Source organism: Mugil cephalus, chromosome 7 (genome assembly GCF_022458985.1).
Source record: "Mugil cephalus isolate CIBA_MC_2020 chromosome 7, CIBA_Mcephalus_1.1, whole genome shotgun sequence".
Classification (NCBI taxonomy): domain Eukaryota; kingdom Metazoa; phylum Chordata; class Actinopteri; order Mugiliformes; family Mugilidae; genus Mugil; species Mugil cephalus.
Genome location: NC_061776.1, coordinates 3,699,557 through 3,763,885, shown reverse-complemented (window position 1 = coordinate 3,763,885; position 64,329 = coordinate 3,699,557). Strand labels below are relative to the sequence as shown.

General features: G+C 40.0%; 1 long non-coding RNA gene and 2 pseudogenes across 1 annotated transcript; 1 reads left to right on the top strand and 2 right to left on the bottom strand.

The window, feature by feature from the left end:
• Positions 1-11,449: 11,449 nt before the first annotated feature.
• On the top strand, positions 11,450-18,233 carry LOC125011017 (annotated as a pseudogene).
• A 1,762-nt stretch (positions 18,234-19,995) lies between these two features.
• Positions 19,996-23,218, bottom strand: LOC125010627 (annotated as a pseudogene).
• On the bottom strand, positions 23,219-24,764 carry LOC125011063. Its single transcript, XR_007113114.1, has 4 exons — positions 24,514-24,764; positions 24,321-24,412; positions 24,082-24,164; positions 23,219-23,393 (listed from the first exon to the last, which is right to left on the bottom strand). It is a non-coding gene; the product is annotated as an uncharacterized LOC125011063 (long non-coding RNA).
• Between the last annotated feature and the right edge of the window lie 39,565 nt (positions 24,765-64,329).

The following is a 64,329-nucleotide window of genomic DNA, read 5'->3' as shown; positions in this document are numbered from 1 at the left end:
TGAAAATACCATTGAGGTGGTTCTTTAAAGTACTCGTCCAAACAACATAGCAGTATGTTGGAGTCTATTGAGAGCCTGTTAATTCTTTGTATTGATTATGGTAGATGAACTATTATTTATAGTCTGTCCTATACACTATTTATTTATAAAGTTAGGACAGTTTTTCTTAATATTGGTCCAGTCAGGTCCCTCCTGCTCATCAGGCCGTCCTCCTCCTGGGATTAATGAGTGAGGACAGCTGGTTGCTGGTGTCTCTTTTGTCTTCTTTTGTGGTGTTGAAGGAGTGAGGAGTGAAACAGTTTTTCAACCTCTAAATTACATTTATTTATTTCTGATTGAAGTCGACCTGGAGATGGTTTTTGTTTCTGCAAATAAATGACAGTCCTTCTGTGGAAACTGTCTCTGTGAGTGCTTATTTTTTTGTGGGTCATCGACCTCCTCCTCACAAACTGCTCTGATGTTTTTCACCATCATCTTTTGAACACCGGAGTAGCCACAACACAGTATGAGATGTAAGGAGAGATCATGGTGTAACAGAGTTTTCTTGATAACAGATGCTGTATTCTTCTGATAACTCCAATATTTTTTTGCAAACTTGTTACAAATAAGTACTATGTGATTTTTCGGTAACACTTTATATGAAGGTTGTATTTATAATGCCCTATGAATACACTCATAATGTTTTATAAGGTGTCTATAAAGCATTATAATGGTCATTATTACCATCTATACATATTCACAAGTCGTCATAACCAACTTCATGATGCATTATGACAACTGGTTATGAATGATTATAATTTTAATCTGAATAGTGCATTATAAATATGTCAATATCTGCCTAGTCACTTGTTAGTTTTATAATGCATCATAACTACTTTGCTAAATGTGCATAGTGATGCATAATGACTTTTGACTTCACCTATAGTGCTTTATATCTGTAGTTATAAGTCTATGTAATAAAGTTATAATAATGTATACATCTCCCTACAGCACACAGTTATAAACAGCCATGCAATATCATAAGTGCTATTTGTCAGCTCTAAGTAAAGTGACAAGAATATGACACTATTATTAACAGATATAAGTTACTATGAGTAATTAAAAGGTGCAATGAACTAAGTCCTGAGTCTGGCATCTTTACCCCATATGCACAGTGTTAATATCATAGGTGTTATTGTCAGCTTTAGGTAAATTAGTGCAAATGAGGTGTTGTGGATATAAGACTATTATAAACAAATATGAGGCACAATGAAATGAGAGCCTGGACAGTAAAGACAAAAGAAATGCATTTAGTTCACTTTATTTTCATTTAAACCAACACACAAAATTTCAGAATGATTATCAACGCTCTGAGCACATTACACAAACACATGAAACAGGCCACAAAAGTGGCACGGCGTGGTCCTAGAGATGTGTCCCTTAAAAGTGCCTTTGGGTTGGTGAGGTGATTCAGGGTCAGAGGTCAGGAGATGGTTTGACAGCAACTACAAGAAGAACAGAGGCAAATCTTTAGTGTTCTAACTGGGTTTGTTTTTTATGCAGAAAGGTTTGATTGAAAACACATAAGCAGATCACGTTTTTTGTTTAAAGCAGCCTAATGAGACATTATGTTACCGCATATCGTGCAGGCAGCGCAGATTACCCGTAGGTGGCTTAAGCTAGCTAGACGAAAGTTACCAGACACGGCTAGTTTTAACTCACAAATTAGATCGTTTTCATATTCTTGCGTTTAATGATTGAAACCATTCGAAATCATTGCTTTAATATGTAAACGATGTGCTTCATATAAGCAAAGTAAGACATTAGCTCACAAAACACTAGCAGGACAGAGAGACAACCTACCTGTCCTGGAGAGGACTCAGCGGAGAAAGGAAAGAAAAGCCGCTTTACGACTAGTACATACAGTCAATGCTTTACGACAGTGGGTGGAGCTGGGGACGGAGGTGGGTGGGGTCAGAGGTCAGGGGTCATGGACTAAAGAATGACACTTCTACAATAATAATAATATAAATAAAAACGATATCAAAATAATATCTGATGGCATTCAATAAACGCGAACATTTCTAGCGATCCTGTATAAGAGACCGATATAACAAATAACCATTAATTTTTTGTGGAATCTCAAAGTGCCGAATCCTGCAGCAAAAAATGACAGTTTCACATCCACAGTGACACCGGGTTGGCATTTAATCGCTTCTTTAAAATTATATCTGTTAATAATAGTGTCATATTCTTGTCACTTTACTTAGCGCTGACAAATTAGCACTTATGATATTGCATAGCTGTTTATAACTGTGTGCTGTAGGGAGATGTATACATTATTATAACTTTATTACATAGACTTATAACTACAGATATAAAGCACTATAGGTGAAGTCAAAAGTCATTATGCATCACTATGCACATTTAGCAAAGCAAAGTAGTTATGATGCATCATAAAATGAACAAGGGACTAGGCAGATATTGACATATTTATAATGCACTATTCAGATTAAAATTATAATCATTCATAACCAGTTGTCATAATGCATCATGAAGTTGGTTATGACGACTTGTGAATATGTATAGATGGTAATAATGACCATTATAATGCTTTATAGACACCTTATAAAACATTATGAGTGCATTCATAGGGCATTAGAAATACAACCTTCATAGAAAGTGTTACCGATTTTTCTAAGTGAGATTCTCGTCAGTAAGAACGTCTAGAAATTTAGTTCCTGTAATTCTTTCCAGAATGTTGTTGGAAATGTGAACCTTAGGAAGAGTGTTCACAGCTGGTTGATTTCTAGGTGTAAATATCATGTCTGAACTTTTCTGAATATTAATGATAATTTGTTTTTGTCTTGAACCAGGTTTCAACTTTACACAATTCTTTGTTTAATTTCTGACACAAATCTTTGTCCATTTTTACAAAATACTGAAATCATCTGCAAACAAGATGAGAAATGGTTTTGATGATGTCAGGTATAAATCATTTACATGTATAAGAAATAAAAGCATCTCCAAACTCCTTGAGGAACACAACAAGAAATTCATCTTCGTCTGAGGAGTTATTGTTCAAAGATACAAGCTGCTTTCTTGATGACAAATAACTTTTGAGCCATAACAGATTAGTGTCACTTAAACCATAAAGACAAAGCTTCTGTAATAATGTGTCATGATTAACAGTATCAGATGCCTTTGATAGATCAACAAACACTCCCAGTGTGATTTCCTTATTGTCTGTGGCTTTGATGTTATCAGTGAGTTGGGTTAAGACTATTAAAGAGGAAAGTTTCTCTCTGAACTCATACTGGTGATCATAAAATATATTATTTTCATTCATATATTTAGCCAAGCGGTTGTAAACTAGTTTTTCTAAATCTTTGGAGAAACATGGTGAAACAGATGTTGGTCTATAATTAGAAAGTAAAGAGGGATCGTCTGCTTTAAAAGCTGAATGACTTGGACCCATTTAAACTGTTTCAAGTGACAGATTTATGATATGAAGTAGTGGTTTAGAGATACATGGAAGACTTATTTGAAGTTTGGAGGATTTCAGATCATCGTGGTCTGGTGCAGATCATTTCATTTTGTTAACAATATTAATAAGGTCAGACTCAGGGATGGGACCAAATACAAAAGAGTGAGAGAGACTCGCAATCCCAGAGACAGACAGAGGAGTCTGTGGTATCTTCTCTGAGAGAGAAGGACCAATATTCACACAAAAGTTCTTAAAGTCATTTCATATTTCAAAGGGATCAGAATTTGTTTCATAAACTCCTTTGAATTCACTTTGATCAGGGCTATCAGTTTTTAGTTAATTAGTTCATTGATAATCTTCCATGTATTTTTCATATTATTCTGAGAATCAGAGAAAACTGTGATGTTTGAGAGGGTGTTGATGTCCATGGTATGGAGGGATGTTAGTGCTGTCCAACGTTTCCTTCAGGGACGTCCCAGCTTATTTGTCCACACACATTGTGCATCGTTCCAACATTGTGGCTTGGTAATAAGGAGGGAGGCTGTTAAATATGAAAATGTGTGATGCATTATGAGAAGCAAAATAAGACAATGGAGCCCAGACTGTTGAGAAACTGAAGTTCTTCAGCAAGAATGAGAAAGAATTGACCCACAGAGCTTCAGTGGTGAATGTGACCCTGTCCCAGCTACTATGGAACATGTTGCAGGAATCAAATTCAAAATGTTGAATATTTACACAAAAACAATCAAGTTTATCAGTTGGTTCATTAAATCTTTGTAGTTTATGCAGATGAATGTAGGTTGAAAGTTATTTCTGAATCATTGTCTTCTGTTTTTATTTATATTCTATGAAACTTCATTAGAACAGAGGTTTGTGAAACTCAAACATCAGAGGAACACATACGTGTGACTTCAGCTCTACCTTCAATAACATAGTCCCATCCAAACTCATCATGAAGCTCATGGACCTATACATCAGCTCTCCCTGTGTAGATGGATCCTTCCTGATGAACAGACCACAGATGGAGCAGATCTGCAACTCCACCTCCACCACACTGAACCTGAGCACTGGGGTCCCTCAAGGATGTGTCCTCAGCCCTCTGCTCTTCTCCCTCTACACACATGACTGTACGTCAAAGCACAGCTTCAAAACCACCATTAAATTTGCTGATGACTCCACCATCATTGGCTTCATCACAGACGGTGATGAGTTATTCTACAGAGAGGAGGTTAGAGATCTGTCATCATGGTGCACAGCCAATAACCTCCTGCTCAACGTCAGCTAGACCAATGAGATGATAGTGGACTACAGGAGGCTTCAGGGAGGGACACAAGCCCCCATTCACCTGGAGGGAGTAGCAGTAGAAAGAGTCAACTGCTTCAGGTTCCTGGGCATCAACATCAGTGAGGATCTCAGCTGGTCACGCCACACGGGCAACATCATCAAGGCAGCTAGACAGAGCCTCTTCTTCCTGAGGCGTCTGAGGAGGTTTGGCTGCAGGAGGGAAGACACAACAGATCCTCTCTGAGCCCAGACCCCCCAGATATAGACTATTTACACTGCTACCGTCTGGCTGGTGGTTCTGGAGCATCCACACAGAACCAACATGTTCAGGGACAGTTTTTACCCACAATCCATCTCATCTCAATCCACTCATTCATTATTTGTCTGTAACTGTTTGTCCTCTGAGGGTCGTGTTGCAGCTGGAGCCTATCCCAGCTGTCATTGGGTTAGAAGTGGGGTAAAACCTGAACAGGTCTCCAGTCTATCTCAGGGTTAACACAAAGAGACAGACAACAACTCACATCTACGACCAATTCATGGAGGGTGGGAGGAAGCTGGAGAACCTGGAGAGAACCCACACAGACACAAACTCCACACAGAAAGGCTCCAGTTGGCTGAAGGATTCAAACCCAGAACCTTCTTGCTGTGTTTCATCAGTGCTGACCATCACACCACTAAACGTGTCATAATTAAAATGGAAACATTACGGATAGAGACTGGAGTCTGTTCCCACTGCACCATTCCACTTTATTGTTTCTATATATTTATGTTATTTTGACACATATCTTTGTTCTTTTATCTTAACATGATTTATTTGTTGTTTTTACTTTGGTGAAATAGAGTAATAGAAATAGAAAGTGAAATGTTGTGGTGAAAATCCTGCTGGAAGGTGTTTAAACAACAAGTGCTGCTGGAAGTGTTTTCATTAACATTGTGAAGCAGGAATGGACTTTATTCCAGCAGCAGCTCAGAGCAGAGGAGCTTCATCTTCATCTGGAACATTTGTCTGAAATCATTCATTCTATTCAACTTTGACTTTTAAAAGTCTTTGAAAATATCTTTGTGTTCTTTTGTTCTTTCATTGAATTCTATTGATTGACTTTGTATTTTTGCTCTTTCTTCTTCTCTGTGTTGTTTTCATCTTTTTTCTAATTGTTGAAATATCTGCTAACAACATGAATAAATCTGATGTCAAATAAATAGTGAGAGCAGGAAAGAAGAATCTCCCTCAGCTCAGTATGTTTGGGACTCTGTCTGAGATGGAGGTGAAATATGTGAACCTGGGCTGTGGTTTACTGCTCTCTTCCTGTCACAAACACTGTTTGACATCTGTTCATCTGTTGGTTTTTGTTCAGGCTGCTCACATCATTTCTCACTGTGGGTATCTCTCTTCCGACAGGAGCAGTAGTAGGAGGCTGAATGATCAACTTTAACTTTCTTTATCTCCAACTCCCAACTGTTCTGTTTATACACAGCTGAGAAATCATCTTCCTGAGGATGATTGGAACCTGGAAATAATTCACCTCTTTCCTCATGAATAACAGTAATTATGCTGAATGTTTCTTTCTTCTGGTACCAGAATATATAATTATTATAACACTGGTCAGTTCCTTCACATCTGAAGGAGACTGTTTGACCAACTCTCCTGGTCAATGTTAACTGGTCCTGGGTCAGATCTGCTGCCATGGCAACCAGGGCTGTAGAGACACAGACAGATAGATGAAGGTTTAGTGAGACAGTGTTTGTTAAAGGTGGAGTTTGTTGGAAACACTCACCTGAACACAGACAGCACAGAGCAGCAGCTGGGGGAGGAAAAGCATTTTGTGTGGTGGTGTATCCTCTGGTGAACCTGGGGAGAAGTGGAGCTCTGATGCAGCTGAGACCCAACAAGGACGAGCTGTGACATGAGACGAGGCCACGTGGTTTCTAGCAGGTCCTCAAAGCTCCCATCAGCCCCTGCAGCCCACAGATGAGACGGCTGCTGATGATTGACAGCTCAGATCAAGCTGCTGTGTGTCCTTTCATGGTCTTGATTTGAATCTGACAGCAGATGAAAAAAATCTGGGTCACATGATGCAGAAAGACTAAAAAACATTCATGTTCCCACAAACACAATCAGGTTGGTGGTGACTTTAGTAACACAGACTGTTCTCTGTAATACTCTTCTATTAAAGGACTGTTTTCCTGAAAACATTTACGTTTGTACATTTAACATTTAAAGAGATGAGACACTAAAATCCGTCTCAGATCAGGTTTACTGTATAATATGTAATATATATCAACATCTCTCAGGACATACAGGAGGATTTTGACAAAAGAAAGCAGAAGATCAAATGTTTGACTTCAACTCCTAAAAGTAGAATCAAAGCTCAGTGACTCTGAGAGATTCTGGTCAGTTAGAAGAGATTTCCTGCTCTGACATGTTTGATGAACACAGACCTGATCAGCTCTGAAATGAAGCAAAGAGAAGCAGCGCCATCCTGTGGTAGAAACTGAATAGTTGTGTCTCTGACATTTTCTTTCATTTTTAGAGAAACAATGAAAACCATTAACAATAAGATCATAAAGTAGGAGAAGCAGTGCAAGCTATCATCCTTTTTTGAGTACATCAGCCAGCTTCTGATTTTTTCTCCATTGACCAAGTGTCTGTTAAAATAGTCATGTTGACACCTTCGTCCGTCCTTTTGTTTAGGGAGTTTTGTTCAGTTTGAAATGGACCTCTGTGAAACAATCCTGTTCGTACCTCATCGGTAAGAGGAGATGGCCAGTCAGGGTCTATTCGTGCAGCCTTTATTCCTGATGCTGCATCACTGGGTTCTTCTGAGGTGGAGGCGACAGGAGGATCGCTTGATGCTGATGAAGTGGGCGGTGACTGTAGATGGCCCAGGATTTGCAGGAGCAGGGTTTAACAGCGTATCTGAAGAGAGAACAGTCAGTGACATCGTTGGGTGTTAGAGTCTAATAGTAAAAGTTAATTCTAGGAATTACTTCACTATGCTGTACATGTATAATATACAAGGCAGTTTTTTTCTGATATGCAAATTAGATTAGATTCAATCGTATTATCATTACAGTGAAATGCTAATTAGCAGAATGCAAAGAAGCAGTAAACTGCAGTAAAATATAACACGTGGAAAGGCTGAGTTATGAAGAATTGACATACATGATGTGCACTTTAACATGGATGTACAAGGGCATTGTTATTATTTAATAGGCTTTGCAATGCAGTACCATTAATGTGGGTTTAATTAGTTTTAATATAAAAATAACAACATAAATATTAGTTGCACTTTTTTTATTCTTCTCCCCATCAGCGCCCCCTGGATGGATGGTGCCTTTAGCATTTGCCCATACTGCCTATGCCACGGGCCATGCCTGAGCTGGAATGTGGAGTAGAAATACATCTGTAACACAGCTTGATTCTTTTCTTCTCTTGTCTTCCATGAATCATCATGTTCATCTGCTGACACTCCAGATGGACCCGATTCTTCGACCGGTAACTAGTGCAATAAAGTATCAGTCTGTATAGAAAGTAGTTGGAAATGGCTCCAACATTAAAATGCTGCTGAAGTTTTGATCGATCAGGATCAAAATCGCATCATGTCACAATCAGACATCAGGAACAGTGACTACAAACACACAGAAAACACTACCAGGTCTCTGCAGTTTTACAAGTGTCAATGAACTCTATCAGATCAGTACACTGTAAATAAGAAAGATCACCCAAACATCCTGAGAGATTGTTCAAAACTTCAGAGTTTGTCAGATTTCCTTGGGTCAAGGCTACTGACAAACCAGTTCCTCACTTCAGCACTGGACAGCTCCTCTGAACCCTCTCTACTGACAGACTCACACAAGGAGGATAAATTCAGCACTGGACAGCTCCTCTGAACCCTCTCTACTGACACACTCACACAAGGAGAGGTAACTTCAGCACTGGACAGCTCCTGTGAATTCATCATATAGATACAAGCAAGAGGCCCCTCACAAATTAACCCACTGTCAAAGACTGAGACCATCACCCAGTACTGCAGCTTCAAGTAAAGGAGATAAGCTAGCATTACCTTTATTCACCAACCAACTGCCACAAGACAAATACAGCTGATGAAACTGAGAAACCATCTTTGATCTAGTGACATCCTCTTCCTCATCCACTGAGGAACACAAGTGACCAACACCAGGATCAGAAAAAAGCAGTCACTCAAATCCAATTCTTCCTTGTTCCAGTTTACACGTAGATCGAAAAACAGCACAAGTTGGTGGAACTGCTGGAAACTCTTGGGCAAGTTCATCTGGAGACTGTCTGATAGAATAGAACAGACTTTAGTACAGGGACATTTCAAGTCCAGAGCAAGGTTCTCCTCATCAGCATTTTAAAATAAATGAAATTAAATAAAATAAAATGAAATTAAATCCTTTCAGCCCTGATGACCCAAATCAAACTTTATTAATATAGTTCTTTTTCAAAAAGAAAAAAAAGAAACAAGATCAAAATCAAAAAGAAGAAGAAATAAACAATTATCAACAATGTAAGGAAAAACAAGGAAAGTGGCAACATAGAGGAGACATAAAATAACGCGACAAGGAGCAAAGGGAAAGGCAGGGCTACATGTACACAAGAGGGCTGAGGGCTGACAAGACACAGGTGAAACTGATCAGGGCAATGACAGCAGGTGAACCCAATGAACAATCAAGGGACACACAAGGAAGCACAAGACAGGAAATCCAGAACTTAACAAAATAAAACAGGAAACACAAAACATGATTCACAAAATAAAAGTCAGACATAAACCATGACAGACCATAGAGTCTCTGCCGTAAAGATCACTCCAAGATAACAGGAACCAGGATGAGGGGACCCAACAGACGGCAGCCTCACAGGCTGACAGGAACAGGCTCCTAGAACTAAAAGACTAAAACAGTAAGATGTGGTAAGGAACTAAAATAATCAGATAAAAATTAAAGAAATAAGTCCCTTACACAGTAAGACTAGGTTATAAATATAAAAAGTCCTGTAAATCACCAGTGACATGAATAAAAATCAACTGTGATAAAACAGAATCAGGATGAAATAAAATCATCAAATCACATAAAACAGAGTTAGTAGGAATTCAAATCATGTACAAGAAGAAGAATTAAAAGGATTCTAGACTCTTGAGCCTCTTTTTAAAAGTATCAACAGTCTCTGTGGCCCTGAGCTTCTCCAGCTGTTCCACAGTCGGGGCCATAATAACTGAATGCTGCCTCCCCGTGTGTCTTAGATAGAACTTGTGGTTGGTTAAAAGGCCGGTACCAGAGGACTTCAGGGTTCATGAGGGTTGATACGGTAAAAGCAGGTCAGACAAATAAGAAGGTTCAAGACCATTAAGACATTTAAAAACTACTAAAAGAAACTTAAAATGATCCTGCTGAAGCGCATGGGGAGCCAATGCAAATACTTTATAAACGAGTCCTCTGTAGGTCTGGGTGAGGGCTGAAATTTGAGTCTGGCCTTCGTCACTGTTGCTCTGGTGTTTGTGGCTCAGCTCAGGTCTTCTGACACCTGAAGACCAGGAACTTGTGACTGTCTGACTGATCCACTTCAGTCCCCTGGATGTTGAGAGGATGCAGAGGGGGGCTTTCCTCTGGAAGTCCAGAATGAGTTCTTTTGTTTTTACTATGTTGAGAACAAGATTGTTGTCCTCTCCATAGGTGGTGATGTTATTTATTTGTTCTCTGTATGAATTCTCATCCCAGGATGGTTGTGTCTTCTGTGTATTTGACGGTGACATTGTTTTTGCTCATGGAGACACAGTCAGAGACGGTGTAGAGAGCGTAGAGTCTGGAGCTGAGGCAGCAGCTCTGTGCGTCTGGATGCCTTTGTACTTTCAGTGACTCTCCACAGGATGGCGCTGCTTCTCTTTGCTTATTCATTTCAAAATGATCAGAGCTGATCAGGTCTCTTATTGTCAAACATGTCAAAATATTTGATCTTTTTCTTTAACTTGTCAAATTCCTCCTGTATGTTCTGAGAGATATTAAAGCTGTAGAGTAATATTAGACAATAAACCTGATCTGAGAAGGATTTTTAATGGTTTCACCTCTTTAAATATCAAATATACAAAATAAAATCATACAAATACATGGATTATTATATTATTATATTTATAGAGTTTTCAGTGATTAGTTCATGATTTAAAAGCTTTTAAAGAGAATTAACTTTCACCTCAGCTGAAATAGACAGAGAGACAGAGTGGGAAAAGAATTCAAGTCACTAGAAATTCACTTCCATTACTGAATTAAGTGAAACACATTGAAGAGTTCAGTCAGAGTTGAGGAGCTGTGTGGATTTGTAGTTTTGTATTTTCATCTCATCTCTTCAACAACAGAGAACAGTCTGTGTTACTAAAGTCACCACCAACCTGAATGTGTTTGTGGGAACATGAATGTTTTTTAGTCGTTCTGCATCATGTGACCCAGATGTTTTTCATCTGCTGTCAGATTCAAATCAAGACCATGAAAGGACACAGCAGCTTGATCTGAGCTGTCAATCATCAGCAGCCGTCTCATCTGTGGGCTGCAGGGGCTGATGGGAGCTTTGAGGACCTGCTAGAAACCACGTGGCCTCGTCTCATGTCACAGCTCGTCCTTGTTGGGGCCTCAGCTGCATCAGAGCTCCACTTCTCCCAGGTTCACCAGAGGATACACCTACCACACAAAATGCTTTTCCTCCCAGCTGCTGCTCTGTGCTGTCTGTGTTCAGGTGAGTGTTTCCAACAAACTCCACCTTTAACAAACACTGTCTCACTAACCTTCATCTATCTGTCTGTGTCTCTACAGCCCTGGTTGCCATGGCAGCAGATATGACCCAGGACCAGTTAACATGGACCAGGAGAGTTGGTCAAACAGTCTCCTTCAGATGTGGAGGAACTCACCAGTGTTATTATAATTCTATATACTGGTACCAGAAGAAAGAAACAGAAACATTCAGATTGATTCTTTATATTGATAAAAGCAATGGTTATATTTATAGAGGTTACGGTCATCCCCAGAGAGATGATTTCTCAGCTGTGAATAAACAGAACAGTTGGGAGTTGGAGATAAAGAAAGTTAAAGTCGATCATTCAGCCTCCTACTACTGCTCCTGTTGGGACCCACAGTGAGAAATGATGCGAGCAGCCTGAACAAAAACCAACAGATGAACAGATGTCAAACAGTGTTTGTGACAGGAAGAGAGCAGTAAACCACAGCCCAGGTTCACATATTTCACCTCCATCTCAGACAGAGTCCCAAACATACTGAGCTGAGGGAGATTCTTCTTTCCTGATCTCACTATTTATTTGACATCAGATTTATTCATGTTGTTAGCAGATATTTCAACAGTTAGAAAAAAGATGAAAACAACACAGAGAAGAAGAAAGAGCAAAAATACAAAGTCAATCAAAAGAATCCAATGAAAGAGCAAAGAACACAAAGATATTTTCAAAGACTTTTAAAAAGTCAAAGTTGAATAGAATGAATGATTTCAGACAAATGTTCCAGATGTAGATGAAGCTCCTCTGCTCTGAGCTGCTGCTGGAATAAAGTCCATTCCTGCTTCACAATGTTAATGAAAACACTTCCAGCAGCACTTGTTGTTTAACACCTTCCAGCAGATTCACCACATCATTTCACTTTCTTCCATTTTCAACCAGCCGATCACCTTCAGAAATACTCAGATGACTGTGCAGTGACTCGGGTTAAAACGAGGAATGAGATCATAGAGGACTCATCACATGTTGAATGTTGGTCAAACCAAGGAGCTGGTAGAGGATTTCCACACAGACAAACACACAGCACATGAAACTCCAGACAATGGTCATAGAGAGAGTGGACCCTTATAAATACCTGAGGTGATAAGTGCTGTCACAGTAATTAACTGTATTGTGACATCATCCATTAGATTCTGCACCTCGAGGTCGCGTTCGCCTTGTTGGATGCATGACTGAATATTCCTAATATGGACATGGGGGTCGTGTTAGGGCGCCGCTAAGGAGGCCCGGACGCTGAAGCCCGCCCACTTAACCCTCTGCTACGTCTCACTCAAAGGTGAGAGGTTTAGGTAGAGTCATCCAATAACGAAAAGGTTGGTGGTTCGATTCCGCCCTATCCCTAGTCTCTGTTGTGTCCTTGGACAAGACACTTAACCCACCTTTCCTCCAGGTGTGTGCTCCCTGGTCAGTGATTACGAGTGAGTGATGTTGGTGTTGGTCTGAGAGGCTGTAGGTGCACATTAGCAGCCACGTTTCCGTCAGCCTGCCCCAGGGCAACTGTGACTACTGAGGTAGTTTACCACCACCAGGGTGTGACTGTGTGAGCGGATGAATGATGCAAACAATTGTAAGCATCTAAAAATGGAAAAGCGCAATATGAAACCAATGCATTACTATTATCAACATGTTTAATATCGCTGTAAAATTGGGCTTTTAATATGGAGGTCTGTGGGGATTTGATTCCCTTTGGAGAGCTTCATTCGATGATCTGAAACCCCGCCCCCAAACGGTCATTGTCCAATCATACATCTCAGTGACCGTTACTATGTAAATGTCCTGGTGTTGTAATGTGCCTATGGTAAATGTAAGTCAGACACTAGTCATCCCCAGGAGTTTGACTGAGGGAGTCGTGTTCTTCCCGTACACGAAAACAAAACAGGAGTGGTCCCTTAAGTGGATCAAACGGTGTGGAACAGAAACATACCACCAAAGATAATGTGCAAATAAAGTTTAGTTTTGACAGAGTGATCCTGACTGAACTATTGTCAGATATTAGTAATATCACTACCTACCTTTAGCTAATATTAGCTAGCTAGAGTTACCTTCAGTGGTTGTGTTGGGTCTCATTGTTGGGAGATCTCTCTAACGTTGTGTTTGGTCACTTTATATCACAGTTGAACACAGCGTCCCACCAATGCAACTTAAACTTATTTTATTTTCTTCTTCCATGTAGCATTTTGTGAATGGACAGCGGCACCATCAGCGTCAAGAAGCTTCATGGGCTAGCAACACTAGCTGTTGTGGACGACCACATGGGCTTCATCAGTCAAACTCAGAGGCTGCTGCCTTAGTGAAATGGTGCTAAAGTTAAATCTGGAGATTATCCCAGCTGTCATCAGGCAAGAGGCGTGAGGGGACAGTTCTCCAGTTTATCTCCTGACTAACATAGACAGACAAACAACCATTCACACTCACAGCCAATTTAGAATCATCAGTGAACATAACAAGCATGTGTTTCTATCTATCTATCTATCTATCTATCTATCTATCTATCTATCTATCTATCTATCTATCTATCTATCTATCTATCTATCTATCTATCTATCTATCTATCTATCTATCTATCTATCTATCTCTATCTCTATCTATCTATCTATCTATCTATCTATCTATCTATCTATCTATCCATGGTTTAAAAGTTTTTGGTGGGGGCGTGGAGCTGCTGACGTCTCATGGGACTATTGTCTGACAGTGTAAGGAATACTTTGAGGAGCTCCTCAATCCCACCAACATGCATTCCTTAGGGGAAAGAGAGCTGGAGGGCCTGGGGTTGGGCCGTCTAATCTCTGGGCAGAATTTGCTGAGGTGGTGAAGCAGCTACCTAGATATTATCATGGTGCACAGCCAATAACCTCTGCTCAACGTTCTGGATGAGATCCGCCCTGGGTATCTCAAGCGCTCTGGATGTTGTAGGGCTGTCCTGGTTGACACGCCTCTGCAACATTGCATGGACATCGGGGGCAATGCCTCTGGAGTGGCAGACCGGGGTTCCCATCTTTAAGAAAGGTGACCAGAGGGTGTGTTCCAACTATAGGAGGATCACACTCCTCAGACTCTGCGGGAAAGTCCACGCCAGGGTGCTGGAAAAGAGGGTCCGATCGATAGTTGAACCTCAGATCGAGGAGGAACAATGCGGTTTTCGTCCCGGGCGTGGAACCATGGACCAGCTCTTTACCCTCGCTAGGGTGCTGGAGGGGAGATGGAAGTTTGCCCAACGAGTCCACATGTGTTTTGTGGATTTGGAGAAGGCCTACGACCGTGGCCCCAGGGGCATCCTGTGGGGGGTGCTCCGGGAGTATGGGGTGGATGGCCCCTGGCTAAGGGCCATTCAGTCCCTGTACCTGTATCAAAGCAGAGCGAGTTCGGTCCGTGTAGCCGGTTGTAAGTCGGACTTGTTCCCAGTGAGGGTTGGACTCCGCCAGGGCTGCCCTTTGTCACCAGTTCTGTTCATAACTTTTATGGACAGAACTTCTAGGTGCAACCGGGTGGTGGAGGGTGTCGAGTTCGGTGATCAGAGGATCTCATCCCTGCTTTTTGCAGATGATGCGGTCCTCTTAGCTTCATTGAACGGCGACCTCCAGCTCTCCACCTCTTGAAGCTCTCAATTTACCGGTCAATCTATGTTCCAACCCCTCAACTATGGTCATCAACTTTGGGTGATAACCGAAAGAACAAGATCGTGGATACAAGCGGCTGAAATGAGTTTCCTCCGTAGGGTGGCCTGGCTCAGCCTTAGAGATAGGATAAGGAAGAGGAACACTCGGGAAGAGTTCAGAGTAGAACTGCTGCTCCTCCACATCAAGAGGAGTCAGTTGAGGTGGTTCGGGCATCTGGTGAGGATTCCCCCTGTACGCCTCCCTTTAGAGGTGTTCTGGGCATCTCCCACTGGACTCGGGGTCGCCCCAGGATGCGATGGAGGGATAATATCTCCCGTCTGGCCTGGGAGTGACTGGGGATTCCTCCGGAGGAGCTAGTGGAAGTGGCCGGGGAGAGGGCTGTCTGGACCTCCGTCCCGGACCCGGATAAGCAAACGAAGACGAAACGAGCAAGCAGGAAGGGAAAGTACCCGTTCCGTTTTGTTTACAAGTTTATATTCAATACAGAGTAAAGATGTACAACGCTAATGTATTTATTAATTATTTTTGTCATATCAGACTGTAATATCTAATTCTGCATCTATTGTTATATTTATATTTAATTATTTTTCTTATTAAGACTTTCAACAAACTCTCGTCCGTTATGAAAAATGTTCACTACCCTCTGCACAAAACCTTAGTCAGACAGAGAAACCTGCTGTCTCTGGTATCTATTACAGAATCACATCAAGGAGCTGAAATATGATCCTTCCTCCTCATGTGACTCCTTCAACTCAGCTGACTCTCTCAGCAGCACACAGGTTTTTGTATTAGTCTTTTTCACTGTGTGTCTACAGCTACTGGTACCACATCTTTGGCTCTGGAACTAAACTGTATGTAACAGGTAAGAACAAACATTTCTTTTCCTTCACTTGTTTTATTGTAGAAGCTGAAATGTGTTTAAAGACTTAACTATTTGAGATACTTTTTTATTTCTTTAACCAGAATGATCCCACTGAGTATGAGAAGCTCTTTTTAAAGGGAGTCCTGGTGAAAATAGACAGCAGCAAATACAAAACACAGTTAGAAAATGACACAGTTAAAAGACAAAGAAAAGACAAATGAAAAGAAGATGATTCAATTTACAAGCAGGTTATAAAAACTAGTGAATATTGTGGAGTCGGCCTCATGTCCTCTCAGTTTGGATTTAAAAGCTCTCAATGAAACAGTTGTTCTGCAACATTTTCCATGTAAAAGGTCCAGAGTGAATAAAAGCACTTGACTGAGAACTGATTTGTATATAAAAGTAAAGCAGCACTGATCCTTCATGTGACCAGAGCAGCTCATCACACACAGGAGAAGAACTCAGGGGGAATTAAATTCAGTTTTACTGAAAATATTACAAAGACTGAAAATGATTTCTTTTTAAATGAATAGTTGATACTTTTAATTTCATGTCACAGCTCATAGGGTCATTAGAAATGAATGAGGTGATGGAGGTGAAGTTGTGATTCAAACAGGATTAACATATAAATATAGAATCTGAACAGACTGCAACAACTTTTGCTACAAAACAATTAATTATAAAACAATCATAATATTAACATCAAGCAAAATAAGAACATTGGATCCTGGATCTGTCAACGACTCCAACATAACAAAAAGGTGTTTAAAACCATATTAGTCCAGTTTGGGGTTGATGAAATGCTGCAGATGCTTTTTTTCTGGCTCCACACAATGCAGGTTTGACATCCGTAGTTATTCCCACAACTTTTCCCACAATCATTTATTTTTTCCTTTTGAACCGCTTTAAAAATGTCTGAACAAAGGAACAAACAAAGACATAATTATGTGTCTCCTCGACCAGTTGTGTTGTCAGATTTGCTGCTCGTCCTTTAACTCAGTCTGAATTGTGTTTCTTGATGAACTGACATTTTTAAGTCTGTATCTGGTCAGAATTAACACACGTCTGCTCACACATCAAACATCAAACTGTTTTATGGAAACTTTAAGTGAAGTCATATTCTAATGTATACTGAATATATAGCACCGATCAGCCATAACATTATGACCAGTGAAGTGTTTAGACGACTGAGTCAGAGCATCTCCAGAGCTGCAGCTCTTGTGGGGTGTTCCTGGTCTGTAGTGATCAGTATCTATCAAAAGGTTCAAGGAAGGAGAAGAACCAGAGACAGGGTCAAGGATCATAGAGAAGGCCGGCCCGTGTGGTCCCATCCAACACACGAGCTGCTGTAGCTCAGACTGCTGAAAAAAGTTGATGCTGGTTGAACTTTGTTGTGTATTGATGAGTAGTTTAGTATCAGAGTCCATGTAGTTTCCAGGATCAGACTGATTCCAGAGCAGAGCTGGAAGCTGCTGTTGACTGTGTGAATGTGTGTGTGCTGTCAAACTTCAGATGAGCAGGTAGTGAAGCCCATGGTGAGCGTGTACCCAGCAGCATCCAGAGCCCACCTGGAGGGGAAGAGCTCTCTGCTGTGTCTGGCCTCACACATGTTTCCTCCTGAGGTCAAGTTCTCCTGGAAAAGACAGAAGGAGGGCGGCTCTCAGGAGGAGCTGACCCCTGCTGAGGGAGAGCAGCTGGAGCTCAGAGAGTCGGGACGCAGAGCCTCCATCAAGCTGGTGGATAGAGATGATTACTACACATATAAATACAGGTGTTCCGTCGAGCATGAGGGAGGCACAGTGGAGGCCAAAGTGCTACAAGGTAATGAAGGCTTGGTGACTGTGTCCAGCAGTGGTTCAGCTTCATGTGGAGACGCTGTCAAAGAGATCAGAGGAGCAGAGGACTGACATTTGTCACTGCAGCTCCAAATATTAAATTCTTCTTTCTGTTTCAGAGGTTCTGTCTCGTCTTTCAGAGTTCACACAGTCAGTGAAGCTGCTCTGTCTGCAGTACACAGTGCTGATAGTGAAGAGTCTGGTGTACTGCTGTGGACTCTCTCTGCTGATGAGCCTCAGAAACAAGGGACCGTCCACCAGCTCCACACATGCTGACTGACTGTTTTCTGCTCCTCTTTTCTCTCCATCACATCTCATCACTTCATCTCATTCATCACTTTGATCAGTCTTCAGAAATGTTGTTGAAATGTTCTTCTTTGTAATCTGTATCTGTTCATTCACGTGTTGATTGTCGTCCTGTAAATAGAAAAACATATATTCACATAGAAATCTGCTCTTTAAACGTGTTCATTCTCTAGTCGTCTAGTTTATTTCCACTTTTAACTGGACTTGATATAACAATGAAAATGAAGCTGAATCATCATCAGTTTCCAGCTGTTTCTTCTGCTCTTGTGTTTCTTCTTTCTAATAAAAAAGAAAGAAAATGAAGCTTGAAGAGAATTTCCATGAGAGTTATTGAGGTCAACTCATGATGCATTTAAAGTGATTGGGACGTTCAGACTTTTTCTTCCAACTAGAACTCAGTGAACTAATGAGACTGGAGGTGAACCAACATGGACGCCTGCTTCACAACAACAGCATGACTTGTTTGTCTCATGGGTTTGTGTCTCTGTCTCACTGAGGCTTGTGTTTTTTCTGATTAATGACAACACAACAACAGGAAGCATTATGTTTCTAATAGAAGCTGAAAATCCTCTCACAGGATCAATTTAAACACTTTACAGGTAAAAACTTTAAACTTCTTTAAAGTTCTATTTATCAGAGAGGAGACATTTATGAGAGGATGGAAGATTATAAACACAACACGATAAAATAATTAGTTTTATTTAACTGTAAACAAAAATGTGTTTATAATAATGAATGTTAATGTGTTTCTCTCTCAGATGAAGAACACAGGTGCTTCCTTTAAAGGTTCTTTAACCAGAGCTGGTGGTGAAACTGTCATTGTGTCATTAAAGTGAAAAGCCACAGCTAACGGTGTGGAGGCTGCAGAGCACAAACCCACACAGCCCGTCTGCTGCAGGAAGGAAGTCTGATTGGCTGTCAGCAGTTTGTTTTCTGTCCTAATAACCACTGAGGACAGATTCATATCGGCTGCTGAACACATGTGTGAGCTCCTCTCCTCCTACCACGTAGCCTCTTATTTCCACCGAGTCGTCCGACAACAATGATTCTGACCTACTTTTACTTTTTATTACATTTCATTAATAAATCTTCCTCCAGAGCTGTGGAGTTAAAGCAAATTCACCCAGAAATCATCAAACCATCTGACCTAGCTCCTCTCAGTCAGCTGTGAATCAAACTGTGAATCTAATCTCAGGAAATAAAGTCGACTGAGTAACTTCATTATGTCACAGTGTAACAGATACCAAGGTCTGATTAGGACTTTACATATATCTGGTCAACATAAAAAATATGAATGAACTGAAAACATGAACAATCTTCTGTGGAATAATGATTTCTACATTTAAAGGAGTGGTTATTGTAAATGATTATATCTAAATTATCATTAATTCATGTTTGAAACATCAAGATTTCACCTAAAGCAGGAAAAAAAGAATATTTTAAAGTTATATAAAGAAGTGAATTCTGGAATTAATTCTAAGCTTCTGTTGAACTTGTCATCAGAAATAAAGTGGCTCAAGTTGTTTCTTATTTCTTTTCATTAAATACTGAGTAGCGATCTATTTTATTCATATTATTTCTTCACTTGTTTTGCAACGTTTTACAAGTTTCTCTGCAGATGAAAAGACCCCGATACTCAGATCATAAGAAAACACTGAGATAGATTTACTTTGACAAAAACAGAGAGAGAAATCTCAAATAGTCTTGTTATTTTATTTCATTGAATAAAAACTGAGCATTGCACAAAAAACAGGAAGAGATGATAAAAGTATTGCAGCTTAAAAAAAAAGCCCTTTTTGCTGAAACGGCTTTTAAAGCAAAAAACACGTCAAGAGACGTTCAACGTTTTGTTTTATTGTATATAAAATATGTCATATGTTAAAAAGACAAAGATTCTTTAATTACATCATATATAGTTTGATACATCAGCGTGTTGTTTCTACGTAATGATAATTTGTTATTTTCAGCTCATTCATTCATCTGTTAACATTCAGAGTCTCAGATACAGAGTTTTATTCATCCGCCTTGTGAAGCTGAATTAAAGACATCAGTAAATTCTAAAGACCAGTGACCTGCTCCCTCTAATGTTGAATGGACAGATGATAGATTAGGCTATCAAGGCTGTTAGGCTTCTGTTCATGTGCTGTGAGGAACTAATTTGTTGATGTGTGGCTGTTTGACCGGTGTGAGGGAGAAGCTGCTGCAGAAAACAGTCAGTCAGCATGTGTGGAGCTGGTGGACGGTCCCTTGTTCCTGAGGCTCATCAGCAGAGAGAGTCCACAGCAGTACACCAGACTCTTCACTATCAGCACTGTGTAGGTGAAGCAGAAGAGCCTCTCTTTGTACCAGTGTGGGGCAGCGGCCGGTGGAGCAGGAGGTGGAGGTGGAGGAGGAGGCACAAGGCACTTCTGTGAAAGAAAAATGAATAAAAGAGTGTCAGCGACCTTAAGATTCTTTGCTGCCTGAATCCCACAGTCACCAAGCCTTCATTACCTTGTAGCACTTTGGCCTCCACTGTGTCTCCCTCGTGCTCGACGGAGCACTGGTATCTGTACTCGTGCACATCGTCCCCTTGCAGCAGCCGGATGGAGGCTCTGATTCCCGACTCTCTGAGCTCCAGCTGATCTCCCTCAGCAGGGGTCAGCTCCTCCAAGAGCCGCCCTCCTTCTGTCTTTTCCAGGAGAACTTGACCTCAGGAGGAAACATGTGTGAGGCCAGACACAGCAGAGAGCTCTTCCCCTCCAGGTGGGCTCTGGATGCTGCTGGGTACACGCTCACCACGGGCTTCACTACCTGCTCATCTGAAGTTTGACAGCACACACACACACACACACACACACACCCACACACACACACACACACACACACACACACACACACACACATTCACCATCACATGGCACAAAATGTTCATATTCCAAAATGTATGATATGTGAAAGAAAAGGAGTTTAAATATATGTCAAAGTCAATGAAGTAACAATTAAAAGAATTAAAACCACTTCCGGTGACATTCAATGTGAAGTAAAGAGATGTATCGAGTACTGTATGAGATGATAACCTAAATACGACTTATTTAAAAACGTTCCCATTTAATGAACTGTCCTTTTACAAACAAACATTTTAAGAACAACCTGAGAAGCTTAAGGAAAATAAGTGCATTTTCAGCTCATAGTGTTGTGACTACAGCTGAGTTCTGGTTCCTCGATGTCCACGACTCCGACTGAAAACAGTTGTGCTAGTGGAACAGTTTGGAATAATAGTTGGATTTAATAGAAAAGTGCAGCTAATGCCTGGAATCTGACCCTCTGGTGGTGTGGGGGCTGATTTTGGCCCCCAGGCCGCATGTTTGAAGCCCCTGGTAGACTAAGCTATGTGGAGCCTAGAAAAGGCAACAATGATGAATAACTTATTCTTATTGCCTATATCTTCTTGTTCTTCACACTGGTACACTCTGTGTTCTATTTATTTATTTATTTATTTATTTATTTTTAGTGACGTTAAAGTGAACTGTTCAGTTCAAACTGAGTCGTAACAGAAACATTGATCTCAGGGGCTATTTCTTCTTTTAGTTTAGTTTAACCCAGAAAACGTCTTTTTATTTATTTATTTATTTATTTATTTATTTATTTATTATTTATTATTATTATTATTATTATATTATTTATTATTATTATTATTATTATTTGAGGTTATTTGCCTCCTCTTGTCTCGTCTTGACTCCGGCTGCAGCTTCTCTGTCATTTTATACTTTAAACAAGTTGAAATTATTATATTTATGAGTTTATGAGTTTCATCATTAAATATAATTTAAAATCGGTTGTGCTGAAACACAGAACAAAAACCGATTAATAAAATAAATGAAAACACAAATGTCGAAGGAACAGGTTTAAATGAGCGGATGACATTTTCCGATACAGAAAAAAAGACGTTATCATGTAAATAAAATCACGCGTGTTATATTTTTATAACTTTTATAATTATCTATACAGACACATTGATTTTACTTAGAATTATAATTACAACGGTATTATTGAAAATGAGTTTATAGTAAATCAGATTTATAGCCAAATCATCTATATAAACGGACAATCCAGACCTACCTAATATATATTTATTAATATTCAATACATTCACCAAATTATGACATTAATCCGAATTGTACATAATCAAATGTAAATATACGTCACAGCTACACAGCTACAGTACAACACGGAGACACGTGTTTTATGATCATAAAACCCTGAAATCGTATTTAACCTCGAATATCTAATGATTAAGAAGAGCACGATGCCACAACCACCACAAAAATGTAATTCATTCATTTAATTAAATATTACATTTAATTAGAAAGAATTTCAGTCTGAATCTGAAACGTCATCGGGTCCGTGTCATAAATTAATATTAATTAACAGGAGACTTTATATCGACGAAAGAACAACTTCATGTTAAATATAATATAATATAATATAATATAATATAATATAATATAATATAATATAATATAATATAATACAATATAATAGAAGAGAAGAGAAGAGAAGAGAAGAGAAGAGAAGAGAAGAGAAGAGAAGAGAAGAGAAGAGAAGAGAAGAGAAGAGAAGAAACCCGGTTTAAAGATTTATTAAACTGCTGACGCGAACAAAACAGGTTTCACTCTCATCTTAATCATACGATGTGTCTACTTTTCTTTAAAAAGTACATTTTATATTTAATGTGTTTTTTTGTTGTTGTTGTTGTTGTGTTTTGTTTTTTTTTACAAAACTGACACTTGAACGCAGACGGACCCGAGAACTTTTACGGTAAATTCAGACGAATGAAACCAGAAGGACTCGGATTCGTACCTGAAACATAGAGCGTGGTTCCAGAGCCAAAGATGAGGTAGCTGTTGGTGTCGTTGGATCCTCTCACGGTGAAACAGACCGATACAAAAACCTGTGAGCTGCTCTGCTGAGGTTCCTGCTGAGGAAGCAGGATCACGTTTCATTTCCAGGAGGGTCTGACTACAATGAGATCTTTAATAACCACGCGTGAACTTTACCTCGTTGTTTTCTGCATTTTCGGGAATTTTTGTCTGAAGTCTTCGGTGGCAAGACAACATGTCTCCCTCCCCACGTTAGTGTCCCGCAGGGCTTAATAAAAACCAGAGAACAGAGACGCGTCGTTGTTGTGACTGTGAAGTTTTGATCAGGTGTAAGTTCCTGGTTCCTGAGTTTAGTGTCACATGCACGGACCTGGTTTCAGGACAGAAATCACAGGGTTAGTGGGGATGGTTGGGGTGGGGGCCAGGGAGTGCACCATGTCAAGAAAAGGTCCTCACAAAGATAGGAACATAGGTGTGTGTGTGTGTGTGTGTGTGTGTGTGAGAACAGGGAGTACATCGAGAATTAAAGTCATCCGGTCTTATCTTCCATTATAAACAATAAATCAAATCAAATCAAAACCAAATCACACTTTTTTTATGTCACACTTTTCGTGCAAAAAAGAAAATGCAACACAAAAGCGCTTCTCAAATAAAAACAAAACAGACACACACACACTCACACCCATATACACACGATAAGTTGTTGAGACTTAGCAGTGAGGCTAGAGACAAGGAGGACGCTACCTTTAAGGAAAAACACTACAACAACACACACAGCAGCAGCTCAACACTAATAAACCGATGAACTCAGGTAGAGTTTTTAATGCAGCAGTGTTGTCAGGTATTGATCAGATTGTACAGTCCAGAGTCATTTAGCTCATTTATTGCTTTTGGATGGAAACTGTTTATGAGTCTGGGGGGTGTGAGCCTCTATTGGTCTGTGGTACGGCCCCCAGGGAAGGCTGGCTCTTGTGGTCCCAGCCAACAAACCCCTGAAGTAGTTGATGCTGGTGTTGATAGGAAGGAGGCTCAGACTGGTCATGTGTGTCCATGCTGACCTCTGACCTCTGACCTCTGATGGAAGCTGTTGTGTACTGACGCGTCGATGAAAAGAAGTGATTCCCCGCTGACACGTCTTCTCCTGCATTCAAAAAAGCCTCGTTAGAAGAACTCATGCCCAATCTGAGGCAACCTGTAGAATCCCCTCTCGTTCAGCTCCAACACTCTCATGTTTTCTCTTCTCCAAAAACTCCACAATTATAAACAAATTAAATGAAAGGAGAGCTTGACCCCGTACATCACACATTCAGTCATCAGACGGTCCGGACACGAGAAGGAAGGAAACATCACTTGGTAACAGTAGATACGTATCAAACAGGTCCACGCACCCTGGGAGGAAAGTGAAGGATGTTTGATTATACAGAGCAATTATTATCAGTAGTAACTGTGTTTATAGACATTTTAACCTTTGAGCACTGAACTTAATAAACCCAGAAATAGAGAGAGGGATATGAAGAGGATCATCAGGAGGATGTTAGAGCTGAACGAGAGGGGATTCTACACCTGGTACCAGAGGCTGCCTCAGATTCAACAAGCGTTTTTGACACTGTTCTTTCTTTAAATAAAGCTGTTTAAATGTGTTTCATCCCAGCATCATGGACCAATGAGTCACAGTGGAAGGAAGGAGATGGATCATGATGTCTTTTACATCATGCACAATGCACAGCATTATGGGAGGAGGACAAGCGGGCGGGTGGAGGCAGTGTGGTGGTGATGACGAGACACTGGGTCCTTCCACTCATGTGGTACTTTAACAAAACGTGTCCAAATTCTCATGGAAGCGTTATTCCCTGATGGCTTGTTTCAGAGGTTCAGGAATGACCCAGACAAGACTGATCCATGGAGACGCCTGGTGCCAGATACAACAGCACAGCGTCAGAGTCCTGATGGAGTGCCAAAGAGGGACATGCACAATAATAAAGGAGTTGGACATGATGTTATGGCTGGTTCTTGTACAGTATGTGGAGCTGAGAGCTTCACGAGACAAAAGAGCTGGACCCTGTCCCAGCCTAAACTAACATGGGAACAATCAGCAGAGTGAAGCTTCACGTGTGGTTTGTTGTCAGGTCTGAACCAGAGCTCAGTCATACGTCTCCTCTAAACATGTTTGACCGTATATAAAACACATTTACTAAAATAAATTCATATGATTCAGGGGGGAAAATGAATTGTCAAACTCTAAATTTTCATAACTGCATAGATGATGCATTTTATTTGTCTGGGCTATATTAATATGCAAATGTTTTTATTGAAATGTTCTGGAGGGGTGGGGCACAGTGACAAAAATAAACGAATGTGCTGGATTCAGGCGCCTTCTCACAAAACATACTAAGAGTGGCCTCCAAACTAAACGTAAAGTCAGGAATCAGGAGGAGGAGGAGAAAACAAATCACTCTCAGCAGAAGAATCTGTAAACAGTGACGCTGGAACATCCACAAGACGAGAATGAAAACTAGATTTAGACCTACTGGACTTACTGTCTTCTTAAACTTAAATTCTGTAGAAGATGATGATGCATCAAATGGCAAAAAAAGAAAAAAGGCTCTTTGCTGTCGCAGTACTTTAAGAACTACAGGAAGAGATCAGTGGTGTATTTAGCAGAGATGTGACAATTGAGAATTGTGTGCAAATAAATGTATGATCTGGTTGTGAGTTCATTATTACACAGAATGAGATGTTACAATCTCTTGTGCCAAGATCCCGGGCAAAACTCATTTACAACCCAACAGAAAACTGAGCAGCAGGCTACCAGCTAGAAACCAATCATGGACACCAGCTAACTGATTGTGTTGATTGTTAATTGTTAACCCGTTGGTCAAGTTTCCCCCTTGTTTCTGTTCTGGACTAGTCCTAAGAGTATATAACCCTTTTTTACATTTTACACCTTTATCTTCTGTTTTTCTGTTCTGTCCCTAACAGTGTGACTTTCAACCACAGAGAAATTAGCTTAGCCTTTTTTACTGCTATTCACCCAAACACACGTCTTTGTGTCAGCCTGGTGTCCTAGCTACGTCTCTCTCTGATACAAACCCGTCAAATCAGACTATTCTACTGAGTGAGTAGTGTGTGTGGTTTACTGCTGTCTCCCCGTCACCAACATCTGTTCGCTGCTGGTTTTTGTGCAGGCTGCTCGGATCATTTCGTGCTGTGGGAACCTTTCCAGCAGGCACAGTAGTAGGCGGCTGAGTGAGCAGAGATGATGTTTTTTATGATCAGGTTTCCACCGTTTGTCTTTCTCGTAACGTCAAAAGATTCCTTTTGAGTATGAGGGAACAGAAAAAAATTCTTTTCCCACGCACGACCGCTGTGAATGTTTTATTGTCCACTTTCTGGTACCAGTACACAAAGTTGTTGTCACATTGGTCAACACCCGTGCACCCCAAGAAAACGGTTTCACCAGTTTTCCTGGTCATCGTCGGCTGGTCCTGGGTCAGCTCTGCTGCCATGGCAACCAGGGCTGTAGAGACACAGACAGATAGATGAAGGTTAGTGAGAGACAGTGTTTGTTAAAGGTGGAGTTTTGTTGGAAACACTCACCTGAACACAGACAGCACAGAGGCAGCAGCTGGGAGGAAAAGCATTTTGTGTGGTGGTGTATCCTCTGGTGAACCTGGGGAGAAGTGGAGCTCTGATGCAGCTGAGGCCCAACAAGGACGAGCTGTGACATGAGACGAGGCCACGTGGTTTCTAGCAGGTCCTCAAAGCTCCCATCAGCCCCTGCAGCCCACAGATGAGACGGCTGCTGATGATTGACAGCTCAGATCAAGCTGCTGTGTCCTTTCATGGTCTTGATTTCAATCTGACAGCAGATGAAAAACATCTGGGTCACATGATGCAGAAAGACTAAAAAACATTCATGTTCCCACAAACACATTCAGGTTGGTGGTGACTTTAGTAACACAGACTGTTCTCTGTAATACTCTTTTATTAAAGGACTGTTTTCCTGAAGACATTTACGTTTGTACATTTAACATTTAAAGAGATGAGACACTAAAATCCCTCTCAAATCAGGTTTACTGTATAATATGTAATATATATTAACATCTCTCAGAACATACAGGAGGAGTTTGACAAAAGAAAGCAGAAGATCAAATGTTTGACTTCAACTCCTAAAAGCAGAATCAAAGCTCAGTGACTCTGAGAGATTCTGGTCAGTTAGAAGAGATTTCCTGTTCTGACATGTTTGATGAACACAGACCTGATCAGCTCCGAAATGAAGCAAAGAGTAGCAGCGCCATCCTGTGGTAGAAACTGAATAGCTGTGTCTCTGACATTTTCTTTCAATTTTAGAGAAACAATGAAAACCATTAACAATAAGATCGTAAATTAGGAGAAGCAGTGCAAGCTATCATCCTTTTTTGAGTACATCAGCCAGCTTCTGATTTTTTCTCCATTGACCAAGTGTCTGTTAAAATAGTCATGTTGACACCTTCGTCCGTCCTTTTGTTTAGGAATGTTAAGGTGTTTTTCAGTTTGAAATGGACCTCTGTGAAACAATCCTGTTCGTACCTCATCGGTAAGAGGAGATGGCCAGTCAGGGTCTATTCGTGCAGCCTTTATTCCTGATGCTGCATCACTGGGTTCTTCTGAGGTGGAGGGCGACAGGAGGATCGCTTGATGCTGATGAAGTGGCGGTGACTGTAGATGGCCCAGGATTTGCAGGAGCAGGTTTAACAGCGTATCTGAAGAGAGAACGGGAGTCAGTGACATCGTTGGGTGTTAGAGTCTAATAGTAAAAGTTAATTCTAGGAATTACTTCACTATGTTGTACATGTATAATATACAAGGCAATTATTTTGTGATATGCTAATTAGATTAGATTCAATCTTATTATCATTACAGTGAAATGCTGATTAGCAGAATGCAAAGAAGCAGTAAACTGCAGTAAAATATACTAGTGGAAATGCTGAGTGATGAAGAATTAACATACATGATGTGCACTTTAACATGGATGTACAAGGGCATTGTTATTATTTAATAGGCTTTGCAATGCAGTACCATTAATGTGGGTTTAATTAGTTTTAGTATAAAAATAAACAACATAAATATTAGTTGCACTTTTTTTATTCTTCTCCCCATCAGCGCCCCCTGGATGGATGGTGTCTTTAGCATTTGCCCATACTGCCTATGCCACGGGCCATGCCTGAGCTGGAATGTGGAGTAGAAATACATCTGTAACACAGCTTGATTCTTTTCTTCTCTTGTCTTCCATGAATCATCATTTATCTGCTGACACTCCAGATGGACCTGATTCTTCAACTGGTAACTAGTGCAATAAAGTATCAGTCTGTATAGAAAGCAGTTGGAAATGGCTCCAACATTAAAATGCTGCTGAAGTTTTGATCGATCAGGATCAAAATCGCATCATGTCACAATCAGACATCAGGAACAGTGACTACAAACACACAGAAAACACTACCAGGTCTCTGCAGATTTATAAGTCTCAATGAACTCTATCAGATCAGTACACTGTAAATAAGAAAGATCACCCAAGCATCCTGAGAGATTGTTCAAAACTTCAGAGTTTGTCAGATTTCCTTGGGTCAAGGCCACTGACAAACCAGTTCCTCACTTCAGCACTGGACAGCTCCTCTGAACCCTCTCAACTGACAGACTCACACAAGGAGAGGAGGTAACTTCAGCACTGGACAGCTCCTGTGAATTCATCATATAGATACAAGCAAGAGGCCCCTCACAAATTAACCCACTGTCAAAGACTGAGACCATCACCCAGTACTGCAGCTTCAAGTAAAGGAGATAAGCATCACCTTTATTCACCAATCAACTGTCACAAGACAAAGACAGCTGATGAAACTGAGAAACCATCTTTGATCTAGTGACATCCTCTTCCTCATCCACTGAGGAACACAAGTGACCAACACCAGGATCAGAAAAAAGCAGTCACTCAAATCCAATTCTTCCTGTTCCAGTTTACACGTAGATCGAATAACAGCACAAGTTGCTGGAACTGCTGGAAACTCTTGGGCAAGTTCATCTTGAGACTGTCTGATAGAATAGAACAGACTTTAGTACAGGGACATTTGAAGTCCAGAGCAAGGTTCTCCTCGTCACTATTTTAAAATAAATGAAATAAAATAAAATAAAATGAAATGAAATCCTTTCAGCCCTGATGCCCCAAATCAAACTTTATTAATATAGTTCTTTTTCAAAAAGAAAAAAAAGAAAGAAACAAGATTAAACTCAAGAAGAAGAAGAAAAAAACAATCATCAACCAGGCAAGGAACAACAAGGAACGTGGCAACATAGAGGAGACATAAAATAACGCGACAAGGAGCAAAGGGAAAGGCAGGGCTACATGTACACAAGAGGGCTGAGGGCTGACAAGACACAGGTGAAACTGATCAGGGCAATGACAGCAGGTGAACCCAATGAACAATCAAGGGACACACAAGGAAGCACAAGACAGGAAATCCAGAACTTAACAAAATAAAACAGGAAACACAAAACATGATTCACAAAATAAAAGTCAGACATAAACCATGACAGACCATAGGGTCTCTGCCGTAAAGATCACCCAAGATAACAGGAACCAGGATGAGGGGACCCAACAGACGGCAGCCCCACAGGCTGACAGGAACAGGCTCCTAGAACTAAAAGACTAAACAGTAAGATGTGGTAAGAAACTAAAATAAACTAGATAAAAAAAAAGAAATATGTCCCTTACCCAGTAAGACTAGGTTATAAATATAAAAGTCCTGTAAAACACCAGTGACATGAATAATAATCAACTGTGATAAAACAGAATCAGGATGAAATAAAATCATCAAATCAGATAAAACAGAGTTAGTAGGAATTCAAATCATGTACAAGAAGAAGAATTAAAAAGATTCTTGAGTCTTGAGCCTCTTTTTAAAAGTATCAACAGTCTCTGAGGCCCTGAGCTTCTCCAGCTGTTCCACAGTCGGGGCCATAATAACTGAATGCTGCCTCCCTGTGTGTCTTAGATAGAACTTGTGGTTGGTTAAAAGGCCGGTACCAGAGGACTTCAGGGTTCATGAGGGTCGATACGGTAAAAGTAGGTCAGACAAATAAAAAATCCAAGACCATTAAGACATTTAAAAACTACTAAAAGAAACTTAAAATGATCCTGCTGAAGCGCATGGGGAGCCAATGCAAATACTTTATAAACGAGTCCTCTGTAGGTCTGGGTGAGGGGCTGACATTTGAGTCTGGCCTTCGTCACTGTTGCTCTGGTGTTTGTGGCTCAGCTCAGGTCTTCTGACACCTGAAGACCAGGAACTTGTGACTGTCTGTCTGATCCACTTCAGTCCCCTGGATGTTGAGAGGATGCAGAGGGGGGCTTTCCTCTGGAAGTCCAGAATGAGTTCTTTTGTTTCTACTATGTTGAGAACAAGATTGTTGTCATTCTTCATTGTTTTTGCTCGTGGAGACACAGTCAGAGACAGTGTAGAGAACGTAGAGTCTGGAGCTGAGGCAGCAGTTCTGTGCGTCTTGATGCCTTTGTACTTTCAGTGACTCTCCACAGGATGGCGCTGCTTCTCTTTGCTTATTCAATTCAAAATGATCAGAGCCGATCAGGTCTCTAATTGTCAAACATGTCAAAATATCTGATCTTTTTCTTTAACTTGTCAAATTCCTCCTGTATGTTCTGAGAGATATTAAAGCTGTAGAGTAATATTAGACAATAAACCTGATCTTAGAAGGATTTTTAATGATTTCATCTCTTTAAATGTCAAATATACAAATAAAATCATACAAATACATATATTATTATAGTTTCCTGAATTTTCAGTGATTAGTTAATGATTTGTAGTTTTATATTTTCATCTCATCTCTTCAACAACAGAGAACAGTCTGTGTTACTAAAGTCACCACCAACCTGAATGTGTTTGTGGGAACATGAATGTTTTTTAGTCTTTCTGCATCATGTGACCCAGATGTTTTTCATCCGCTGTCAGATTCAAATCAAGAACATGAAAGGACACAGCAGCTTGATCTGAGCTGTCAATCATCAGCAGCCGTCTCATCTGTGGGCTGCAGGGGCTGATGGGAGCTTTGAGGACCTGCTAGAAACCACGTGGCCTCGTCTCATGTCACAGCTCGTCCTTGTTGGGCCTCAGCTGCATCAGAGCTCCACTTCTCCCCAGGTTCACCAGAGGATACACCACCACACAAAATGCTTTTCCTCCCAGCTGCTGCTCTGTGCTGTCTGTGTTCAGGTGAGTGTTTCCAACAAACTCCACCTTTAACAACACTGTCTCACTAACCTTCATCTATCTGTCTGTGTCTCTACAGCCCTGGTTGCCATGGCAGCAGATCTGACCCAGGACCAGTTAACATTGACCAGGAGAGTTGGTCAAACAGTCTCCTTCAGATGTGAAGGAACTGACCAGTGTTATAATAATTATATATACTGGTACCAGAAGAAAGAAACATTCAGCATAATTACTCTTATTCATGATGAAAGAGGTGAATTATTTACAGGTTCCAAACATCCTCAGGAAGATGATTTCTCAGCTGTGTATAAACAGAACATTTGGGAGTTGGAGATAAAGAAAGTTAAAGTTGATCATTCAGCCTCCTACTACTGCTCCTGTTTTAGACGTGATACCCACAGTGAGAAATGATGTGAGCAGCCTGAACAAAAACCAACAGATGAACAGATGTCAAACAGTGTTTGTGACAGGAAGAGAGCAGTAAACCACAGCCCAGGTTCACATATTTCACCTCCATCTCCGACAGAGTTACAAACTACTGAGCTGAGGGAGATTCTTCTTTCCTGCTCTCACTATTTATTTGACATCAGATTTATTCATGTTGTTAGCAGATATTTCAACAGTTAGAAAAAAGATGAAAACAACACAGAGAAGAAGAAAGAGCAAAAATACAAAGTCAATCAAAAGAATTCAATGAAAGAGCAAAAGAGCACAAAGATATTTTCAAAGACTTTGAAAAGTCAAAGTTGAATAGAATGAATGATTTCAGACAAATGTTCCAGATGAAGATGAAGCTCCTCTGCTTCATCTACATCTTGATGTAACGTGTTACTCTAATCTGACCACTTATTTCCAGTTATCTAACGTGTTACTATTTCCAAGCCACTTATCAGATTAAAGTTATTTATATTAGTTACTGTCCGTTACTATTTTTCCCATTTTATATTTTAACCTTTCTCTTAATTCCTACGTCACATATGTGCAACTCTCCTTTTCCACATGATGACAGCTCACTAATACCACAGTAACACACATGTAAACACAACAGAGGGAGGAGAGAGATGCAAGTTTTTGAGCTGGAAATAAAGCTGGAGTAGAGGTGCAGCTTAGAGGCCACAGGGTCAGAGGTTAACCTCTCTGATTTGCTCCAAGGCACCAGACAAAAATAAAAAACTTAAAAATCTCTGAGTCTAGACTTTGGAGCACAATCAGTAAATTGGGGAGAGTGGAGGAAGTTTGTTGTATAGGAAATGAAAACGATAACAAGAAAAAGATATGTTGAAATGTAACATAAATATACAGAAACAATAAAGTGGAATCGTGCATGTGGACATAGACTCCAGTCTCCCTGCCACCATCCAGTGGACAAGAGGTCACAGAAAATGAATGAATGTTTCCAATGAAATGAACTTTTAGTGGTGTGATGGTCAGTAGTGATTAAAGACAGGAAGAAGGTTCTGGGTTGAATCCATAGGCTGACTGGAGCCTTTGTGTGTGTTTGTATGACAGCTATGTTTAAAAACAATCTAAACGTGTCTGATAAGAAAAGAAATCAAAAAAGAAAAGTTAGTCTTTTGGCTGCCCCTGTCTCACCTTCCATGGAAAGAGTTGCTGGCAGGCTCTGTGGTAAGGACAGTCCCTGATATCAGTGGCAGATGCTACACAGTAAAAACATAGTGTCAATTTAACTCTTATAGAGTTGAATTTAACTCTGTTTCAGATCAAATTTACTCTTTAGAATGAATTCTACTCAATTCAGTGTCAAAACTAACAATGAAATGAGAACAAATATTCAACACTGAGCTTTGTTCTGCCTAGAGTAATATGATAACACTTTATAGATCATTTTACTCCAAATTCAGTTATTAAAATGACACTCTACAGTGTAATGTTTCATTTTTATTTCTCCGGTGTTATTTTATTTTATTATATGTAGGTGCTATACTACTGAATTGATTTGATCTAACTTATCAAATAGAAATAAAAGACAGACAAACAAGGTTACAGTAACAACTTGCTTTAATGCTCACCAGATGAAGCAATAAGGAACAATATAGAGAGCTGTGCCATTCACTCCATATGACATCTGTATGTCAAAAGGCCTGGGATAAGGCAGGTTGTCAACATGAAAGACAACTAAATCTTGCTTTCTCCTTGTTACTTCGTATGCATGGAAATGTTCTTGAAAAGTGAATGTACATTGTTACTGTTTATTTAAGAAAGGGACAGTGCAATTTCATAGAACACATGATTACCCATGGTTAAAAAAGCCAGAATTAGCCAGAAGGCTAGTTTTCATCTGTAGTCCCCTGGCCTTGATGTAAAAAAGGCAATAAGAAGCATACAATACATGTACAATATAATACAAGATACATAAACAACACTTACTGTATAATTAAAAAAAAAAAAAAAAAAACAATCAAAATACAACACAACATTTTATCATAACATCAAAACATCAGAGCATCACAACATATTTTAGTGTTGGCAGCTATAGGTGTTGATAAGCCACGTTTTCAGTTTTTTTGTAAAGCCCTTGTTGTCGTGAGCAGTTTAATCTCCTCAGGTATTGAGTTCCACACACTTGCACTCCTTACTGATCCAGGGCCGACTTACTGAAAGTGCTCCTGCGCAAAGGAATATAACAGTCACCTCTGACAGAGCCTCGAGTGACACGCTCAAGGCTGTTTTCTTTGGCTGATGAACTCTGGCCAGAGGATCTGGAGCCAATTTATGGAGCACTTTGTAGGTCAGTTTTAGGTCTGCAAATGTGTGAAGACTGTCCCAATTTAAAATACTATACTTTTTTAAAATTTCACAGTGATGATAGTGCCTAGGTTTTTTTATCCATAACTTTAATTGCTTGTTTGTACAAGATTTCCAATGTTTTTTTTTGAGCTCTGACCAGCCTGGGACCAACTAGTTAGGCAGTAGTTGAAATGACTGAAAATCATCGAATGCAAGTACATTTTTGCGGCTTCAGTAGACATTTCATTTCGAATTGCACGAAAATTAACGAGGTTTAACTTGATTTTTTTTACACAATTTGCCAATATGGGCTTTAAAGGAAAGCTCAGAATCGATTATTATCCCAAGATATTTATATTGGTTGACAATTTGTATTTTTTTCTCCATTAACATGTATGTCGGGGTCAAGTGATACTTTGTTTGTTTTAGTGAAATACATGCCTACAGTTTTAGAAACATTTAGCTGTAGACAGCACTCCTGCAACCAACTTGTAACACAGGACATTGCTTTGATGAGTTGAGCGGCAACAATGTCTTTGGTGTGACCATGAACAAAGAAAACCGTATCGTCTGCATACATTACGCATTCAGCTTCTGGACAGACAGTGGGCAAATCATTAATATAAAGACTAAATAAAAGGGGGCCTAATATTGATCCCTGAGGGACTCCAGAGGTTAGCCTAAGAGAGTCAGATATGCAGTTGTTAACAGATACAGATTGTGTTCGATCATGCAGATATGATTCAATCCATCCCACAGCGTTTTGAGAGAAGTTAAATTTTGAGAGTTTGGTTAGAAGAACAGAGTGATTTACTGTATCAAAAGCTTTCCTGAGGTCCAAAAACACCGCCCCTACAACTCCACCCTTATCGAGAAATTTTTTTATTTTCTCAATAAGGAAGCAAGTAGCCATCTCAGTGGAATGCTTGGATCTGAAACCAAACTGCATGGCATGGAGAGAGGGGGAGCTGCTGTTTAAATGATGGACAATCTGCTGTGACACCCATTTTTCTGCGATTTTGGAAATGGCTGGAAGAATGCTTATTGGGCGGTAGTTATGCAGAGATGTTGGGTCACCAGATTTAAATAACTTTAGTCTCAGTAATATTTGTAAAGGTTAAAGACTGCGTTGCAGACGATACAGGGTATTCCCTCCTTTGTTTTACTGTGAACTTATCAGAAATTTCTGACACAGACTCAATGAAGTAGTTGTTGAAAGCATCAGCCATCACTTGAGGTTCTGTCCAAGACAGTTCCATTTAATTGAATTTGCATTAGTTTTTGTTAGTTTTTTTGGGAACACCCAAAAGTTTTTTAAAAATATAATTCCAGGTTATTTTTAGAATTCCCCCTTGCACTATTCAAGGCAGTAATGAAAAAGTCAGCTTTAGACTTTCTTATTTCTTTCACACCCCTATTTCCTTTCTCAACGAAACAATTTGGTGTCTGTTTTCCCTAGATTTGAGTGACAACTCAAAGATTGTCTCGTTCTTATCATGAGTTTTAAGATAGATCAGTTTAAAACCAGCGGAAGGCCCTTCTTTCTAGGCTTTTAATTTAATTATCCGTGTAAATTGTGTATAATATTTGTTTGTATTTTATTAGCCATATTAGAACAATCCAAATCAAGTTTTTTTTGCCGGTGCACAATTCATCCCAGTTTACTTGCTTTGATTGAGTCCTTGAAAGTTTTAGTTGTTCCTGTTTTTTGGTATCCTAAAGAGTTCTGTGGCGGCCAGGTTTTGAAAGCGTTTTTTATTTAATTTTCTTGGCGATCATTATAAGAATTGTGATCAGACATTCCTGAGAGCAAATAATATGAACTTCCAAAATCCTTTCTGGTCTATAAAGTAAAAGGTTAAATCAATCTGGTGCTCGTGAAATTTGTATTCTTGTAGGGCCATTAATTACCTGAGTCATTAATCCATATCATCCATAACCTTTTTTCAAATTTTTTCCTACTTTGTTGAACTTTTCCAATTAACATTTAAGTCACCCATTATTATTTTCCACCCCCCCACTTTTGCAGGATTTGAGTTGTTTCAATAAAATTTCCAAATTTTCAAAAAAATCCACATTTGAAGAAGGAGGCCTATAAATAACTATAAAATAAAAGACATTTGCTGTGACAAGGAAACAGGTTAGTCCAAGAAGTTCTAATCCAATTTCATCTTGTGACCATATTACTCCATTGCAGTTAAAAGGTGTCCCTTGGCAATAAATCAGAACACGCTCCTCCCTTGGAACCCTGTATGTCTTTTTTGAAAATTTTAATAACCAGGTACAGAAAAAAAAACCCCCAGTATTGCGACGGCGAAGATTCACGAATCCATTCCTCGGATAGGCATAGGAAGACAATAAATTAGAGCAAGGTGAGAAGGTGATGACCTGATCCATTTATGGTAAATACTTTCTAATTTAAGTGTGCACAGAGAATGCCTTTAGATTTAGTATTGAATCCCAATTAAGTTTAGAGTTATGAACGTTTGAAACACCCTTAATTTACGGTGTTTTAATATTGACAGGATTTGGCAGCCACTTTGTTTTTTTATGGCAATGTTTGCAAGTGGCTTTGCACTGCTTGTTTCCACATCAGCCAAAAGAACCACCGCCTACCGTTGCCCAGTAGACGAAGGTGGAAGCCCAGCTAATGGGGGTGTAGGCCCAGGTACTGAGGTGGAGGCCCAGGTAGCTGAGGGTGGAGGCCCAGCTAGCAGAGGTGAGCCCATAGCTGAGGTGGAGGCCAGGTCTAGCAAAGGTGGATGCCCAGCAAGCAAGGTGAGGCCCAGCTAGCGGAGGTGGAGGCCCAGCAAAGCAGAGGAGGAGGCCCAGCTAGCAGAGGTGGAAGCCCAGGAAGCGGAGGTGGAGGCCCAGATAAAAAGGTGGAGGCCCACTAGCAGTGTTAATGGCCCAGAAAGGCAGAGGTGGAGGCCCGGCGCTACGGTGGTTGAGGCCCAGCTAGCAGAGGTGGAGTGCCCAACGATCAGAGGTGGGGCCCAGCTAGCAGTGTGGAAGCCCAGGTAGCTGAGGTGGCGCCCAGCTAGCAAAGTGGAGCCCAGCTAGCAAGGTGGAGTCGCCAACTATCAGGATTGGAGGCCCCCTGCTAGCAGAGGTGGGGAGCCCAGCTAGCAAGGAGGGAGGGCCCACTAGCAGTGTAATTGGCCCAGGTAGTAGTGGTGGAGCCCAGCAGCAGAGGGTGGAGGCCCGCTAAGTACAGTGGAGAGCCCAGACAAGCAGAGAGGAGCCCAGCTAGCAAGGTGGAGGCCCAACATCAGAGGTGGGGGCCCAGCTAGCAGAGGTTGAGGCCCAGCTACATGGTATTGGGTGAGCTAGCAATGTTATAGCCCGGCTGCCCGAGATGAAACGGCCCCGTTAACAGTAATGTTGTGCGCCAGCCTAGCGAAGGTGAAGGCCCAGCGGTACTGGCCCAGGGTTTAGTTCACAACAACACCAGCCAAAAGAAGTATCAGCAAGAGGTTAAAACATCCAGGAGTGGTTTTGCCTGTAACCGCCTTTTCCTGCACACCCTGGGGGAGGCCTAGCATGGCCATTAAGTCCCAGTACCCGTGTATATAACATTTGCATGCTCCATCAGGCAGATACAAAGGTTAGAGTGTCCCCATTTTCTGGACCCGTTGAACATAACATAAGATAGAGAGATAATCCCAAGCAAAAACGAGAGATAGTAGATGCAGCACAAGCCAAGGGTCCCACTTTGCTTTTTGGATGATTTTTTAAGCAAACACTCAGGACCTCCCCAACTGTGTGCCTGCAGCCTGGCAGCCATCTTCCCTTCAGTCTACATAAAGGCAAAGTGAGCAGCAATAATTTTTCATGCATTATCAGAACAGACTCAGTCTGGTAAAAGAGAATTCACATTCAACTGCACCACAAATAAGTAAAATAAAGTAACAATCATTGCTTTAGCTCAATTCACTTTCATAACTTGACCATTGAATGACGATACTTGAAGTAGATTTCAACTCTCATGGGACAGTTCTTCATCAGCAGTGTATCAAAAACAGCAGTCAACTGCTCCACGTTCCTCACCAGATACACATTGTCAGCAGTGAAGGTCCTGGGTTGACCGGTCCACCACCTTGAACAAAACACAGATTTTACCTTGCTCCACTCTAACTGATGAGTGTTCACGCACTCTAGCACAAAGATTCTGTGCAATCACATCAATTATAAACTCAGAATTTCACAAAAATGATCAAGGTCATTGAACACTCATCACCTTCGCCCTAACTTCGTCACTGAGTAAGCAATTGCGTCACTTCCTGATTCGGCACCGCTGCTTGTGTTCGCTAAACGCCAACTGTTTTAGCTCCGTTAAAAATCATGTAAAACATTTTCTGTAAAGTGGGAAACTCCTGTTTTGATTTACACAACCACCAGTCCTCCCCCTGTAGCACCTTATGTTAATCCTCACGATTTCTTCTCAGTTCTTAGATCAGCTTTGGAGTAAATTAGTGGTTAACTATGGCTACTTTTCTCTCCCTTGCTTCACCCTTCTCTCTCCCTGCACGTCGTGCCACATTTTTAGCTCCACCTCTGCCTCCTTTAAGTGTAAAGGTACCTGTAATAAATGTAGTTTTAAATTTGTAGCTTTGGGGAGCGAGCTTCCTGAACAGGAAGCACTGCTCCGCACCATGCAAAACCCAATAGACTTTAGCACATCCCGCGTCCTGTAGCAAGGTGCGGCTGAAACAACGCAGCTCCCAGTTAGCATAGCTCCTGCTAGCTGCCCCCCTGCAGCTCCCGTTAGCATATCTCCTGCTAGCTGTCCCCCTGCGTCTCTATGTCTCTGTCCCTCTGTGTGTCTCTGTACCTCTGTGTGTCTCTGTGTCTCTGTCCCTCTCTGTGTCTCTGTTCCTCTATGTGTCTCTTTCCTCTATGTGTCTCTGTGTCTCTGTCCCTCTGTGTCTCTGTGTCTCTGTTCCTCTGTGTGCGTGCATGTGTTTGTCTCTCTCTCTCTCTAGGTTTCTAGGTTTCGTCTTTGTTTTTAAGCAAATTTTTTCAATGACCCTGTGAGTTGAAATCTGGAAAGATCTTTAGTCAATTTCTTCTCGATGGAGAGAATATCAAAGCTTTGAGACCTGATCCTTTGTGACTAGTTTCCAAAGGAAAGTCTTGGATCCTCTTTAAGGTAGAGAAGCACCTTCATGACTCTGATGTTGTCAGGCGGGTTGTGATGAAGATTTTCAGAAGACTTACAGCTTTTCAGTGAATGTTTCTCCAAAGGTTTGTTTTCCTACAAAACCTGATAGAGAGCCAGTTCACCTTGCAACTCCAGAACCCTCATTCCGTAGATAGGGACAGTTCTGTTTTAAGTCTGGCCTTGTCCATCATGGATAGGCTTCCACCGTGGGTTCCAGTGCAGAATCTGGGAACTTTCAGCTGTGTTTTGGAACAAATCTCCCATGCAAAGTGAGGCGCTGATGAGGTGCTTGTGAAAGAAAACCTCTCCTGGAATGGCTCAGATGGTGTCACATACCTGATGTGAAATATGGCAATTTTAAAAAAAGTGAAAAAATTAGTTCTTCACATGTTTCACTACAATTAATGTTCAAAATGAGCTAGCTTATATTGTGTTATCAACCTCAAAAGGTTAAGCTGTATTTATTCATAGATATTGTCAAATGACACTATACATTTGAGTCTGGACTACTGTATCAAGGGGCGAACATCTTTATTAGATTTTATTTGATAATGTAATGTCTCTGCTCCTGAACAGGTCCCCTGTCCTCCTCATCCTCAGCCAAATTAGGAACAAGCCTCCCAGATCCAAAACATACGTTTATGAGTCATTTGTGAAAACTGTTGTGGATGAAATAACCCAGCCAAGTTTTATAATTACTGCAATAATATTTCATCATAAACCTCACAGATAAAACAATTTATTTGAATAAGATGACCATATAAGCATTAAGTCTACACATAATTTATGCAGAATATAACAATCAGCACACAAACCTATATAAAACAAACCTAATAGCCAGCATGCGGTTAATGAAGGCCTGGGGATATTCCCCCTAGCGAAGCAGACAGCCATCGATGTGTCTCTTCAGGATTGATAATACAGCATTTCTACATGTGGCATGATCTTATGGAACAAGACTAGAAAAAACAGAACGCTTCGTCTTCCAGCATTCTCACATAAGCCTCCAGCCTCTTCTTCGTATGGGGCCCATCAAATGCTTCACTGTTCAGTATGGTCTGAAAACGCATCACCAACATTCGTTGCACAAGACGTGTTATGCACAACTGTTGAAGTTCCACCAACATGTAGATGATGCACTGGAATCGGTGCACCACCATCTGATCTAGCACTGCAGTTTCTCTTTGAGAAGAAAGAAGCAAATCCCCCCATGACGGTAAAAAAGTACTGACCTATGAATGTTGGGAGTTGCCTGCTGCATACCGGTTAACTGATGGGCATAACAGTAATGTAGAGAGCGTTTGCATAGATGTCCTAGTACCATCGCTGCACTCCTCCAGTGGCACCCCTCATCACCCGCTGCCCCAACATATGCCTTTATTTTTTTTTTTTATTCCCTCAGAAGATGCCGAGCAGGCCTCTCCAATAAGGCACTGGCAATTAAATCCGCACACTGTTGGGTCGCTTGATAGAATTCATAGAACCCGCTCTTGTATATTGTTGCATCCATCGATGTATCTAAGTACCAGGACTTACTGACAGTGAGTTGGAAATGTGGGTAGTTTCATCAGCTTGGAAGATAAAAATCCAGCTGCCTTTACTTCCATCCACTATCTGTTCTCTTAAACTGCTGAGTTTGTCCTTAAATACAGTCGCATTTCATCACAATCTGTTGTGGTTATTCAAAAGTTATTTGTCATCCAAGAAAGTCATATTTATCTTGGATAACAACTCTTTAGTTTCTGCATGTTGCTTTCTTGTTGTGAACACGAGGATGAATTTTGAGGGGCTCGAATACGGCAATCTTTATCAAGAAAAAATCCTCATCAATCTTTTATTAACCATGATCTATCCATAACATCCCAACTACAATGCTGTTTTGCTTGTACTTTTACGAGCCCCCTCAGTGGTATTAAAATTATGAAATGATAAAGAATTAATCATTGCACAAAAAAATAACACTACTCCAACCAGAGTCTCTAAGCTCCACTCACTGATTTCAATCCCCATGTATCTGCCCATTTTCAACGTACATTTTTCTCAAATATATGTTTCATGTATCAATCCAACCCCCCACCCTCTCCACTCAAAACAACTACTTTCCAACCTGTTTTCACTCTACATACCATTCAATTCCCAATACATCGATACTTTTTTAAAATTTATTTTTTAGAACTCACCATTTTCATTAAGATACCAGGGGGGTTCCCCATTATTAAAACTCCTTTACCACTCACCATTAAGAAAGTGAGGGTAGTGCACACATTCAAGAATCAAACATACATCTTTTATTGGAACAATTTTTGCAAATACAAATTCGTAATCCAATCCATTTCCTTCCCATATATTTGAAAAGTGTATGTGTAAGCAGTTTGCAGAGAAACAGACGAGTAGGACATCCCAACGGTTGTCAAGTACAGGACGTCAGTCAATGCAGTTTGAGCTACGGGAAAATTCACAAGTTTAGTAACGTTATGTTATGTATTTCAACTCTACATTCAGCTTTCATTGTGAATTCTGACCAGTGAATGTGTGTTTGCTGTGAATTAGTGGGCACTTTGTGGTTTAGGGTCAAGCCACTGTAGTTAATTCTATTGTACTCTGTTTTTGTTGCCTATAAGGAGAATTTGGAACACTCTAGCAGTCCAGAACTGGACAGTAGGGACATATTTTAATACTCCTGTTTGTTAATTAGGCTAATTACTCTAGACTAAACAAGACTGAACAACAGTTACAGTAAGTGTCCCAGTGTACCAGCACATGTGGTGTCGCTGATTATTGTTTTTGACTATTACTTAGACACAGTTGAAGACTGACAGTCAGTTTTAGTTCTAACTTGCATCATTGAATTTTAATTTAAAAACCATATTCTTGTGTTTCAGAATAAAGAACCCCAGATGATATTTCTGTGTCGCTGTGCTGGTTCAGTTTAGCTTGCTACATAACTTCCATTATTCTTTATCACTTTCCCTTTTTTATGTACAGCTATTGCATGAATGTTAAAGCTGAAATATGTTTAGAGGGGGCCACCTGACAAGCATATAAAGGTTTTTTGGTTTCCTCCTAACACCTTCCCACCTCAAACTTAGCATTATTTTCACTTTCTCAATGTTTTGTGCTTTGTAATGATATTGAACTGCTCGATATACTTTTTAACTTTTTACATGCGTGCTGTTAAATAAAAATAAATGGAATACGTTTTTTTTTTTTTTGTTTTTGTTTTTTAAATAAATAAAAAAATGACACCATAGTCAGACAGAGAAGCTGTTCAGGGAACAGGCTGCTGTCTCGTCCCTGCTCCATGGACACGAGATGAGGACGTTTGTCCTTCTGGACATAAGACTCTACAGCACCTCCCTGGAGGAACCACACTGGACGTGGTCATTACTGAATACTAATCTATGTATTTAATCACAGTTACTTACATATTTATGTTATAACATAAATATGTTTCATAGTGTTACTATGTAATGATGCTACTGGACACTGAATGTCCCACACAGAAAATCTGATGACCAAAACAGATGATTGACCTGCTGGTGGCGCAAGATCAAAAGTCCAAATCAACAGTCATTAATGAAGTGATCCTCAGGGACCAAAGAATGTGTTAGAAATGTTGATGCGAGTCCATCATCCAACCTTAGTCCATATCCAGTCCATCGACTAAGACTAAATAGTGGACTGACCAACCACTGACATTAACATGAGAGCATGCAGCAAGTGAGGCAAAAAGAAAGGGAGAAGAAGAGACATCCCATGTAGATGTGAACATCAGAGAAAACCATCAAGGAGCCCAGAAATAAGATCCTCTTCCTCCTCAATGTGACTCCTTCCCCCATCAGCTGACTCTCTCAGCAGCCGCACACAGGTTTTTTGTATTAGTCTTTTTCACTGTAAGCAGACTGCAATGCTTACTACACTTCTTTGGCCTCTGAACTAAACTGTATGTAACAGGTAAGAACAAACATTTCTTTTCCTTCACTTGTTTTATAGAAGAAGCAGTAATGTGATTTAAAAGTCAGTTGTGCTGCTTCAGGCTTCATGTTAATTTTATTCCTCAATAGGTAGAGAATTCAGTCCTGCAGCCATGTTCTCCATAAGAAAACTCAATCATTTCTGAAAACATGTTGAAAATGTGAAACGTGAACAACTAAAGTCATATTCTTTCTTTACTTTTTTGTTCTTTTTATCTTTTTTTTTTTTTCTGTAACCACGTAACAATATTATGACGTTTACAAACATTTAGGATAAGATGGTCTCAGGAAATTTCTTTGGAAAACAAGATGATATTTGATGGTTCAACTATTTCACACAATCTTTTCACGTGTCTACTCGATTGTATTGGATTCATTTTCTGAAAGTTAGAACCTTGTCAGATCTACTCGCTGACACTTATTTATATGAGAAAATGTGTCTTTAATTGATGATGTGTTAATAGAAAAGAAAAAAACCCAAAGTGAATGTGATGTTAAATTAAATGAAGTTTTATCACCATCATCAGCATCAAGTATTTAAACAATGAACATGAACTGACACAAGACTAACATGTTGATGTGTTTTATTAAGTGATAAAGTCTGTGGCTCCTTCAATGGTCATATTTAATACATATTGTATCACTGAAATGACAAATGCACAACTGATAAACACAATTCAGGATTTGAATGCAGTAAATAATTTATTTCTTTAACCAGAATGGATCCCACTGAGACTGAGAAAGCACTTTTTAAAGGGAGTCCCTGGTAAAAATAGAACAGCAGCAAATACTAAACACAGTTAGACAAATACACAGTTGAAAAGACCACGAAAAGACAAATGAAAAGAAGATGATTCAATATACAACATTTAATAAAACTAAGTGAATATAGTGAGTCGGCGGGGGGGGGCTCATGTCCACTCAGTTTGGATAAAAAGCTCTCAATGAAACATGAAAAATAACATTTTATCAGGATCTTTGGTGAACAGTTTCATCGCTGCAATTAGAGTCTGACTTTAATTCTTGAACCAATTGTTGTTATTTCTTGGAGGCTAACATAAAACAGACTTAACTCCATGTTTGCGTCAAAATGACGACGTAGATTTTACCATTCAATCATGTTTTTTTTTTCCTTAAGCACCAACATTCCACTTTCCCACCTTTTCCATTAAATTTCCTTCCTTCTGAAGTCAGTTTATCTCTGCTGGACATTTTGGGATTAACTGTTGATATTTCCAATCACCAACATCAGTCACGACATTGACTACATTATTGGGAGACATAGTCATGAAAAACACTTTAATAGAAAAATAACAGCATCATTTAATAATGAGAAATTACTACCACATCTCAATGTTTGACGACCATATATGTGTGAATAAGTTATGTGGTGGTCAAATAAAATGATTTTCAGACCATTCAGCCTTGAGTTTGACACATGTGAACTACAATCCATAATACCCAAACAATGAAAAGCAGTGGTTGAATGTAGATGAATGTTCAGGCTGATCTTCATTAACCATTGAACGCACCGTTAATGATGAACCAAGTTGTTCAGGATGTGGAGAAACAAATGCTTGCTATCCATTGACGTCATATTGTGGAAAGGGCCAAATCTTATTTCCCAAGACAATGTCAAAGTGCATTCTGCACGTTTTCCCCAGCAAGGCCACCGTAGTAAAAGACTGGAAGAACAGACCTGAAAACAGTTGGGTGCATATGATCAAAAAACAACAAAAAAACTAAGGAGCCCTGAAAACCCAATCATCAATCAAGTCATCCATGAAAATATTTCTCTTTCCTAAACAACAACAGCAGAGAGTTGATAAAAAAACAGTGATTAAACACAGTCCACATGTTTCTGTCCAACTTCTTTGAAACGTGTTGTTTGGCTTCAAATTCAGAAGCATAAATAACGTCTTTTCCATTAAAATAGAAATGATCCATGAAGTTTCCTCCAGATCAACTGAATCCAGAGCAGAAGCTGGAAGCGGCCTGTTGACTGTGTTGAATGTGTGTGTGCTGTCAAACTTCAGATGACAGTAAGTGAAAGCCCTTGGGAGCGTCGTACCCAGCAGCATCCAGAGTCCCGACCTGGAGGGGAAGAGCTCGCTGCTCGTGTCTGGCCTCCACTGTATCCTCCTGAGGTCAAGTTCTCCTGAAAAGACAGAATGAGGGGCGCTCACAGGATGGATCAGACCCCTGCTGAAGGGAGAGTCAGCAGGATCTCAGAGAGTCGGGACGCAGAGCCTCCAACAGGAGCTGGTGGATAGATAAGATCTCACACAAATAAATACACCGTGCACCGTCGAGCACGAGGGAGGCACAGATGAGGCCAAAGCACTACAATGTAATGAAAACACTGGACTAACTGTGTCCAGCAGTGATGCATACCATCTCTCACAGCAGCTCCTAAACATTTGAATCCTTTTACTGTTTCAGAGTTCCTCATGTCTCTCAGTACAAAAGTGAAGCTGCTCTGTCCTTTCAGGACACAGTGCCAGATAGGAAGAGTACCCTGTTTACTGCTGTGGAACTCTCTACTTGCTGATGAGTCCTCAAAACAAGGACCGTCCACTCACTCCACACATGCTGACTGACTGATTTCTGCTTCCCTCTTTTATCTCCCATCACATCTCACACTTTTCATCTCATTCCTCACATTTGATACATCTACAGAAATGTTGTTGAAATGTTCTTCTTATGTAAATCTGTATCAGTCAATTCACAGAGTTTGATTGTCCGGTACTGAAAATAGAAAACACATATATTCACATAGAAATCTGCTCTTAGAACGTGTTCATTCTCTAGTCGGACAAGTTCTATTTCCACTTTTAATTAACAGGGACTTTGTTAATAAAGAAATGAAGCTGAAACATCATCAGTTTCCCCAGCTGTTTTTCTTCTGCTCTTTGATTTTCTTTCTAATAAATGCAGACTCCACCAGGCTGCTCTTTAGTTTCACTGGAACACACTCAATAAACACGAGAAACCGACACAATCCCAGAGTCTGGTTTTCATCAACTGATTTTTATGTGTCTATGTGTCTCACTGAGGCTTGTGTTCTGTTCTGATTGATGACAACACAACAACAGGAAGCATTTTTGTTTCTAATAGAAGCTGAAAATCCTCTCACAGGATCAATTTAAACACTTGTCAGGAAAAACTTCTTTAAAGTTCTATTATCAGAGAGAACATTATGAGAGGATGGAAGATTTTAAACACAACACAATAAAATAATCAGTTTTTAAATAACTGTAAACACAAATGTGTTTCAATATTTAAAATGTAAACTGTTTCTCTCTCAGATAAGAACACAGGAGCTTCCTACAAAGATTCTTTAACCAGACCTTGGAGTTGAAAACTGTCATTGAGTCATTAAAGTGGAAAAGCCACAGCTAACGTGAGGGAGGCAGCAGAGCACAAACTCCACACAGCCCGTCCTGCTGCAGGAATGACGTCTGATTAGGCAGTCAGCAGTTTTGTTTTCTGTCCTAATAACCACAGATAACAGATTGATATCGGCTGCTGACCACACTCATCACCTCGCCCTCCTTTCTCTTGTTTCTGTAAACCTATTGTTTCCTCTGATTCCTTCCACCCACACAAGATGAACTGAGTCCAAATCACCACCTGAAAAAGCCAGGTGTCATGTTCAGGATATTTATCACTTTGAATGAAGAACAAAGATACGCAGCGCCATCCTGAGTTGAGTCCCTGGAAGACAAAAGCATTGAGGTCACACTATGGTTGAGAAAATGAAGCAGATCATGAAGCCAGACAGATCTGGGAGACCAAACAACCACCTGTTTTCCTTCCTCCATACACAGATCAAAGGTGGTGAGAAATCAAAGACCTCTGCTTGAACCTCTCATCACCACAGTGAACCCCCAGAAACTGCAGCCTCAGCCCCTGACTCTACGCTCTCTACAGCCTATGACTGTGATCTTACTAACAGAAATAATGACACCAAACAACCAATGAAGATGACACTGACCATCTTGGGGATGAGACTTCAAACAGAGAACAAATAATAACATCACCACCTATGGAGGAATACAACAAATCTTGTCTCAAACATAGTAAAAACAAAAGAACTACATTCTGGACTTCGCAGATGAAATAGCCCCCCTTACTCTGCATCCTCTCAACATCCAGGGACTGAAGAGAACAGACCGACAGTCACAAGTTTCCTGGTCTATCAGGTGTCAGAAAGACATGAGCAGGCCACAAACACCAAGCAACAGTGAAGAAGACTGGACTCAACTCCAGCCCTCACCCAGACCTACATGACTCATTACCCATGATGGTTTAGAAACATCTCTAAGGCCGATAAGGAAAGCTCTTCAAGGAGCGCATCAAGACAGTAGACAACATTATCACAAGGTCTTTCTATTTTGTAGTAACCATAGTGTTGAATATTTAAAATGTTTACCTTTTACTTTCTATACAATGACTGGGCTCCTTTCCAAGGAACTTTGCACAAGACTTTCAGTGTACCTGGATTTTCTTGTACCTGTGCAAATGGCCATGAAGTCTATTCTATGAAACAATCTCAAGATGAACTTGCCAGGAAGACACTCGTTTTCCTCAGAATTTGCAGAGGATGTCAGGAGTTCAAAGAAGGTTTCTCAATTTGATCAGTCGTCTTTGTCTCGTGAACAGTTGATTAGTGAATGTGTATGTCAGGTAGTAGAGAGGGTTCAGAGGAGCTGTCCAGTGCTGAAGTTACATCTCCTTGTGTGTATGTCAGGTAGTATAGAGGGTTCAGAGGAGCTGTCCAGTGCTGAAGTAAGGGACTGTGGTTTGTCAGTGTTCTTGACTCAAGGAAAGTTATCATAGTCTGACATTTTGAACAATCTATCAGGTTCCTTTGGTCATCTGTCTGATGTCCAGTGTTCTGATCTGGTAGAATTCATTGAGTCCAGTAAATCCCTGTGTGCTAATGGTCTGTGGTATAATTTTAAAGCCTATGATGTGCTAAGTAGAAGATGAAAGGCATTGTAAGAAGATGACTGTAATGTCATATTTGATTATGATGTAATATTTGATGTAATGGGCATTTATGTTACTGTGATACCGTGGAAAACACAGAAATGAAGTACATTTACTGTATACCTCACGTGTGTTTTGATTTAGGGGCACGTAGTATGGTGAAAATAGTTACACTTATTGCAGGATTAGGAAATAAGGGAGTAAAACAAGCTAGAATGACTTTAAGAAATTGAGAACACAGGGAGATTATGAAGTTATTGGTGTAAAGTAAACCAGGATGGCTCTTTAAAAAAAGAAAAGTTAGTATGGAAACGTCCCAGGATGGTTCAGAAAAACAAGATCACGAGGCCTCAAGCCCCAGCAACAGTGACGACAAACATTTGTAATGGTGTAATTGGTTAATGTATAGTGACGGTATAGGGGTGTGGCCCTGATACAGGGGATGGAGGATGGTATTAAAGACCATTCTGATGCTCTGAACACTGACTCCTGATGGTTTTTTGAGACACCAAAGAGAAGACTTTTTTAGCTGAACGGACGACACGGGGAGCCTCCTCTGATAAAAAACCCCCAATTTGACACAAAAAATTTTTCCCCAGACTCATTTCCCTAAAGCAAATTATAGTTTGGGGAAAAGACTCCGAGGAACTTTTGACACAAGTAAATTTTTCCACCCAACTCCCCTGCCGAAAATTATTTCATTAAATTATTCATTAAATCTTAATTCCATTTGGATTCAAACACACTAAATTTGACTGAAACCTTTAAACGGGAATTTTTGATGAAATAATGTAAATCCTTTTTAGAAGTTTTAAGGAAAAACCTTCAAAGATTTGGTTTAAACGCCCAAAGAAAAATCTAAAGAATTAAAAGTCTGGTTAAAGTTTTGGGAAAGCATTTTCAAATGGCGAAAGAACAATGACCCAACTGAAAAAAAATACTACACATCTTTGGGACGTTTGACACCACATAAAGCCAGGAAGGAGACGCTTTCCCCCTTCTAGAGATGAACAAATAAAGGTGGGAGAAGTTAAACATCAGTAAAAAAGGAAATCACCCTAACCCCGGGAAATAAAACGCTAAAACCCAAAACACACAGAAAACCCCCCGATCAAAACCCGGCTAAATATAAAAAAGAAAGCCCCAGGGAGGATTTTTTCTTTTAACCCAATTTTCATTGATAAAACTCAAAATGATTTTCCCTTTTTGGAAAGGTGAAGCTGCAGATGTAACAGCAAAAAGGGGTAATGAAAAATTCAGCGGGCCCCCAGAAGACTCTTTTTTGTCCAGAACTTGGTGTTTTTTTCTGCGTCCAGCAGCTCACAGCTGTTTTTTCTCAGACATTGCCCGGGAAAGCTTTTGTACTTCCGGGGAACTCACCACAGGATGGCGCTGCTTCTTTTTGGCTTCTTTCATTTCAAAGTGATCAGACGGACAGGTCTGGGTTTTATCAAACATGCCCGGGAGGCAGAAAAAGACTTTTAAAAAAAGTATCATCCAGGGGGTTGTTTAGCCAAAAATTCAAGAGTTAATCCCAAATTTTTCCAAGAAGAGAAAAACTGACTCAAAAGGGAAAGGGAAAATTTAAGAAAAGAGGGGAAAAAGTGAATGTTGGTGCTTAAAGGAAAAAAACATATAAAGGAGTAAAACCCAAAACGCCCGTCATTTTGACGCCAAACATGGAGATAAGTCTGTTAAATTCCCCCTCCAAAAAAACAACAAATGGTTCAAAATTTAAAAAAGTCAAAACCCCCTAATTGAAAGCAAAAAACTTTAAACCCAAAGTACAAAAAAAATTTATTTTTTTTCTTTTTTTCATTGAAGTTTTTTTAAATCCAAACTGAGAGGAAAAGAGGCCGAACCACAATATTCACTATTTTTTAATAACCTGTTTGTAAATTAAAATCATCTTTTTTTTCATTTGTCTTTTCTTTTCTTTTAAACTGGGTCATTTTCTAACTTTGTTTTGATTTCTCTTCTTTTTTTCCACCAGGACTCCCTTTAAAAAGAGTTTCCCCTTTTCCAGTCTCAGGGGGATCATTTTTAAAAAAGGGAAATAAATTATTTACATAAATTTCCAAATCCCGAATTGTGTTTTTCATTTTTCATTTGTCCATTTCACGTTTTACAATATGTATTGAATAGGACCCTTTTAAAAGGGCACAGACTTTAATCCTAATAAAAAAACATCAACATTTTAGTTTGTGTCATTCATTTTAAAAAGTTTAAAAATTTTAAAATGCTGATATGGTGATAAAACTTCTTTTAATTTAAACATCACTTTCCCACTTTGGGTTTTTTTTTTTTCTTTTAACACATCACCCAATTAAAGACACATTTACATAAAATATAAAAAAAGTGACAGCGAGAATCGAAAAGGGTTTTCTAACTTTCAGAAATGATCCAATACAATCGAAGCCCACTTGAAAAGAATGGAAATATTTGAACATCAAATAAAAACTTTTTTTCCCAACTGAATTACTGGAACTTTTTAAAAATCCTAAATGTTTGTAACGTCACTAAAAATTTACAGAAAGAAAGAATGACTTTAGTTTTTTTCGGGTCACTTTTCAACATTTTTTCAGAAGTAAATTGACTTTTCTTAAAAACAATGGCTGCGGGAAATGAATTCCCCCTACAAATGGGGAAAAAAACTAACAGGGTAAAGCCTAAAAGCAGAAAAAAATCTTTTAAAAACACTTTTTCAGCTTCTACAATAAAACAATTAAAAAGGAAAAAAAATTTGTTTCTTTTTTTACCTGTTACATACATTTTATTTTTTTCCAAAACCCATACAGTATTAGTAGCTGCTGGGACACAGTAAAAAAGGGACTAATAAAAAAAACCTGTTTCTCTGAGAGAGTCAGCTGAGGGGAAGGAGTACCAAGAGGGGGAAAAGGATCAAAAATTCAGCCCTTGATTTTTTCTCTAAATTGTTCACACTACATGACTGTCTCCTTCTCCTTTCTTTTACCCCTCACAAGCAGCATGGCTCTAAATTTTAATGTCATGGTTGGCCCAGTCCACTACTTAGTTTTTAGTCATGGACGGGATCGGGAAACTAAAGGAGGGAAAGGGGGGAAACTCAAAAATCAACTTTCCCTACCCCATTTTTGGCCCCCCAGAGGATCAATTTTCATTAATTTGACGTTGTTTTGGGTTTTTTAAAACCCTAGCCCACCACGGGTCAACATTTTTTTTTGGGTTCATCAGATTTTCGTTGGACATTCATGTCCAGTAGCATCATTACATAGAAACACATATGAGACAAATTTAAGTTATAACTTTAAAAAAAGTAATAAAGTGAAAAAATAAAGAATAGTATCATAATCCCACAGTCCATTTGGGTTTCCTCACAGGGGGGGCGTAAACCCTTAGGAAGAGTGTTCACAGCTTGTTTGATTTCCGGTGAAAATTTATCATGTATAAAACTTTTCTGATATTAATGATAATTTGCATGCCCTCCAGCCAGGAAATCAGCTTTACAAAACCTAAAAAACCCCCCCCCAACTTCAGCAAAAATAAAACACGGGACGATGGTAAAATTAATTCACAAAAAAAGAATACCAGGATCCCCACCACACAATAAAAATTTATAAAAATTTTGTTGATCAATTTTAAATTTAAAAAGCAAAATTTCCTTTCGCCCTTGTTATAAAGGAGGAAAAAAGAGGGAAGTAATAAAAATTTTTTAGTAAACGAGTTTTAATATCCAAACACTCTTAAAAATATCAGGTTTTTAAATTTCATTCAAATCTTACTAACAATAGAAACAGCCCAATGAAATAATTGATTTAAATTTAGAACCATAATTTCTTGTTGGAAAAAACCCCCAAAAAAAGCTAAAAAAAAACAGCCTCAGCTTCATCTGCCACAAAACAGCAACAAGAAAATTTTTAAAGGGGAAGATTTAAGTTCTGCTTCACATTTTTTAAACTAGTGCCACCCAGCGCAGATTAAAATCCCCCTTCCCATGAACTGAATAAAAGCTGAATACAATGTTTAAAAAATATAAAAAAAGCTGAAAAAAATATAAAGTTTTTTTAATGAACCTTACCCCCGGGCTGCCCTGCAGTCAAACCCCAAGGTTAAAAAGGGAGGGAACCCGGGGGGGTCAGGGGCCCACCTCAAAACCCAGGGTCCCTTAACAAAAGTTCATAGTTCCGGGTTAAAAACCCCCTCTCCCAACATTGCATGGACATCGGGGGCAGTCCCTCTGGAGTGGCGGGCCCGGGGGGTTCCCCTCTTTAAAAAAAGGTGACCAAGGGGTTTTTCCAACTATGGGAGGACACACTCCTCAACCCTCGGAAAAGTCCCCCGCCAGGGTGCTGGAAAAAAAGGGCCCGGATCGAAGTTGAACCTCAAAACGGGGAGAACAATGCGGTTTTTTGGGCCCCGGGACGGGGGAAACCAAAGGCCCCGCTTTTTTAACCCTCGCAAGGGCGGGAGGGGAATGGAAGTTGCCCAACCCCTCCACAGGGTTTTTTTGTGGTTTTAAAAGAAGGCCACGACCGGGGCCCCGGGGGCACCCCCTGGGGGGGGTTGTTTCCGGGGAAAGAAAGGGGTGGAGGGCCCCCTTTTCCCAAACTAGCCGGTTGTAATTTTCGGACTTTTTCCCCAGAAAGGGGTTTTACTCCGCCGGGGGTGCTCTTTGTCACCAGTTTTTTTTTCATAATTTTTATGGACAGAACTTCTGGGTGCAAACCGGGTGGTGGAGGGTGTCGATTCGGTGATCAGAGATCTCCCCCCCGCTTTTTGCAGATGATGTAATCCTTTTAGTCCTTCTTTAAAAACGGCGACCTCCAGTTTCTTGCTGGGGGGGTTGGCACCCCAAGGAAGGGCGGGGAAAAAAAATGAAGATCACCACCTCCAAGTCTGGGGCCCATGGTTCCAGTCAAGGGGGGATTGCCCCCTTTTCTGTCAGGGGGGAAAGTCCCGCCCTCAAGTGGAGGAGAAAGTTTTGTGTGTTTTAAAATTAGTAATTCAAGACAACAATAGATCCATAGCCCAACTTCTTTGAAAAAAATTTCACAGGGGAAAAAATTTTTTTTATAATGGAACTTATCAAACTTACTTAACTTAGAAAACCTCTAAATCTGTTTGAAAATTTACATCTGCTACTAAACGTTTACGGGGAGGGGTTTTGGAAGTTTGGGGTGTGTTGAGTACAATGAACCTGTTTTTTTTTCTTTGCATAAGTTTTGAATTTTTTTTGGAAAATATTTCCTTCTTTTAAAAATTTATCTTGTAAAGAAATACACATTTTAAAAAAATGCTAAATTTTCAAAAATAGTTAGCATCTAAAGTTTTTTAAAAAGAGGGGCAGATGAAATGTGTGACTGTGATCATGTAGAAATCCTAATAAAACAATTCTGGAGAATCAAATTTTTTGTGGAGAGTAGTGGGAATGCATTTTCCCAAACAATATTACAATAGGGAGAGATAGGGAAAAAACCCAACTAAAAAAAAAGGGTTTTAAAGCCAATTTTTTATGACCAAAAGGAACAAATCCTCCAAAACCCAGGGGGATTTTTTTATCTTTCGGGACTCTCCTTTTTGAAAATTTTAGATAAATCCTTTCAGTGTGATTTTTTCCCAGACAATAAATAGTTAGATTTGTTTCATATTCAAGGGATAATTTATGAAAACTAAATAAAAGGGGCCATTTAAACCACATTTGAAACCTTAATCAAAGAGATGAATTTTGAATGAGAGAGAAAAAACCCGTCTGCAAACAAAAAGAAGAAAAGATATAAAACCCATTAAACAAATCTTTAAATATAAATAAGAAATATTAGGGCCCAAAAACGGCCCCCCGGGTGGGACCCCAAAGAAGAATCTGGCTTTACTAGAGTAGTAACCTAAAACAAAAAAAGGGGGTTCCTTTTTGGAAACATAATTTTTTGGGTAGAATAAAAACCCAAAATTTTTTATCCAATTTTTTCCCAATAAAATATGATGACTAAACGGGCCCAAAATCCCTTTGGACAATCAAAAAACATGTTACAAGTAAATTTCCCATTCTTATAAAAAGCAAGGTGATTTTGTCAGACCGGGTCCCGGGCAGGGGGTCAGGGGAAGGGGGGTGGTTTTTTTCCCTCCAAAAACCCTTTATGGTGTTATTTTTTTTATAATATTTAAGAGAAATTTGGGCAAAATAGCCCATGGGATAGGGGGTTTTAAACTAAAATAAAAGCATTATGAAAATCAAGATAAAGCAAGGGGGCCCGCCCGTGGAGTAACTGAAATTCACCCAAGGGCAAGAATGAAAAAAATTTCACCCCACAATTTAAAATTGGTGAAAGGGAAAACCCGGGAAACGGGGGGGGTTTCCCTAAAGGGGGGATGGGACCCACCCCCTCCCCTTTTTCTCCCTCAACACACAGACTGAAGCCCCAAGCCCACTTAAAAACCCCATTAAATTTGCTGAGGGACTCCACCACCCTTTGGGCTTCATCACAGACGGTGATGATTTATTCAACAGGGGAGGGGGTTAGAGATCTGTCATCATGGGGGCAAAAGCCAAAACCCCGGCCAACGGTAAACGTCACTGGGACCAAGGGAGATAAATGGCCCTACAGGGGGCTTCAGGGAGGGGACACAAGCCCCCATTCACCGGGAGGGATAGAAAGTAAAAAAGACCCAACTGCTTCGGGTTTCCGGGGCATAAAGCATCAGTGGGGAAACCCCAGCTGGTCACACCCCACAGGGGCAACATCAAAAGGCAGCTAAAACAGGCCTCTTTTTTCCAAAAGGCGTTTTAGGGGGTTTGGGGCTGCGGGAGAAGACACAACAGATCCCCCTCTGAGCCCGACCCCCCAAAATATAGACTATTTACACTCCTACTGCCCGGGGCTGGGTGGTTCGGGGAGCACCACACATAAACCCAAAACATGTTCGGGGAAACAGTTTTTCCCCCCAAACCCATCTCATCTAAATCCCTCTTTCATTTTTGGGTTCTTAACTGTTTGTCCCCCCTGGGGGTCGTTTTTGGGAGCTGGACCCTATCCCAGCTGCCCTTTGGGGTTTAGAAGTGGGGTGAAACCTGAACATGTCACCCATTTTCTATCTCAGGTTTAACACAAAAACCCAACAACAACTCACATTTTACACCAATTTAGGGAGGGTGGGGGAAGTTTGGGGGAAACCTGGAGAAAAACCCACACAGACAAAAAACTCCACACGGGAAAGGCTCCGGGTTGGCTGAAGGATTAAAAACCAGAACCTTTTTGGCTGTTTTTCATCAGTCCCTGACCTCACACCAAAAACGTGTTAAAAAATTTAAAAAAGGGGAAACATTACAGAAAAGAGACTGGAGTCTAAAAATTTTATTTTATTTTGACCCCAATATCATTTTTTTTTTAATGGAACTTTTTATCATTTATTTTTTTTTTTTAATTGTTTTTTACTTCTGGAAATAAGGGGAACTCTATGCACCAACTTTTTCATTGCTGTTAATGTTGTTGAAAGTAAAAAACCCTTTGAAATGCGGGTTTGAAGTGTTTTGTAGAGGAACTTTTTTTTTCTAAGAAAAAGGTCGGGAGGCCCTCCATGAATTTTGGGGTTCCAACCTCTGAGAACCAAAAACACCCCACAGGAAACTGAGGGAAAAAAGTGCCAACAAAAATTCAGCGTCCTAATGAGCGCTGCTACAAGAACAAAGTCCTGCCCTTTCCCATCATTCCAAGTTTTGTCTTTGAAAAGGGAAGAAAGTGAAATGATGTGGTAAAAACTGCGGGAAAAGGTTTTTTAAACAACCAATTTCTGCGGGAAGTTTTTTTAAATTAACATTGTGAAGCAGGAATGGATTTTTTTCCCCAGCAGCAGCCCCAGAGCAAGGGGGCTTCACAAACCTTTTGGAACATTTGCCCTGAAATCATTCATTCTATTCAACTTTGACTTTTCAAAGTCTTTGAAAATATCTTTGTGTTCTTTTCTCTTTCATTGAATTTTTTTGATTGACTTTAATTTTTTTGCTCTTTTTTCTTCCCCTGTGTTTTTTTCATCTTTTTTCTAACGTTGAAAAAACTCCCAACAACATGAAAAAACCCGGGATGTCAAATAAATAGGAGAGCAGGAAAGAAAACCCCTCAGCCAGAAAGTTTGGGACTCTGTCTGAGAGGGAGGGAAAAATGTAAAACCGGGCTGTGGTTTTACTGCCCCCTTCCCTGTCACAAACACTGTTTAAACATCTGTTCATTGTTGGTTTTTTTTTCAGGCTGCTCGAAAATCATTTCTCCCCTGGGGGGGAACTCCTTCCAAAAAGCACAGTAGAAGGGGGCTGAATGATCGACTTTAACTTTTTTTTAATCCCCAAACCCCCCAAAAATTTTTCTTTTTAAATACCAAAGCTGAGAATAAATTTCCCTTTAGGATGTTTGTAGCCTTTACTAATGTAACCATTTTGTTTTTTAATAAATATGAAGTATCAGCCTGAATTTTTTCTGTTTGTTTCTTCTGGTCCCAGAATATCCATTTTATAATCACACCTTGTTCATTTCCCTTTCAAAACTAAAGGGAGACTTTTTTGCCCAATCTCCCCCTTTTGGTCAATGTTAACTGGTCCGGGGTAAAACCTGCTGCCATGGCAACCGGGGCGTAGGGGAAAAAAGACAGATAAAAGAAGGTTGTGAGCCCGGGGTTTTTTAAAGGGGGTTTTTTGGTTGGAAACCTCACCTGAACACAGACAGCACAGAGCAGCAGCGGGGAAAAAAAAGAAATTTGTGTGGGGGTTTAAATCCCTGGTAAAACCTGGGGGAATGGGGGCTCTGTTCCCAAGCTGGGGCCCCCAACAAGGACAAAGCTTTTAACATAAGACGGGGCCACGGGGTTTTCTAGCGGGTCCTCAAAGCCCCCAAACCCCCCGGGCGGGCCCCAGAGGGAACGGCTGCTGATGATTGACAGCTCAGTAAAAGCTGCTGTGCCCTTTAAAAGGGTCTTAAATTTGAATCTGAAAAAGCAGTTTAAAAACATCTGGGCCACATGTTTCAAAAAAGACTAAAAACATTCATTTTCCCACAAACACATTCAGGTTGGTGGTGACTTTAGTAACACAGACTTTTTTCCCCGTAATACTCTTCTTTTAAAGGACTGTTCCTAAAAACTTTTTATTTTGTACTTTTAAATTTTTTTAAAGAGAGAGACACTAAAATCCCCCCAAAAGATCGGGTTTTACTGTTTTAAAATGTAATATAAATCAAAAAACTCCCCAAACCCCAGGAGGGGGTTTGACAAAAAAGCAGAAAAATTAAAATTGTTTGACTTCAAAACTCCTAAAAGAAAAATAAAAGCTCAGTGACCTGAGAATTCTGGCCCAGTTAAAAGAGTTTTCCTGCTCTGACATTTTTTGATAAACACAGACCTTCCCGCTCTAAAAATGAAGCAAAAAAAACAGCCCCAAATCCTGTGGTAAAACTGAAAATTTTTGTCTCTGACATTTTTTTTTCTTTTTTTAAGAAACAATGAAAACCATTAACAATAAAAACAAAAAAGTAAGAAGCAGTGCAAGCTATAAACCTTTTTTTGAGTACATCACCCCAGCTTCTATTTTTTTTCCATTGACCAAGTGCTTTAAAATATTTTCATGTTGGACACCTTCGTCCCGGCCCCTTTTGGGTTTAAGGGAATTTTTAAGGGTTTTCATTTGAAATGGACCTTTTGTAAAAACCAACCCCGTTCGTACCTAAACGGAAAGGGGGGGAAGATGGCCAGTGGGGGTTCAAATTCGTGCGGGCCTTTTTTCCTATGCTGCATCACGGGTTTCTTCTGAGGTGGGGGCCCGACAAAGGATCGCTTGATGCTGATAAGTGGCGGTACTGTAGATGGCCCAGGTTTTTCAGGAGCGGGGTTTTAACAGCGTATCTGAAGAAAAGGGGGAATTTCAGTGCCCACCCGTTGGTGTTAGAGTCTAAAAGTAAAAGTTTATTCAAGAATTATTTCCCCCGTTTGGGCTGTACATGTAAATATCCCAAGGGAAATTTTTTTTTCTGATATGCAATTAGATTTAAATTCAATCAAAATTATAAAATTTACAGTAAAATGCAATTACCCGAATGCAAAGAAGAAAGAAAACCCCAGAAAAATATAGCCGTGGAAATCCCTGAGTTATGAAGAATTCCCCATCCCATGATGTGCACAAAAACTTTGGATGAACAAGGGGAAATTGTTAAAATTTTAAAAAGGCTTTGCAATGCAGAAACCTTTAAATTTGGTTTAATTAGTGTTAAAAAAAAAATAAAAATAACAATAAAAATATAAGTTGCATTTTTTTTATTTTTTCCCCATCCCCCCCCCGGGAGGGATGGTGTCTTTAGCTTTTTTCCCATACGCCTATGCCACGGGCCAGGCCGGGGAGCTGGAATGTGGAGTAAAAAATAAATCGGAACACAGCTTATTCAATTTTTTCTCTTGTCTTCCATAAAATCATCATTTTCACCTGTTTGACACTCCAGATGGACCCGATTCTTCAACCGAAACCCTATTGCAAAAAAGTATCAGCCCTGTAAAAGAAACCCTTTGGAAATGGCTCCAACTTTAAAATTTCTGCTAAAATTTTTGATTGATCAGGACAAATTTCATATCTTTAAAACAATCAGACATCAGGAACAGTGATTTAAAAAACACACAGAAAACACTACCAGGTCCTGCAGATTTACAATTCTAAAGGGAACTCTATCAGATCATTACACTGTAAATAAGAAAATCACCCAAGCAACCTGAGAATTGTTCAAAACTTCAGAGTTTTCAGTTTTCCCTTTGGGGTAAAAAGGCCACTGACAAACCTTTTCCCTTTCACTTCAGCCACGGGACACCACCCTCTGAACCCCCTCTACTGACAACTCACACAAGGAGAGGAAACTTAAAGCACGGGACGGGCCCCCCTGTAAATTTCCCACCCATAAATACAAGCAAGGGCCCCTCACAAATGAACCCACTGTCAAAGACTGAGCCCAATCCCCCCCGTACGGGCAGCTTCAAGAAAAGGGACATGAGCAAGCATCACCTTTTATTCCCAAATCAACTGTCACAAACAAAGACAGCGATGAAACTGGAAAAAACCATCTTGATCTATGACATCCTCTTCCTCATCCACTGAGGAACACAATTGACCAACACCAGGATAAAAAAAAAGCAGTCACTAAAAACCCAATTTTTCCTTGTTCCAGTTTACACGTAGATCGAATAACACACAATTTGCGGGAAAAACTGCGGGAAACTCTTGGGCAAGTTCATTTTGAACTGCTAATAAATAAAACAGACTTTAGTACAGGGACTTTTAAAGGGCCAAGCAAGGTTTCTGCTAATTATTTTTAAATAAATTAAGGGAAATAAAATAAAAATAAATGAAATCCTTTTTCGGGCCCTGTTTCCCCAAAAAACAGACTTTTTTAATATAGTTCTTTTTAAAAAAGAAAAAAAAAGAAACAAATAAAAATAAAAAAAGAAGAAGAAAAAACAATCTCAACAATGTAAGGAAAAAAAAGGGAAAACGGGCAACAAGAGGAGACATAAAAGACGCGACAAAGGAGAAAAGGGAAAAAGGCAGGGCACATGTACCCCCAAGAGGGCTGGGGGTGACAAGACACGGGTAAAACCCAGATCGGACAATGACAGCAGGTAAACCCCAAGAAAAATTCAAGGGACAAAACCAAAAAAAGGAAGAAACAAGCCGGGAAATCCAGAATTTAAAACAAAAAAAAAACAGGAAAACAAAAACATGTTTTCAAAAAAATAAAAGTCAAAAAAAAACCCCAAGGGACAGCCCCATATGGGTCTCTCCCAAAAAGATCACCCCCAAGAAAACAGGAAACCGGAAATGGGGGGACCCCAAAGACGGAAACCCCACGGGTCTGACGGGAAAAAGGCTCCTAAACAAAAAGGGACTAAAACATTTACAGGGTGGAAAGGGAAAACTAAAAAAAAGGGAAGTTAAAAAAAAAAAGAAATATGTCCCTTTCCCGAAAACCTAGGTTTTTAAATATAAAAAAGTCCTGTAAAACACCCAGTGACAGGGTTTAAAAAATCAACTATGATCAGGTAAAAATAAAATCATCAAATCAAAAAAAACAGAGTTGGGTGGGAATTAAATTTCCCTTTTTGAAGAAAAAGAATTAAAAACTTCTAAGTCTTGAGCCCTTTTTAAAAGAAATCAACAGCCCTCTGAGGCCCTAAAGCTTCTCCAGCTTTTTCCACAGTGGGGGCCCCAAATTACAAAATTGCTCCCTTTCCCTTTTGTGTCTTAGATAAAAATTTGGGGTTTGGGTTTAAAAGGGCCGGTACCAGAGGCCCTTCGGGGTTTTCATGAGGTCGATATGGAAAAGAAGGGTCGGGACAAATAAAAATCCTAAACCATAAAGACTTTTAAAAAACTATTAAAAGAAACTTAAAATGATCCCGCTAAGCGCAAGGGGAGCCAATGCAAATACTTTTTTAAAACGAGTCCCCCTGTAGGTCTGGGTGAGGGGCTGACATTTGAGTCCCGGGCCCTTTGTCACGTTGCCTGGTGGGTTTTTGGGTCAGCTCAGGCTTCTGACACCCGAAGAAACCCGGAACTTTGTGGGCTTCTGTCTGACCACTTTGTCCCCTGGAAGTTTTAGAGGAAGCCGAGGGGGGCTTTCCCTGGGGAAATCCAGATTTAAATTCTTTTTTTTTTTCCCATGTTGAGAAAAAAGATTGTTGACCTCCCCCCATAGGTTTGGGGATTTTATTTATTTTTTTCCTGTTTAAGTCCCCAACCCCGGGTGGTTGGTCTTCTTTTTATTTGATGGGACAATTTTTTTTGCTCGTGGAGACACAGTCAAGACAGTGTAGAGAGTGTAGAGTCTGGACTGAGGCAGCAACTCTGGCGTCTGGATGGGCCCTTTTTAAATTTCAGTGACTCTCCACAGGATGGCGCGCTTCTCTTTGCTTTTTCATTTCAAAAAGAACAGGGGCTTTATCAGGTCTCTAATTGTCAAACAAAAGGCAAAATATTTGATCTTTTTCTTTAACTTTTCAAATTCCTCCTGATGTTCTGAGAGAAAAAAAATTTTAAAAAAACCCCCGGGGAGAGTAATATTAGACAATAAACCTTTATCTAGAAGGGTTTTTAAAGGGTTTTATCTCTTTTAAAAGTCAAAAAATACAAAAAAAATCATAAAAAACATGGGAAATTAAATTAAAATTATTAAAATTAAAAAGTTTTCAGTGTTAAATTCAAGATTTAAAGGGGGTTTTAAAAAAGAAATTTAAAATTTTAACTCAGCTGAAATAACAGAGAGGGCAGAGTGGGAAAAAAAATTTTTTAAGTCACTAGAAATTAACTTCCATTACTGAATGAATAAAAAAACATTGAAGATTCAGTCAAGTTGAGGAGCTTGTGGGGTTTTTTTGGGTTTTTTATTTTCATCTCAACTCTTCAACCCAAAAGAGAACAGTCTGTGTTTTCTAAAGTCAACCACCAACCAAAAGTGGTTTTTTTTGGGAACAAAATGTTTTTTTGTCCCTTTTTGCAATTTAAATTTACCCAGATGTTTTTTTCCCTCTGCTGTCCCGATTCAAATCAAAACCATTAAAAAAGGGCACAGCAGCTTGAATCTAGCTGTCCCAAACATTTACCCGCCCTCCATCTTGGGCGCGGGGCTGATGGGAACTTTGGGACCGCTAAAACCACGTGGCCCCGTCTCATGTCACAGCTCGCCCTTTATGGGCCCAGCTGCATCAGACCCACTTCCCCCCCAGGGGTTTAACCCCGAGGATACCCACCCCACAAAAGCTTTTCCCCCCCACTTCTGCTCTGTTCTGCCGGGGTTCAGGTGGGGTGTTTTTTAACAAACTCCCCCTTTAACAAACACTCACTCACTAACCTTTATTTTATCTGTTTTGTTTCTCCCACAAACCCTGGTTCCATGGCCGCAATCGACCCAGGACCAGTTAACAAAGGGCCAGGGGATTTTGGGCAAACCCGTCCCCCTTCCCGATGTGAAGGGGAAATGAACAAGGGTTTTTATAATTATTTTATACGGTAAACCCAAAAAAAGAAAAAATTTATTTAGAAATTTCGCAAAAAAAAAAAACAAAGTGGGGGAATTTTTGTTTCAGAAAGGGATTTCTCAGCTGTGAAAAAACAAAAAAGTTTTGGGGGTTTGGGGAAAAGAAAGTTAAAGTCGATCATTCAGCCTCCTAAATACTGCGCCTGTCTTAAGCTTTTATCCCCACATAGGGGAAAAAGATGCGAGCAGCCTGGGAAAAAAAACCAAAAGATGAACACCCTTTTTCCAAACAGTGTTTGGGGACAGGAAGAAGCATAAAACCCAAAAACCCAGGTTCACATATTTCACCCCCCATCTCAGACAGAGTCCCCCAAACCCTTTCTGAGGGTGAGGGAGAATTTTTTTTTCCTTAGATCCCCTATTTATTTGACATCAATTTATTCATGTTTTAGCAGATATTTCAACAGTTAGAAAAAAAAAAGAAAACAACCCAGAGAAAAGAAAGACAAAAATACAAAGTCAATCAAAAAAAAATTCAAAGAAAGACAAAAAAAACAAAGATATTTTTACTTTGTTTGACCCCCCTTTTAAAAATCAAAGTTGAATAGAATGAAAGATTTCCGAAAATTTCCCGATTTAAGAAGCTTTCCCCTGCTTCAAACTACATCTTGATGTTTAAATCTTACTCAATCTGACCACTTATTTCCAGTTATCTAACGTGGGTTAAAATTTCCAAGCCCCTTTTTCAGATTAAAAAATTTTTTAAAATAAGTTACTGTCCGTTTATTTTTCCCAATTTTAAAATTTACCCTTTTTTAAATCCACCACCTCCTTTTCCGCAAGATTTCCCGCTCACTAATCCCCCAGTAACCCCACAAGAAAACAAAAAGAGGGGAGAGAAAATGCAAGTTTTTGAGCTGGGAAAAAAGGGTGGAGTAGAGGTGCAGCTTTGAGGCCCCAGGGTCAGAGGTTAAACCCCCTCCGATTTGCTCCAAGGCAAACCCTACAAAAATCCAAAAATTTAAAAAAACCCGGAAAAGACTTTGGAGGGACAATCAGTGAATTGGGGAAAAGTTGGGGGAAGTTTTTTTTGTAAAAGGAAATGAAAATGAAATTTGAAGAAAAAGATAGGGTTTCAATGTAACATAAAAATAAAAAACAATAAAGTGGGGAAATTTTCATTGGACATAGACTCCCCGTTCCTCCCCCCCGGGGCCCCCATCCAGGGAAAAAGAGGTCACTAAAATGAAAGAATTTTTTTTTTCCCCAAAAAGAAATGAACTTTTTTGGGTTTTGATGGTCCCGTAGTGATTTTAAAAACGGGGGAAAAGGTTTTTTGGGTTTGAATCCAAAGGGTGACTGGGGCCTTTGTGTGTGGGTTTTTTAAAGACATTTTTTTTAAAACAATCTAAACGGGCCCGATAAGAAAGAAATCAAAAAAAAAAAAGTTAGTCCCTTTTTTTTTCCCCTGTCTCACCTTCCTGGAAAGAGTTGCTGGCAGGGCCCGTGGTAAGGGCATTTCCCCCTATCTCAGATGCAAAACCCTAAAAAACAAAGTGCCAAAATTTTAAATCTTAAAAAAAATTTTAACCTTGTTTTAAACTCACGTTTTTTTCTCATTTAATCAGCTTTTGGGGTATTTAGTTGGTTTAAATATGGCTACTTTCTCTCCCTTTCTTCTCCTTCTCTCTCCGCTCGTCGTTTCCCACATGTTTAAACTCCTCCCCCTGCCTCCTTTTGGGTTTAAAGGTACCTGTAAATTTAAAAAAAGTTTAAAAATTTTAGTTTGGGGGCGAGGGTCTCTAACGGGAAACACCCCCGAAACCCCGCAAAACCCAATAGCCCCCAGCGCCCTGTAACTGGGCGGGCCCCAACAAGCGCAGCTCCCTTGCCTAGCTCCTGGGTAGCTGCCCCCCCGCAGCTCCCTTGGGATTGCCCTGCTAGCTGTCCCCCCGCCGCCCCCTTTTGCATAGCTCCTACAAGCCCCCCCTGCAGCTCCCCCAATTTGCATAGGGTCCCGCTAGCTGTTTCCCCGTCCCGCCCCTTAAATCCCCTCTTCCCCTGTGTTTTTTTCCCGTTTCCCCTGTGGCGTGCAAGTGTTTGTCTCTCTCCTCTCTCTAGGTTTCCCTTTTTCCCCCAAAATTTTTTGCTCGTCTTTTTTTTGAGAGGCAAATAAATTTAATGACCCTGGTGTTGA